The 72,089-nt window shown below is 42.6% G+C and overlaps 1 protein-coding gene across 1 annotated transcript; it reads left to right on the top strand.

Moving 5' to 3' along the window:
• Positions 1-11,989: 11,989 nt before the first annotated feature.
• UGT8 (UDP glycosyltransferase 8) lies at positions 11,990-36,351 on the top strand (the record flags this gene model as incomplete). The annotated part of the gene is made up of 5 exons (XM_081999102.1): positions 11,990-12,811; positions 29,322-29,464; positions 31,485-31,561; positions 33,064-33,283; positions 34,957-36,351. The coding sequence occupies 5 exons, from the start codon at positions 11,990-11,992 to the stop codon at positions 35,318-35,320; spliced, it is 1,626 nt and encodes a 541-aa protein (XP_081855228.1). The 3' UTR covers positions 35,321-36,351.
• Between the last annotated feature and the right edge of the window lie 35,738 nt (positions 36,352-72,089).

Consider the following 72,089-nt stretch of genomic DNA (forward strand, 5'->3'; position numbering starts at 1 on the left):
GATTCAAGCTGCGGCCTCACCAGTGCCGAGTACAGGGGCACGATCACTTCCCTACTCCTGCTGGCCCCACTAGTGCTGATACAGGCCAGGATGCTGTTGGCCGCCTTGGCCACCTGGGCACACTGCTGGCTCAAGTTCAGCCGGCTGTAGCGTTGCATGGCGTTGTTGTGGCCGAAATGCAGGACCCAGCACTTGGCCTTATTAAACCTCATACAGTTGACCTCTGCCCATCGATCCAGCCTGTGCGGATCCCTCTGCAGAGCCCTCCTACCCTCCAGCAGATCAACACTCCCACCCAACTTGGTGTCATCTGCAAACTTACTGAGGGAGCACTTGATCCCCTCATCCAGGTCATCAATAAAGACATTGAACAAGACCGGCCCCAGAACCGAGCCCTGGGGAACACCGCTTGTGACCGGCCGCCAGCTGGATTTAACGCTGTTCACCACAACTCTCTGGCCTCGGCCGTCCAGCCAGTTCCTCACCCAGCAAAGAGTAAACCAGTTATAATCCAGTCTTAGTCAACTACTGATACTAGGAATTGGCAGGGAAATTCCTGTGTATTTAAAAATCTTTACACAGCTACTGCAAAAAAACCTCCAGAGTCTTTTCTTCACCCTTACTGGAGTGTAGTCTGCACCTTTCAGAAGGTTCCCGAGTTGATTTCTCTCCCCTCTCACTCTGCTAAGTGGTGCAGTCTTGCTCTTAAAATCAGAGTCTGAGGATTAAATGCCACAGAGAGAAAAGCGATTATATGCAGTACTTTTGTCCTTACTCTTAACAACTGAATTCTACTAGGAGGTAGTTCAAAGCAGGCACTATGAAACACAAATCTGACAGTAATTTGCCTTAGAAAACCTCCACCTGTAAAGTCCAAAACAGAACCTAATGATGAACAGACTGAACAAGCTGAATGTTGTTGGGAGTGTGTTTTGTTGCTACATACAGTCTTGAGCAATTAAATTATTTTAGTTGAGCTGAATAAGAGCAAAACATTATTAAATGAAGTATTTTAACTTTGAATAAAGTTGTATTTCCCCCTGTAGAAACAAACCTGCTGTAGTTTCCTTTCTGATTCTATTTGTGTGGCTTGTTAAAATGTAGTTATTTGCTATAGGATGAAGTCAGAAACTGAACAAAGAAATGCATTCAGTCCTTCTAGGTGTCATGTGATGGCGTGACCGGGGAGAGCTTGTACCAAGCTGAAGCTAGCTGCAGTGAAAAATGAAGCATCTCTCCAAACAGTTAAGTTAAAATAAAATTCCAGTAAAATGGGATTAAGTTTAAAAACGGATGTTGTTTCGGATCCTGAGGTTCATTCATGAGGCGAAAGTCGTGCTTGCATGATGGTAGCTTACAGGCTGCATTTGTTGCACCAACATGTTAAGCTCACAACAAAGTTGAGCTTTGTGATTTCTTCCATCCCCTTCTTTGGAGAGTCACTGTATCAAAGGAGAATCTGTCACTGATCAAAGTATTTAAAAATCAGGTGGAGTCAGTTTTTTTTCTTCTTTCCTTTTTTTCTTTTAAATTTTGATACTTCATTCAGCCAGTTATTTTACCCTGTCTTTTGATGCCAGTGTGAGAGAGGAGGCTTCCTGGGCAGCTTTGATCCCTCTGTGGAGGCATCTTTGTCTCCATCAGCTGCTGTGGCACCCCTGCTCTCTGCAGGTGGAAGGTTTTCTTCTTTTTCTTTCTGCACTTATTGTTGTAGCTCTTGGCTGTCTTGTGGTAAGTTATTCTGTTACTGGGCTCTTCTGGGCAGTGCACGGTCATGCAGCAGGAGCAGGGCCAACAGTTTGTGTGCCAGTAAAAAACATCTTAAATAGCACAGGTATCTCCAAGAAATGTGGAGTAACCTGTTGACTTGTCGGTTAATATCCTCACACCGCTGATGTCGCAACGTTATCTCTGGTTGCTTGCGTTCTGGTGCAAAATGGCTGGAGCCGGTTGAGAAACACTGCTTTCAGATGTCAGCACTTGGAGGAAGAGTCTCCAGAAGTTGAGGGGACTCTGTCAAGGGTACCACTCTGTTGGTGCCAAAATACTGCGTCTTCTGTGAATTCACAGTACCTGTGAGGAAGATGTATAACCTGTCAGAAAACGTTCTCACATTGTTTTCGATGAGCTAGACGAATCTCTCCACAAGGATTATAGGTGTCTCGCTTTCAAACAGATGTCTGTTTCGCTCTGTGTAGTCAGCACTTATTTTTCCAAGCAAGGAAAAAAACCTGCATAATAGAGAGTGCCAGCATGGAGAAATCAGAGTCGCACACCGAGTCAGGTTGTATTCGGTGGAAGGTGCACAGGTTTTGGAGCAGGCTTTTTGTTTCTCAGGTTTCTGCAATGTGCTGCTTTTCTGTCCTGAGGTCCAGGATGGCACATCAGCTCCGTTGCAACACTGTGGGGCCTGAAGTAATAAGCACAGCCTGGCCTGGGCTGTCCTACTGGTGCGTGTGTCTGTGCCATCTTGCCCCTGCTCCCGGTTCTGGGGATGCGGTGCTGCTGCTGAGGCGCTGGGGCCGGTAGCCTGTTCTGGTCTTGCTGCACCGCTTCGGACCTAGGCCAGCAGCAGAAAGGATGGGCTTTTTCTTCATGCAGCACTTCTAGGCCTGGCTAAGGAATTTGCAGTAGCACTCGACTTTACCGAAGTGTTGACAGGTGGACTAGTATTTGCAAATGATAATCCCCACTACGCAAGGTAAAAGATGTATAGATGATAAGAATCTTAAAATACTCTGTTTGAATTGCTCAGTGCGTAGCAGGACAGGAGAGAATTTGCTCCTCTTGCCCTTATTTTCATTTGAGTTATTAAAATATATTCCTGAGGTATTTTGAACGGTTTTAACTAGCTTATCTGGTAGGTCTGCAAATATTAGTGTTTCGTAGGGTGTAAAACCTTTATGAAACTTGCTTTCTTGCAGTTAGTTGGACTGAATCTTGAAAATTAATATTGGTACAATAGTGACATTCGATAAAATATATATTTTTAACTGAATACTCTTTGCTCAGTTCTAGTCCATAAAGTGTTAAGAAATGTAAGCTATGAGAATGGGAATGTGCCTTTGCCCTGTTGTAACATACTTTGTGTTATAAAATGTTTAATTAGACTTCAATCTTTTACCCTCAGATAACTCACTTCTTGACGGATGCTGTCAATACTGCAGTATTCTCATCGCAAAGTATGCGGGCCTTGTTACGGTTTATAAGTGACTTTGTTTAAAAGATTGACTGCATTACTGTTACCTTACATTACCTCAGAAATCTTGTGTAAGTTTAGAATCTATTAGTAAAATAATAAAGGCTATCTTTATAACTCCTTAAGTTTTTTAGATATAATCAATCTTTTCAGAAGTTTAAGATTGTTTTCCATAACCATGAAGACTCATTTAAAGCCATTCTTTCAGACAGTCAGGGGCAAAGTGCTGGCAAGAATGTTACACCCCGGTCACTTGCTACAAGTTCATCTTAACAGGACATTACGCCTTGCGTAAGAGTTCCATTCCCATGTAACTTGTCAAAAAAGATCTATCTGCTAGCATGTCCGTTGAAAATATTTTGTGTACTAAGTACTTTTATGTAAAGCCTGTATTTTGAAAGAGAAGTATCTATTCTGTTCTACCTTGCTGCCTTTTGAGAGAGGATTTTTAAAATAGTTTTTCCACAACTCAAGTACAAAAGCTTAGGTAAAATCCTTCAGTGTTTGATAAAATCTGTGACACAAATAAGAAGTTGTGACTAAAAGGGGCTTCATAAGTTGCGTATCCGTTTGGCTCCCTCTTACTAACTCCTTTGCTGTTTGCATAGAACAAGATAATGCCTGTAAAGCTTCCTCTCTCTTTTTTACCTGTAGATGTGATGTTCTTGTACTCGTTGCAGTGCTTCAGTCATTGGATAGAAGGATGTAGTTGCTGTTCAAGAAACTGTACAAAGTGAATGCAAAAGCTTGCCCTAGTTTATGCGCACATGATTTCTTAGTAGTAATTCCCACTAATTTCTAAATTTTTCTTAATTTATTCATTCGGTTGAAATAGGAGCCTGTAGTTACAAGCTAAATCATACCACTTATCTAAAACATTGCAACACAAAATAACAACCATAGCATGTGCTACCTCAGCAATTAGTAACAAGATGTGTGACACGAAAAACTTAAGAATATAAATCCAAAGGTTGTGCAATACCTGTTATCAGAGTTTCTTCCTAGATAATATAATGGTTTGCTGTTCTGAGGCTCTGTGCATTCACACATTTCTGATGGCTTTTGTCTGTTTTACAGCACATGGGTTGCTTAGTAGCAACCGCTTCCTAATCTTAAACTGTGGTTTGCTGCCTAAAGTCAGTTTATGAGCCTCATTTACTTTAATGCTCCTAAAGGATTATGGAATAGTATTTCCTATTACCTACAGAATACATACAGTACAGCAAGCAGTATTATAGCGTAAGAACATATTTTTGCAATTGCCAGCTTAAAGCGTTTAGGAGTCAAGCTGTACTTTTAGCTTGAAGAACATGGTCGGTCTTACCGTTGTCTGTTATGCCACTAATTAAAATGTTCCTGTGTCTGTGATAATTCGATCATCACCTGGGATTTACTGTTATCTATAATTTGTTCTGTGCATTTCCTCGCATAGGTAGCACTTCCTTACTCTAGTGCTTGGCCAAAAAAAATACTGAAGTGGACTGATATTAAGTCTGAAAGAAAATGTTTTGAGGGGGACTTGAAAGATCTTGCTGTTGCAAGAGATGTCTTAGAGGATGTCGCAAATAGAAAGACTGACCTTTTCTCTGTTTACTCTTCCTCAACTTTGAATCAATGCACTGATTCATGCTTCTGTATATGTATATTTTTTTTGTCTGCAACATCAGCTGCTTGCATGTGCCTGATGCAGCTAAGATTTGGTTTGGGTGCATGTATTTTTTATCACTGGATCATCCTGTGAGCAGTGTTAGAGAACCTTTTGTTTGTCTTGGAATATTTTCTTTGTCTTGCAGCTTTATACTTAACTATAAATGCTTTTTGTTAGTCATTCCTTGCTGTCTTAGACTTGATGAAATGCTTTGCTTACAGAGCCTTTGGTCATGCAACTAGCATTGTAAGGCTTGGTTCTGTATTTGTTTTACTGAAGTGTTTACAAGCTTGTGAAGAATGGATACCAGCCTTTATCTGTAAAACTGTGTTTAATAACAGCCAAAGCAAACAGATTTGCACGTAAAATAAGTTAATGTCAATGGGATTTTGAGTAGGCAGGGCAGAACTGGGGCTTCAATAAATTGCGTAACACAGGTGATGAATCAGGTAACAGTCTGAGATCGTGCTCATTTGTTTCTCCTCTTTAATGCTCCCTTTTTATTAAGAGCAGTCATAAATCATAGCCTGTAGCTGCTTATGTGCATCTTGGAGGGAGTTTGTAGTGCTCTCAGTAACCAGTTGTCTTTCGGTCACAACCTAGTTCAACATTTTTCTTACCATACTTTTGAGCATGTGTCTCTTCTTACAGCTACAACACATACTATCTTAAAAGAAATAAATGCACTATTTGTGTTTACCTGTGGTAGATGCTGCTGTTGGGCATGGTAGGGTGGGATTGGCTGTTGAGGTGACGCTGCACTGCTTGTGGTTCTGGTTTTTGACCTCAGATGGAGATATAAGCAGGTGGGATAACTGATGTCAAGTTTGACTTGGTGAAAGAAAAGCAACCAGCTCTGCAGCAGCCTGGCCTGGAGCCTGCTGTGGTCAGTTGTGGTACGTAACTGATAACTTGTCAAGATCCACTCTCCCTATGCAGATCCTTCTAATAAAGCTTACTTGCTGATAAAATATGTATTTTTGGGTTTTTTTTGTCCAAAAAAGTTTTCTGCCTTTTGTTCCAATTGGCTTAGACCACTAATGTGAAATTTTGGAGAGTTTACAGCTCTAAAACCAGGGTTTATATTCTCCCTTCTAAAATACTGAGTTTTGTGTAATGAACTGATAGTGAAGAGAGGACAATACTGTGAGTAAGATTAAGTAATAAATCTGCACTTTACCAGAACTCTGGCAGTTTGCAGTACGCACAGTTTGCCGAAATGCATACAAGTCACAAATTTCTCCGCCATTTGATAATTCTGCTTCTGTGATGCATGTCGTTAGCCTTGTGCTTGAGCGTAGTCATTTCAGTGCTAATCAGCAGCCCCACTTGGGTTTGCAGAGGTGGAAGTCTAGTTAGTAATCCTGCTTCCTTTAGTACGTACTGGTATCTGTTCAATTGTAATGCCTAATTTGAGGTCTTTGGGGAAGGTGAGTGATCAGCAGCTAGAAATATTGCTCCTTTGCTGTCAGTACAGGGCTGCTGTTTAGTATAAAGGGCACCTTTCTAGGCGTAGGTCCTGCTCTCCTGACAAAACTGCCCAAGTAAACTCAACAAACCGCAGTAAGTCAAAAGAAAGGCTGAAAGGAAGAGAAGAACTTTTACAAGCTAATAGCGTCACTGAACTCAATCTCTGTAAAACTTCATTTGCTGCTTTAGAAGTCAGGAGTGTTATGTGTTACTAGTGAATAAAAAGGACTCTCTTCATATTGTTATGGTATGTGTAAGTGCATAAGAACTGTTTACTTTTTTGAGTAGTGGTAAATAACTCGTGTGGTTTGAATTCAAGCTGTGCTGCATACGGAGGTGCTTGAGAGCCTCTCTTGCTTCTAGATCTCACTACAATGGAGGAAAACACTTGACAACGATATTGCTGACTTGAGAATGGTTATTCCTGCAAGATTCAAAAATAGTAGGTAGGTAGGCAGTTGGTATAAAGCTGGAAACCCCCCCCCCCCCGCCAAAGATGCCTGTAAGCTTCAATTACAGAGTGATTAGCAGGCTGTTAAGGATTGGCAGTACATCTAATCTTTGGTATGTATGTATTCCAGTACTGTAATTCACTGTTACATAAATTTTTAATTGGAATTATTTTAAAACCATTTTTGGGATTGAAATATAACTGTAGTATTAATAATGTATAGAAATGTAAATGTCATTTAGCTTCTTTCCACATTGCCCAATTTTCAAGTATCAGGCCTTTGTAAACAGTGTGGGGGAAGGATCTTCCCCCTTATTTTTTCTTCTGAGTCACCACTTTCTGTAGAGTCACACTTGTTCTTGATTCTGCTTGGTCTTTCTGGGTGAACGGAAAAATAATTCTTTAAAAAAATAAATAAATCAGGGTTTAGAACTGTTTTCGTCAGCTGAAAACATCCCTCCAGCAGTCTTCTGTGGATGTGCTTGGTTTTCTGTAACACTTTAAACCTCATACTTTCTCTTTCATTTGAAAAAAACAAAAACCCACATGTAGGTCATTAACTTTATGAGATGCCATTGGAAAAGGTTTAATATTTAACCTCTTGGTATTTCTTTAATCTTTAACTTTTTCTTGCTGCACTCCAATAGGTGAACTCTTTACAGTTGGCAGTTGGTTTTGCTCATGTATAGCTACTCTGCATCTCTTTCTCTTCAGGGCTTTTTGGCTGAAAATAGTAATGGCTTCAATTTGGTGATAATTTTGTGGGGTGTGTTTTATTTGATTGTTTGGCTGTTGTGTTAGGTTAGGGGTTTTTTAATTTCAGAAAATTTGATTTTTCTTTTCACCCTCTATTATGAAAGAATTACTATATACCAGCTCAGACACCAGAACCATCTTATTTATTGGAGGCAAATACTAGGCAGAAGTACTTAGGATAGTGGTAGAAAATGTTTTTATGTTCTTAACTATCTTGGAGAAACACATCATCCTCTGGCTTTGAGTTTTCTTTCCTCTTTTCTGCTGGGCTACTTGACAACTCTCTTTTCAGGCTTCTGGTATTCAGAAACAGAAAGCAGTTGCATTGGACATTGATCCTTTTTGTTTATTTTGGCAAGTGATTTGTTCTGGGAGTTCACCACTGGAGTATGACTGGAAGTTAGTAAGAAGAGTCCCTGCGCTCTGGTTTTGGTTAGCTGGCTTCCAACTGGGTGCTACCTTATAATTTTCCTGACCCCTGTAAAGCCCGCTCTGCCTAGGTGCTGCTCACAGCTTTTGGAGATGAGCCGAATCAGAAATTCCCACTAGGGAAATAGGCAAACTTCCGCAGCTCTCCCTGTCTTGGTGGAGGTACTCAATGTGCTGGAGGAGTTCGTGCCGAGGACGGGTGGAGCGAAGCGGCATCCAGGACTGAGCTTGGAGCTGAGCTTGCATAGTCGTGTGGTGTTGCCCTGCCGATGGCACCCAGCACCTATCTCTTCTCCCTCCCAGTCTGCCAAATGGGAATTGTGCTCGTGATTAACTGGCTTACAAAGCGCTGTTACATATTGCCTTTGTTCCTGCTAAATAGAAACCCTCCAAGCTCCCTGCTTCTGTCTGGCCGGGGGATGAAATGATGAGGCTTCATCCTCCAGGTCCCTGCCAAAAGTTCAATATAAGGTCAATGCAGTTTTTCACAGTAAAAATGTCACTTAATCAGCATTTCTCTAATAGCATCGTGTTTAATATCTCTGTGGCTTGGCAGGTCCTGTACCTACATCTTCTGGTCCCTGTGGAAGGTGCTCGCATAGTACGTTTTTGAGAAGTGATTTTTTTTTTTTACCAGTTCTGAACATACCGCAAGTTACAGACTCCCGGGGAAGGGTGTTGTGTCATCCCTTGATGATGATGCACCTTAAGAGGAGAAAAACTAATGTTTGGTAAATTGGCTGTTATATTGAACAGGTTTTCATGTTAGGTAGGTAGTGCTTTATAGTGCCTATGTAAAGAGTAAAGTATCCAATGTGATTCCCACTTAAAATGTTGCTGCTGGTTGAGGGTGGGGATAGGAAGTGGTGGGGCGGTACTGTCACCATCCCAGGGAAGTGCAGCTGTAGTTCCTATGGCATGTGCGTGACCCCGGCCATGGAAAATAGGCCTTAGGGCTAAGGATTGTATCTTCCGGCGCTGCGCTCCGGACCTCTATCGGGTCAGGAGATCAAAGTACAGCCTGGCATGCCTGCATCTGGCAACCTGTTTGATCATGACTAGCCCTTAGGCTCTTGGTACCTTTGATTTAGACCGATGATAGAAATGTTAACTGTTTCTGAGTTTCCCAATCTGATACCTCCATTCATGGTTTTGTAACACCGCTATTCTTGACAGGCGTAGTAACTTAACATCGTGGGAATGCTTATAGCATGGGGAGATGTAATCAATAATGTGGTTTTTTTTCCAAGTATGATTAATCCTATTTTTCTTGGATATTTCATTGACAAACCATTATTTACTTACTGTTTAAAACCATGCTTATATAACTAGTGTTATCCTTCCGTGGGGCCCCATTGAAGATAGCTGAGCACGGCTTGTTGGTACCGATATTGAACGCCTTGCCAAGCCTGTGTAAATTCTGCACTTTGCAACCCTCTGCTGTGGCTTGAAACCTGTGAGTTTTACAGACGGGAGCGAAGTGGGATGGTGAGTGGGGCTCGGTGCTGGCACGTCCTTTGAACGGGAGCTCCTGGGAGGACAGCTGAGCTCTGCGGGGTGCTGCGATTTTCTAGAAAACCCCCAGTGAATGCAAAGGCCTAAATTAAAAAGACAATTTAATACCTTAAGCTCTCCGTCAGGTCAGGCCTTTGTGCTGGGAGGTAAGCTGTTTCTCATGTAGTGAGAATGCTTTTTCCAACTTTATTTAGAGAGTGAATAGGAGTGCTGTTTAGTTTGATTTAACTACTAATCTTTGCTGAAGAGGAGATGTTTTAGGGTAATCTCCAACACTCTAGTTCAGACAGCTTAAACAAATGCATCTCTCCTGAAATCAGTGAAGATTTCTTATGCAACTGCTAATATGTGCAGCAAGTAGTTTCCTCTATTTTCCCCTAAGTGTTATCGCTGTAAAATTGAGCTTTGTGCCTAGAAACAGTGAGGCCTCCGAGTACTTCCCAGAACGCTGTGTCAGCTTGTGAACATGGTGGTTGTGGTGGAGATCTCCATAAATTCTCAGGGTTTCAGTTTCTCATCCCTTGCCCATAGGTACCATAAGGTTTTGCTGTGCATCTTTGTGCTGTTGGCTTTGTCTTGGGAAAGAAAAAAACAAAACCCACAAAAAAAGTCTATTTGAATGAAATATTTTGTGCACACACTACTGCAGGTGATAATGAATTTAAAATTGGTAGAGTTCTCTAAGTGATGGTCAGTAATCTCCTAGGCCGTGGCTAACACTTTCGGAAGAGGAATGTGGAGGAGGCTTGAAATCCAGTAAGAAAACTTTTCATATGAGAAACTTGATTTAAATAGTGTACCTTGTGGTAATTTTCCTACTTTACTTGGTGCATGCTTGTAAATGTTTCAAAGTCAAGCAGAAGCTGGAGTAGGAGAAAATTGGGGCATCTTTCAGAAAGCTTAATGTTATATGGTAGGAATACAAATACGAGATGTTCTCCTGGTGAGCTGGTAACACACATAACAATAATAAAAAATTGAAGTCCTGAGCAGTCTGTTGTAGGAGGGTTATAAGACTATGCTGTAAGGAGGTAACAAGGTCTGAATAGCAGTGTTGCCTGTTTCTGTTGTGCTTATTTATAAAGGACACCGCAACAGACTTGGGTTTCCATGTGGATGGGTTTGGCACAAGAAAATGTTTGAACAGATAGTTTGGTTTGGCTTGCACTTGCTTCTCTGTCTTAAGAGGGACAGAGAAAGCGACTGAGGAGCTTTCTGACATGCTCTCTCCATGCTTCTAGTGCACTTTGCTTTCATCTGGTACACACAGGGTTTTATAGGCTTTACTCATCAAAACATGGTGGGGGAAAAGCGTTTTTCTTTTCCCTGGCAGCCTGCTACTGTCAGGAACTGTGTGTGTTTAGGACAGCAGTGGGGTTTCCAGCATAGGTTAGAGTTTGTGCTTGAGTGTGTGCTCAAGTGCTGATTTAAGCGGGTTCGGAATCAAGTACTACTAAAAGTGCTTCAGTGGAAGTTAGTGTGTAGTGCTAACTCCTGTTATTTCACTTGTTCTTGTACATGAAGTGTAATTTTTGAAAGCTCAAAGTAGTTAAGTTGGTTCTTATGTGGTGGTAGCATCTGCCTGCCAAATTTTGACTTTCTACCCCTGTGTGTCTGATCAATGTTGATACTAAAGAAAAAAATCACAGGAATTTGCATGTCCTTTTAGGAGGAAAAAATCTCTATCTTCTCTATTCCCATTGGCTTATATGAAAATAAAATGGCATAAAATGTTATCCTTAAATTGGAATAGAGAGTTGCAGCTTGAAGGAGGACAGCTTGAAAGCTGAGTGACTATCAGACAGGACCTTGCTGTAGAAATGCTCCTAGCCATGTTAACAGTAGTGTGAAGTGTGGATTTCGCAAACTACATTAAAACAGACGTATTAGAAGTTCCAGTTGAGGGGACAAGACTGAATTGTATTTATGAAAGAGTCAGCTTGTATCCTATGCTCTGCAAATCACCAGTGCATCCTTTGGGTCTTGTGTGAATAAATACAGGATTTTAACATTTCGGTCTTTGAACATCTTTGTTATTCATTAATATATTACAATGACAATAATGCAGTTGTGCTTTTACATATAATCCCAAATGTAGCAGGATCTATCTTTCACAGCTGACTTCAAGATCTTACAGCTGTTGGGTGGCATATATAATTTGGAAGCGGTGCAGGTGGTATCTCTGTGGAGGGTACCAACCTCATTTGTCTCAGTTGGTTTTCCTGCCGCTTAATACAGGTGCCGTGTCGGTATCTGTGTTGGAAGAAGTCTCTCGTCTCCCCCTAATGCTGGATAGAAAGGGAGGGGAAAAGGCAGATCTCGCTGGTAACCGAGCCCTGCCAAATGCAGTCTGAAGCAGAGTGGCTCTCTCGTTCCTTGTGACCACTACAAAGACTTAATTGAAATAGGGAGATGTGATTAACTTTCATGGGACAGCCAAATAACAACTTTTTTTTTAATTCACAGATAGCATACAAACCTGTTTTCTGTTGATGTAATGCTTTTATTTCTCATTTCAGCTATGAAGCCGTACGCTCCAGCGTTCATTCTCCTGTGGAGTGCTGTTGGGATAGCAAAGGCTGCCAAAATCGTTGTGGTGCCGCCAATTATGTTTGAAAGCCATCTTTATATTTTCAAGACTCTGGCCTCAGCCTTGCATGACCAAGGTCACCAGACAGTGTTTCTCCTCTCTGAGGGCAGAGAGATTCCTCCATCTAATCACTATAGACTTCAGCGCTACCCAGGGATCTTTAACAGCAGCACCTCGGATGATTTTCTCCAGTCCAAGATGAGGAGTATCTTCTCTGGGAGACTGACAGCCCTCGAACTGTTTGATATCCTGGACCACTATTCCAAGAACTGTGACATGATTGTTGGCAACCAAAACCTCATGCGTACCCTGAAACAGCAAAAATTTGACCTGCTCCTGGTAGATCCCAATGAGATGTGTGGATTTGTTATAGCTCATCTTTTAGGGGTTAAATACGCTGTCTTTTCCACTGGCCTCTGGTATCCAGCAGAAGTGGGTGCTCCAGCTCCCCTGTCTTATGTTCCAGAATTTAACTCGCTGCTCACAGATCACATGAACTTATTTGAGAGGATTAAAAACACTGTTGTTTATCTTATTTCAAGATTTGGAGTCAGTTTTTTGGTTCTGCCAAAATATGAAAGGATAATGCAGAAATACAAGGTTCTGCCAGAACGGTCCATGTATGACTTGGTTCATGGATCCAGCCTGTGGATGCTTTGTACTGATGTAGCTCTGGAGTTTCCAAGACCGACGCTGCCCAATGTTGTTTATGTGGGAGGAATCCTAACCAAACCGGCCAGTCCTCTGCCAGAAGTAAGGTTTGCTGAGCTTTACAGTAATTTCTGTGGTATCTGGTTGACCTCATATGATGAGTGGCAGTTTTTAAGCAGTGAATTTCAAATGGGATCTAATGTCTTTTGTTGTTGCTTGGTGAAATACACCCTTGAAGTCACTGGAAGTAGCTTGGGGTGGTGGTGAGGGGAACTATCAGACACAAATTTGTCAAAATGAGTCTTTTGTGGTTGCAGGAAGTATTTTGCTGTTGACTAAGGTGCTTAATGGTACAGTAGAGGGGAAAAAGGGCGCATGCTGTCTTGGAAACTACATCGTAGCTTCTAAACAAGCGTGTGTTGAAGTGGGAAGAAGGGAGAACAGGTGAACGCTGCTTACACTTAAAGAAGCCCGCCGATAGGTTATACTGTCTAATTTCACGGTATTGGTGTTTTTATGGAGAGTTTGCTTCCCTTGGTTTGGTAGGTAAAAAGGTCTTTAAAACTAGGTGTATATAAGCATGAAGAGATTGTGTATAGGCAGAGAAATGGAGATGTGAGTTGACATAAATGGCACTGCTGCTCTACGCAGATATGAATTTTTAGGGCACACTTACTGGCTGTCAGGTACTGAACTTCAGACTGAAATAGTAATAGTTTCTGGCTTGATTCCAGAAATCCTGGCTGTACAGATTAATAATTAATTTTGATTACTTCAGTGTACCATGTGATCTTTGATACCTGATATCCAAGAATGCTGCTGTTCAGCAACACAATGATGACAGGCAGAACAAAATTTCACAGAAAACCATGTCATTTACACTTCTATTTGTGATACATAAACAAAATAGATCTTGAGTTGGAGATGATTATTAATGGACACTTCTGGCTGGGTGATAAATAGGTAGGTAGACCTGCAGTGCTCTGCAATTTGTTTCTAAAAATGCTTCATCCAGCCTTTGCTTTTAACATGTAAACTGCCAGCCACACTTTTCATCTCTTTTAGCCTGAACATTGGTTGTGGAAGGCTGGGTTGGTTTCTTTTGGGTGTTTTGTTTAGTTATTTTATTCTTTGCAGTCAGTAGTGTCTTGACTTAGCAGTACCTTTTTCACCAACTTGGAAAAAATCAGATGGTTCTCAGCTTTGGGCTGCAGGATGTGGAACCTGTGCCAATTTCCTCACCTTTTTTCCTCCCCTGCTCAAGTTTAAATGCATGTGGGCTGAATGAGAGTGCGCACTTGCATTGCACTCTGAACTATATCCCAGCATATACTATTGTCCATTCTCCAAGGTGTCATCAGAGATGACCGTAACAGTGCTGCGTCTGACTGATTCTTCCTGTGTGCCCATTAATCTATTTGTGTTTAGAAAGTGTCAGGCTGCGCAGACATCCTGAGAAAGCAAACTGCAGCTAGCCCTGTGCTGTCTAAACAAAGTTCAGCCCTATTCTCTCCAGGAAAACCTTGCTGGCTGGATTGTTTCAGCTCTTCATTTTCCAAAATGATATTTTTCTTGTTCTATAAGAAGAAAAATACCTTTGCATGATAAATTTGGGCACTATGTTAACATTGCCTATTTTTGTCTCTGTAGATTGGTCTTCAGGGTAAAAAATTAACTGTCCCCAAAAGCAGATACTTTCTTTGGTGTAAAATGGAGTGGAAAAACCGAAAGGAGCAGTTTTCTTTCAATGTTTTGCTATGGGGGGGAGTGCATGTATAGATAGAGGTATATATTTGTACGCACATATGTAAATACATATTTGGAGCCTTTTGAGATTATATTTATGTGCACTTTCTAAATTTACTCTGGAACCACAGATACTAACCCGCTACAAAATCTTAAAATGCTAGAAGGTGGAACAGTAAGTAAAATGTTGAATATAACCAGACTGACAGTGACCTTGAAATAGATCTGTAGGTAGAGTGCATGCTGGCAAATACTTATTACGGGGCAGGGGAAACCCCTGTAGTTGTTTGTGAACTAAGACATATATTGCCTTCTCTTTGGTTCTATTGGGCAATTAATTCTTAACGATGTTCTAAGTGCAGGAATTGATTGAATGAGAGAGAGACAAAGTGAGTGTGTTCATCTTTTAACATATGATTTTTCCACGCCCAAACTGTTACACATAATCCCACTGTGGTGTGTATCATAGGTAAATTATTGGGCAGTCAGTTTGTTTTTACTGAACCGTTAGATAAAATTCATAACTGTTGCCTTATTCTGGTAGACTAAAATTGGCTAGCTAGTGCTGCAGAAGTTTTCAGCTATTGCTGCAACTCTAAGGCAGGAGCCTTTGCTAACTTATTTTCTGCATCTTTTAGCCTGGTGCATTATGTGCTGGAAATGGTGATGCTTGAGGAGCTGTCTCATAAATGAAAGCTATGTTCCTGGCCAGAGATGATCATCAAAAAAGGGCATGTGGCTGGAGAAAACAGCTTTAGTAGGCAAATTTAAGGTACTTTACAAGCTGTTCAGGTCTCTTACATTCTCCAAAACTGCTTATGAGTAGTCTAGTCCACTTTTTCTGGTAGAGAAGTATTAGGAAAAAAGTCAGTGTTGTTTTTTCAAGTCTAAAATACCTGCTCCACACGAAACACCCAGGCTTCTCAGCAGTGGCACTGCTGCCTTGTTGGCAGAGAGAGTTTGTTATTTTTTTGGCAGGGTGGGGTGTAGTGGTGAAAAAGGAGAAAGTAGGTTGTTTAGCCAAATCAGAGTTCTTACACCTAACTGAAAAGCTCTAGTTCTCTGCTAATAAGTAACATCTTAAAAAGAAAAAGCAGAGAGTAATAATTAATCGAAGAGGAGACAAAGGTCAAGGCCTTTTAAACTGTTAGGGGATGGCTGTTTAATTCTAGGGGTTGTGGTAGCTCTGTTTTGTGGTTGCTCAGAGTCTGTACCTGTTTTCCTTAAACTTTCTTTAAAGAAAAGTCAGAAAAACACAACTTTAAAGGTAGCACATAGAAGGGGGTGCTGAATATCCATGTCATGTAACAGGTGCCTGTGTGAGGGGAAATGAACCTGACTCCTCCTTTGCTCTGTCCCATCTATGTTAATGTTTTGGTTCTGGGCAGTGCAAGGGTTTTGTAAATCCCCTGATCATTCTGGCTTACTGCGTGCAGGCTCCCTTTGTACAGTATTTTTGGTGCAGGTAAACTGGATTTATTTTGGAGGATGTTAAGCTGGAACCTTTATTTTACCTGCGAACCAAATGCTTGCTGGTGTCTGATAGGAGACATAAGGGTCTGTAGCAGCGTTTGGCCTTTTGGATGGCATTAAGCGATACGCTTCGTGGGGGGAATGCTCAGATCGGGGACCACAATAGACGTTGCCAGATTCAAGCTGCTGGAGCGTGCACAGTGTATATGCGGAGCTGTTTCTGTTCCTGCCGTGCTGGCATGGTGCTCGGATAGGGGAAGGCTGCAATCCCTGCAGGGTCCTTATGTTAGCTGTGCATCTCACGTGTCAGCTACGAAGGGAACTGGCCTTACAGGGGTGAATCCTTACTGCCCTGCATAGACCAGAAACCACCAGTAGCCAATCACGCAGTTTGCGTGGTGGGCATGATTTTTAGCTGCTGCTGAGCTCTATAGCACTTACGGCCACAGTGCATAGCACCTGGCTGTGGTATGCAAACCGCAAATGTGTCTTTGGGTTGCAGCCTGCCCAGATGCTTCGGGAAGCCTTCTCCAGGCTCCGATCCCACTTTTTGCTCTCCCTCTAAGGCAGTGCCCCGATGTCGGTCTGCACTTGGCGCAGTGTCCCTCGGCACGGTTGCAGTGATCAGCACGCTGAGGAGCGGGAGCCAAGAAGCCAGGGAGGAGAGCAGCGGGTCCTTTGGAGGTCACGGCTCTGCCCGGCTCCCTGTGGCGCTTTGCGGCACGGCACTGGCATCTGGGAGCTTTCTCCTTGGTCTGGTGTGGGGGGTTAGTCTTGCCCTTTACAGAGAGGCAGTATGTCAGGGACTGAAATTCCTGATAATGGCACGTTTCCTCCTGTGCTCTTCTGATACCTGCTGCAGGTGGATGAAGCTGAGCATAACTAGTGTCCTGTGTTTTGACGTGGTGGGAGGACTGATTGTGGCTTTGCAAAGCTCAGTGTAGGCAATAGACACCACACAGTTAGGAGTCGGCTTCTGCGGTGGCTAGTGTGCGATTTTGACTGGTTAAAGTGCGTGGATTTAGAAGGAGGTTCTTGCATAAATAGCATGCTCTGTAAAAGATGAGGAGATGGTTAATGTGGCTGCAGCCATTACCTGTAAGTGAATGAAGTCTTGGATGCACATGGGAAGGAGTCCAGGGTTTGTATAGTTAACTCCAAAAAGTGGGTATTTTGAATTGCATAGAGTACAGTGTGAGCAGAATTAGCCTCGAAAAGATCAAAAGCTAGAGACAGACCAAATATTGAGACTTTAAGGTCATTGCTGAGTTAAACTCTTAAGGGTATGGTATTACCTGGCAATATTTTCCAGATAACTGGCAGTGGCCATTAAGAAAGTAAAAGGCTTCTCTGTCCCTTTTTCTTACTATACTTCTCTGGAGGGATCTTGTGAAGCTGAATGAACCTGGCTTTTTAAAGTAACACACATATTAAGAAAAAATGGGGAAACGTCAGCTATGGCATTTATATTTTCTCACTAGCTTGAGAAGTAGTTACGCATTAATCAGCCTGATAAGATACGTCCTTGAATCAGGGTAGAAACCTGACGGGTGCTACAAGCAGCTGCCTTGGGAAATACCTGGTCCCTGGTGAGGAGGGGACAGAGGGCACTCTAAGTGAGCTGGTGTTTTCGCTGCAAAAAAAGCATCTAACAGCATTTCCAAAGCACTCCTTTCCATCAACTAGTTGATTATGTAGATGCGTTTGGACATCGGTTATACTTGAGATAATCTGTGTCAGTGTTCAAAAAAAAAATCATAAGCTAAAATGATGCATACCCTGTACTTAATAAGTTGAGCTGCTGCTTTTTCACATCTGCACAGTTTTTAAAGTTTCACACTTGCCTCTCTAACACTATGCTTTTTTTTCAACGCTGATCTTGACGTGGTGCTTTGGACTGAATGCCATTTGTCATTGATAGGAAAAGAGAAACAAATGACAGTTTATTTTTTAATTCTTCTGTACCTGGGTAAACTAAATGTATGCTGCAAAGGAGGGTGTTCACATTTCAGTATTAGAAGCTGTCCTTTCAGCCCTAGCTGTCAACAAATAGTAATTACAGTAACTTACTTGCTCCTCCCTGTAGATCTCTTATCTAATCTTGTTATTATACAAATCTAGATCTATGTAACAAATTGGTGGCTTTGAAATATCTTCACTAAAAAGGTGGGGTCTTTTTCTGAGTCTTCCTGATAGTTGTATGTTTACTAGGTGTGTGTTAGCTGATACTGGTATTTATCTTTAAAATCAGGTGGAAGAATAAAGAGATGTTTTAGTCCTTAGATCAGATTTTTTCTCCTTTGTTCAAATTCAAGGACACGGTCTATAAGCTCTTGCAGACTGCAGCAGTAGATTTTTGCACATGGCATAGCACCATCATTTTATTTTCTTTTGAAGTCTGGGGAATAGCTCTTGTAGAGGGACTTTGACAGTAAATTTGTGGTGATGTGAAGCAATTCTAGAGCTGTTGTAAAATGCATGTGAGTATCAGCTCGGGAGGCAAAAAGTCCTTTAAGGATGATAGAGATTATGGGGCACTGTGTAAATTTTGTGCTGAGCCATATGATGATGTATTTTTGGCTCCAAAATATATTTCCACATAAAGCTTCTCCCCTGTCCTCCACACACACCCCACACCCCCTAGCTTGATCTTTTGCTGCACAACTAAGTGTTGCCTGAGCTCTTCAGGTACCCACAGTCATAAAACTGACGTAGTCTCCTGTCTGAGATGCTCCGGCATAGCTAGGTTGATGAACCAGGTCTTTTCCTGCTATACTGCTGCATTTTAAATTCGGGAAGATATGTGACTCAGCATCTACCTGTGTCGTGTAAGGCACAGGGAAAAGGATGCAGGGCTGATTTCAAAAGTCACTTAAGTATCTCCAGTCAAACTTGGTCAGGAAGGCAGGTCCTCCAAATACACATGAGAAACGTAAGCTGGCATCCAGTGATCTGATGAACAAACACCAAACCTCTTCAGCAAGCCTGTGCTGTCCATTAAAAAGCAAGTTTACTTGGCTTGTGGATAGTAGTATGAGGTGGTTATTCCTTCAGCTCCAATGATTGTGTGTATTGGGAATGGAAAATGCAAGGTTTAGACCTTGGATGTTGCATAGGTTAAATTATGAAAGTTAAAAGCAATGGAAGTTATTTTACTGTATTTCTTTATTGAAAAAAATCAAACCGGTTAATATAAGCTGTTATAAACAGGTTTTCTAGTTTTAAATATTCTAATTCATCCTTTTTGTATTGAAATGCACAAATCAACAAGACCTGTTCACTTTGGTAATGTGCAATGCTTTAACTGTGAGTGTGACTTGCAAGTTTTTAAGACTGACCTGTATGTTAGGACAAATAATAAGCTAGTAGTTTTTCCATGGTCTAACTTCTCTGGCGTATTGTAGGAAAATTTCTAACATTATGTAGAGGAACAGAAGATAGGAACTGATTTCCAAAGGCATACATTTTTCTGTAGTATTTGCAATGTGCCTGAGCTTGAACACCATGTTTGTATAACTTGGGAAATGGGGATGTGTTCAAAGCTGACATTGAAGAGCAGCAAGCCTAATTATAAATATTATTGATTTTAAAAAAGCAATCTTTGTAATCAAGCCAACTTCTCAGATGTCCTCGTTGCTTAAAGATTATTTAAGTGAAGTGGATAACTGGTGATCGGCTAATAAGCTGGTTGGGCTTTGTTATATCCTGTGGTTGGGTTAGTGTTAGCACCCGTTGTTTGGGGTGGGAGGTGTCTGTGGCAGGGGCCTCCAGGAGAGGATGGAGGCTTCTGAGGAAGAATCGAACATGGCGGATGGGAAGGGGATGGTCCCGCGCCTGGCTCTGTGCCCTGGAGGTAGTGGCTGAGAGACGGTAGTACGTAACCTCTTCCATGGTTCTGGCTTCAAGCACCTCTTGCCTGGCCTTTTGAAGAGTGCTGGGAAAATCAGCAATGTATCTTCAGCTTCTCTGCCGAGAAATACATCTCTCTTCCCAGTAATGCCATTCTCATTAAAAGCTTGCCTTCAAGGGAATCATCGTTTCAGGGAGTCAGTTCATGTTTGGCTGAAATCTGGTGTGCAGCAATTTTTTTCAGTGCCCGGTTCAGTGGATGTACTTTACAGATGACCTGAAGTAAAGTCGTTTTTCGTACCCTGACTGAGCAATCTTGACAGTGAAGCTGCTCGTAGGTCACAACAGGACCTTGGACAGAAGTTTTGTTACTAATAGTTTTGTCCTAGTGGTTTTATTTTTTGTTTGTGTTTTTAAAAAATGTATAGAATTATTTTTTTAATACAACAAAACACCTCTGTAAGTGAGAATTAACGTTGACCTGCTGTTTTGCCGCTGGTTGTAGCTCCATTACATCTCATGGAGTTTTCCCAGGCTGCTATAAATACCGAAAAAAGAGAGGAGGGAGGAGGTAAGCTCCAGGGAGAAAGTAAAGCTATTTAATCTGAAGAGGAAATGAAGAACAACTTTATTAATCAAAGCTGCAGGTTAGAATTACATCTCCTATCATCCACAGAGCACAGGTGTCATCCTGGAACAACAAAAGACAAAATTTCCAACCTAAATTAGTTGATAATGTGGATTTATGGATGTGGCTATATGTCAGTATCTGTAATGCAGAGGTCTGGATTTAAAATTCAGCTTCTTTTCAATTTTCTTCTTACCGTATTTGCTGCAACTTAATACGACCTGATGTTCTGTAGATGGAATAAGTAAAAACAGCCTGCATACTTAAAACTGTCTTTTCTTAACTGTTACTTGTACAGCTTTTCCTACAACATATGCAGCTGCTGAAACTGTAGGAGGACTGGCAAAACCGTGGTTAGCGTTTACATTTAATAATCATAAACTTTTCTGTGTATGTTTACAAGTTATACGATGGTGCTTCGTGCTTAGGAAGGTGAAGGGTTTTTTCATATTTTTCTTAAGAGACTATTGCCTCTGGGGTAATGTCAACAAGGTTTTTAATTCGAATCGTGGATTTGAGGATACCTCTGCACATGCTACCCTCTGCAGTGATTTTAATAACCTCTCTTGAAGGGCAAGCTTCTTGTTTTCGACTGCCTTCCATTTGTTTGAAAGGCGAGGTTGCTTTCCCAGGGTGCTTGCCAAAGGTCCAGTGAGTAATGGATTTTTGACAGGGTTGCATCAAGGAAGTACTTGCGCGGCAGTTTTCTGGTTGACCTCTAGTTTTAGGCAGACTGTGTTCTCGGAGGCTTCATTGGATACGCCTGTAACTCTAGAGAGGGCTGAGATACAGGAGAAAAGACAAAGGCGTGCCGTACTGTATTTCTTGCCTGTGTTTTTGAGTCTGAATTTCATTCCTCTTTAAAGTTAAATGGACTTAAACATTCTTTTGGTGTTGGTTGTTAAGTGGGCAAAGGCCGTAGAGGTCAGGGACAAGAAAATGCAGTATTTTAGACATTGAAAAGCTTCATAAGGGTTTAAAGACATTTTTTTTCCCCCCAATACATTTTGATAAGCCAAATATGCAGCATCTATATACCAGATAACTAGTGAGAAACATAAAAGGAAAAACTCTGTATTTTGACAGGACTGAATCTGTGTCTAGTATTATTGAAGCAGCACTTTACCAACAGCATTGTTCGATTAATATGTGATGACAGTGCACTTAGTAGTGCTTGGGGTCCTGATAGAAAACAATTCAGATCCTGCAGTTTGTTTCCCAACTGAGACTGTTAGCATGGCTTTAACCATCAAGAAAATAGAGGAATTTAGTCTAATGCCATAATCTGAGTAGGCTTTTTTAATGTCTATAAAGTATTGGTTTTGGAATTATCTTCCTCTATGCTAACATGAACTACAAAATACTGAAAAATAATGTGAATGTTTACTGCATGGACTTTGTGTACAGGTAGATTTCATTAATAGAATGAGATTTATCAGCATCTTAATAGTTATGTGGCAACGGTCAGGCAACATCAGCATATCTAGGGAGGACAAGATTTAAAGGTTGTTGAGACTTTATAAATACCCTGCCTTTTCTGTTTCATTTCTAGAAGTTTCAGGTTGACTTCAGACAGCAGAATAAATGGAGAGGAGAGGGGGAGAGACCAGAAGAAATACATTTAGTGACAAGCTCACAACAGAGGAGGTCCGTGACGGACAGCAACTTGTACTCGAGAAAAGAGAACTATTAACCCAGGGGGAATTGGTGGAGTGGGGAAGGATCTTGTCCTGCTTGGGAGCAGTATGGCTGCTGCGAATTGAACTGTCTGAGCCTGATGATATGAAAAGGACCTAAACCTGATAGAATGAGATGAGCATGTTTGCCTTGTGGCTTTTAAAAGGCAGGCATTTAGTTAGTGGAAAAACAACCTTCAGAGTGTGACATACGCGCTGGCCGATGCGGGGATCTTCAGCTGAGCCAGCAGAAGGCAGCTGGATGTGTTGAGTCAGGGAGGTGTGAGCTGTCTGCTGCTCGGCGCAGTCAGGTGTTTGCTGTGGTCTCCCATGTCCTTTGCTTGTTAGAGCAAATAAAAAAAACAAAACAAAACACCCTTTTTTGTTGTAACCGATTTACAAATTCATGGCAAGTAAATGCAAACAGCACACTTTGCCTAAAGTGACGGCATTTCTCTGGATTTGCTGTAGACTGACATGTTATTTTGTAACTTGCAGATTATATGCTAGGACCCAGTTTGTTCAGTGATAGCAGAGGTCATATAATGGCATCTATGTGACCTTCAACCCCTTGTGCTGAAATGTTTTCAGTAAAATTTGAAATGACGTTAAAAGTGTATTAATATAGCATTTAAATATTTCACACGAGACAGGTACTATTTAGAAGATGCTAGAAAAGTTAGGATATGAAAAAAACGGTCTGTGTACTTTTCTGTTTGTTTTTCAGTGAATGTGTCCTTCTAAAGATAACTTCGTGGCTTCTTATTCATTTATATTGAAATAGATCTGGTTTTGTCTACTCTAAGCAGCTTTTTATAGTAGAAGTTGCATAGTATGCCTGTGCTGTCCATTGGGGAATGGCGGTTTGGAACCATATTCAAAGAACAGACATTTGTGCTATTACACATTTGAATCGAGCAGCTGAACAGGGAAAGCTTCGGATATTAAACCCGGTTATGTTTGTATTCGCGTACTTTGTTTATCTGAAACAAAGCTCAGTATTAGGCACCGCTGGTTACTGCCAGCTGGGTCCTTGCTCTATAGTCACAGCTGTGCATTTAGCATCTAAGCCTGCTAAGAATAGCTAATTAGAAAATCAAACAGAACAAAGCTCACATAGTAGGGTCAGCACAATAGCATTCCTGTCTGAGAATGGTAAAAAGATATATTTTATTTTATTTTTTTATTCCTCCTCCCTTGTGCCTATAGTACAGCATAGATCAATAAGGGCTTATTCTCCCTATGCAAGCACAGGGAGAACCTCAGTAAAAGACCGGTACATAACTCAAAAACCTTCACTCTTCATTAACGGAGCGTCACACAGAAATCATTAATCACATGCAACCAAACTCGGAAAAGAGAACAGGGGAAGGTCGTCGTGCCTGCTCCTGTGCAAAGCTCTGACTGTAATAAATACCCATGTTGAAAAAGGAGAAGCCTGCTTAGGCAGCCTGTGAACAGTGTATATGACAAACTCAAGGCAGTGTTTTAAAAGCAAGCATGCAACTTCTGAGGGGTGAAGTGAAGCTACCATGTGAAAGCTTCCTGCCTAGGGAAGGAAGGGAATAGTAGCTGTCTGAGCGCCTTTGCCTGGTCTTTGCAAGTGCCATCCCTCTCTGTGAGACCTGTAAGTGTGTTTAATTATCAGGTACTAAAAGGGTTTAGAAAGAAAGCACATCTGATGTGGAATGTGGTCGAAGATGAATCGGTACCTCCTTTGGGACTTGGTGTGCCAAGTTAATGTAAGTGAAACTAGATATTTGAATGAACAGTTGGGAGCTTCAAAAAAGTTTATAATTTCAGTCTCCTACTTGTCTACTGTTTAGCTCAAACAACCTGCATTTGCACAGAAGTTGACATGAAAACAGGCAGAGGCCTGATAGGATTTGGCACAGGGTTGTAATTGGAGCTCCCTTAAGTTTTTCATACCTTAGCATGCATTGATTTTTTTTCTTTTTTTATTAAATCACTTAAGTGAAAATGGTAATTAATTAATGTAGGTATTAGATGATACTTTGTTGGGGGTGCATATAAAGCTATAATTTGATGAAAACTAAAATTCAGTTAGAAAATGTAGTTCACAATTCAGTTCAGAAACTGAGCATGTGCTGTAGTAGACCTGACAGGTTCTCTGTCTTTCCCATGGCCTAACCTCATCCGAGGTTGTACTGTGCCTGGTGAGGAGATGGCGGTGGGCAAGGAGAGGTGTGATGTGTCTAGCTGTAGGTGCTCAGACTTATCCTTTGGGTGAGTGCCTCCGCTGACTGTTGAGATAGCCTGGAGAAAACAGCCTCCCTCCCTCAAGTCAGTTTTGTGAATATATCTCCAATCCCAGACTTTTCAGCTGTGTGTTTGTCTTAAAATTTCTGGAAAATCCCAATATACACCTGTGTATCCAGCTTAATACTTCATTAATGTCAGCTTGTTTTCAATGTGACCTTTCAAAGAAGAATGATTACATTTTTAATGTGTCAACTACAAGTTGTGTGAGTGCCTGTTCTAAGGTTTTTTTTTTTCAGAAATTCTATTGGAACTTTTGCTTCCAAGTTGATCAAGGTTTGGGGGTTGTAATTGTTTGAGGTTTGATTCCTGGTTTGGAAGGGGAAAGCCAGGTCTCTGTAAGCTGCTGGTCAGTTTGTAAAGTTCGCAGGGTAGCCTCAGCAAAGCAATGTTGTCTGCTGGCTGTGGTAGGACTTCAGATAATTGAGGGAAGAGTTTTTCCTTCTACACAATAAAAACTGAAAATACTTAACGTTTGGGAGAAAGAAGTGATCAGGTGCTCTATTACAGTCACTGAAAGAGAGAGCCTTTTAATGAAGTGGTTGTCTTTACGATGTGTATGTAAAATTTGAATTAACTGCAAAAGTCAAAGGTATTTCCTTCTCACTTCTGTGTTCAGTTGAAGTTTGAAGAAGAGTTTGAGAAAGGCTTAGTAATGCAGCTCGTCATGTACTAGCCCCCCTCCCCAGACCTTTATTGTAGGTTTTGACCTCAAAAGTTGTAATTTCAAATATTAAGTATCCTTTCTTTACATTAAAAAAAATTGCACTGAATTTACAGTGAACCTGAACATTATTTAAACTGGGCAAAAGGAGGTCGCTTTCCTGCTGTAAGCAAGGAGCTGTAAAATGCTGCCTGAACAGGGAACACCGCTTTTGATGAAGGCAGCTTTAATGACTCATCCTGACTCGGTGTGTTTTCATACGGTATGTAATTAGATCGGGAAGACGGAATGTGATGGAGGTCAAATGTGTAAGTGGATTGAAGAAAAAGAAAGGAGGTGAATTCATAAGGGATGAGCCTAGGTGTCACTGAACATTTTAGCGTATGGCATCGGAGTGGTGGTTTCATTGAGGCTGGTACTTGGGGTGTTAGGGCTAATATGGACTTAATGAATGGAAAGGTAGGAAGGTGACTAAAGGCTATGGTGGCTAGATAGGCTGAAATTGTGGGCAAACAGAATTGTGCTGTGGCATCAGTGTGTTCTCTTCTATGACACAGGTTTTTGCTCAAAGCTTGTATTTCGCCCTGCTTGTCCTGCAGCCCAGTTGCTGTGGTACACTTCATAAACTAAACATTAGGAATGTATATGTGGCAATTCAATGATGTACATAGCCATAGTAATAATGCTGATGAAGTATTTAGTCTTTCACGTGCAAAGATCATAGCCTGCTTTTTATCTACTGTATTGCTTCTATACCTTCTGTATCACCACATAAAGAACAGGGTGAAGTACAAGAAAATACTGAGTGTTTGTGCCATGGCCCAGCTAATTGTACCAGGATGTTCAGATCTATCTTGCAACCAAAGACTTATGAAAGCCACTTAGTTGGATTCAGTTTTGCTAAATCTTCAGTTTAGAAAGTCTGTATTTATTTCTCCCAACAGTTTTTTAGTATAAGAAGTTAAAGGAACCTGAGAATAATGGATTCCTCCAGTTCATGAAGTTGGGGAGCTCTACAAGGAGGCAGTCCAAGTCCCCTGTTCTTAGTTTCCTCATTTTTACTTAACTTTTGCATTTTTAGCAATGCTTAGTGATCCCATTTAATTAAGGCTGTGTTATGCCAGGAATTACACAGATGTATTCAAGGAGAACCCTAGACCTGACAAGTCTGTAGTTCATTTTCTGCAGCCCATGCATGGTACTGATTTCCAGCACCCCTCTGGGGAAGCAGGTTGGAAATGGGCTGCAGATCAGAAGGCAGGCAAGCAATTCCTCTTGCTACCAGCATGATGTAAAGCTTAAGTAAAATTTGGACAAATTTGAGTGGGGGAGGAAAAGAACCTTCCAGTTGATGTCAAAATATGACAAGCTGAGCTGAAACTTCTGGATAATCTTGGGACTGGCACAGGACAGTTCTGACCCTGACTGTGTGCGGAATCAAAATCAAAGTCTTTCCAATTTAGCACCCTAAAAGAAACCCCCAGGACAACTTAAAGTTCCTTTGCTTCTGATTTGGGTTGGCCGGGCATCATCCAGCTCTGGTCTGTAAGCCCATGGTAGCTGTAGTTCTGTCTGAGCTAAGTCGCTGCCTGTTGCAATTGTGTTAATTGTTGTGTGCCTGTTGGATCACAGCTGATTTGCACCTGACCAACTCAGAGCATGGCCAATCTCCTTTTATTTGTCTCTTCCTTGTGTGGACCTGTCTGCAGGGGAAGCATGCCTGATATCTGAGGTTAATCAAAATCTTTCCATGCAAACTTCTGTTGCTTTGAGAGCTTGTGAGTGTGCAGTTGTGTGTTGCCACACTTAGAAAGTGGGTCAGGAGAGGAAGCACTCGGATGATAAGCTTCAGTTCATACAAAATGAAGCTGATTGTATTCTGTTGATTTTTATTTTTCTATATAATCCCATTTAATATGGCAAACAAATTGCATCTTTTGAGCCTGATGGCAGGATCTTGTTTTGCCTGTCAGTATTCTGAGTTCGCCTTTGTACATGTTATGTTCCACTGAAGTGGTAGAATTACCTTCAAAGGGAAGAGTTACAGAGGTTTGACTATGACATTAGCTATAATAACATGAAGCAGGTTGCTTTGCTATTGCACAACAATAAAATGCAAAAGCCTGTTTGTAGAGTGACTCTAATTCCATGGTACATAGTGAAGTTCCTTTCTTTTCTACATAAAATTCTAAGTACTTAATAGCTATTTGTTGTTATACATGGGGATTTTTGAATGCTATTTTAGAAATTCCAGTACAAGGAAATATTTTATACCTCCTCTCTGTTTACATAATGATGTATAATTCTCATTCTGTATAAATCAGAGTTCTGAAGTCTCACAGAATTTCTAATTAAGCACAGAGGAGCGGTAGCAGTAGTGTTGGGAGCTGTTCCTTATCTGGAACAGACTGCTCTCTAGCAGCAGAAACCACGTGTCTGACCAAGCATAAGTAATCGCAGGTGGGACTTCCTCATACTGAATGAGGAATACTTGAGCAATAGTGCCAGCTATCCTGTTGTTTCTTGTTATTAAAAAGCAAACGTTTCTCCAGCTGGACTTTGTGCCACTGATCGCAACCATTTGGGCCCCACAGTTTAGCCAGTTTTAAGTCCCATCTCAGTGTCCATTTGTGTAGCTGGTGCCTCATTAGTTTGTCTGTGAGGCTGTAGTGGGAGGAAGTGCTGAAAGCCTTACTCAAATCAAGGTAAATAACATCCACTGGTCTCAACTCATGAACTGAGCCAGTTTTCTTGCTGTAGAAGGCTGTTGGGTTGATCAAGCTGATTTTTTTTTTTTCCGCCTCCATAAATCATAGAATCATTAAGGTTGGAAAAGACCTTTAAGATCACCAGGTCCCTCTGTCAACCCAGCACCACAATGCCCACCAAACAATGTCCTGAAGTGCCACGTCGATATGTTTTTTGAACCTCCAGTCATAGTGACTCCGCCACTTTCCTGGGCAGCTTCTTTCAGTGCTAAGTCCATGCTGAGTCCTCCATTCATGTTGTCCTTAATATGTTTGGAAATGACCTCCGGGATTATTTGCTCTGTCACCCTCCAGAGATCAAGGTGAGGCTGAGCAGCCCATTCCATGGATCCTCCTTTATGAAAATGCAAGTGACTCTTGCTTTTTCTTTTTATTTTTTTCTTTTTTCTTCTCTCCAGTCCCAAGGCACTGAGGTGTTTAGTGCAATGAAACCCCGGACCAGCCGAGATTGTGCATAGGGCGCTCCTGCCGGTGACCACGTGTGGGCTGAGCATCTCTCAGGGTGAAAGCCCCAAAGTCCTGTGTAGCAGAAGGCAGGGGGCCTGACTCTGCTGCAGAAGAAGCATTGCAGGGTGACCTTCTGTAAAAGTTGCTGCCTCAGAACTTGAATCTCACAATGTGGCCATCAGGTTACCCCCAGGAGATCGATGTTGGTTCTGCTTTCAGAGTACTCCTGAGCAGCACAGTACTGCAGACCTCTGCTTTCAGCATTGTTGCCTTCTTTGCCTAAGTTGAGGCAGCTCTTGAATCAAGAGGGTCAGCAAAAACTGCGTTGCAAGAGGCGTGATTTCAGAGTAATTAGAGGAGGAGGATGAGCCTAAGGATATAAAGGGCTTTGGCTTTTGTTACACATGTGTATACATTTAATGTAATGCTGGTACCTTGCCGGGGAAGAGGCACACAGTTAGGTCTAAGATCAAGTACATAGAGCCAAGGAAAGAGGGACATCGACCCTGTAGTTGCCATACAGGTGCAGTATTGTTCCTTGCTCCTTGAGATATTGGAGCAGGGAAAACTGTGTTTTTTGAAGCTCTGACTTCTTTCAGGTTGTGTTTATCATTTTTACATAAATGAAAGAAAAACCAAGGCTTTTGAAGTACTCTCACTTTCTTTAAGGCTAGAAATCACACAGTTGAGTCCCAGACTTCACTCATGTGAATTTCCTGTGCTCTACTTCCAGGCTAATACTATGAGAGAGTTCTCATTATATTTTTCCGAGTTAAAATGTAATGTGTTAACACGTGAATGTGTGCCAACCGATCAGTTAAGAAAGGACAAATTGTCTTATGAAACTGGTTGTTAATACGGAAGCTAAAACAAACCCGGAAGGATTTTGCTGCTCATAGCCTGTACCATGGATTCTGGATCGAGTCATTGCACTCTAACTTCTAAAAAGTTTATTACTTGAGACTTGGCTTGTGAAATAACATCAGGACCAGCAACTGTTATTGCTAAGCAGTGTTTGTTATCTGTTTCTGTGGTTTACCTGTTCCTCTACGGTGCTCAGTATAAATTTTCACTTTAACAGGATCTCCAAACGTGGGTGAATGGTGCTAACGAAAATGGCTTTGTCCTCGTCTCATTTGGAGCTGGAGTGAAATACCTCTCAGAAGATATAGCAAATAAGTTGGCACATGCTTTGGCGAGACTGCCTCAGAGAGTTATCTGGAGGTAAGAGCAATGATAGCTGTACTCGGGGTGATTTGAAGCATGCTCATTGCCTAGTGTGCCAGCTTGATCTAGAGTTGCGGAAGCTGAAATTGAGACAGTGTGGGTGGCACAGAGGCCCTGACTCTTTTGAAAGATGCTCTTTGTGGAAATGTTGCAGTCCCCTGGTAATAAGGAGGAGCAATGATTTTGTGGCAGAATAAGGCATAGGTTATACTCCTGTGCTGAGTGTATATCCTAGAAGGATTTGGGACAGTTAAAAGAGAGCCTGGGGTTATAACACTTGTGACATACTGTCGTCATTTTTGATAAAGAAGCCACCCTAGGGAGCAAGAATGACATCCTCTTGATTTAATCCTAGGTTTTCTTTCTGTTCTTTTTCCGTGCTTTTTCAGGCCCCTTCTCTTTTATCTGTAAACATAGACTTTCATAATGGCTCTTCTCACTTGTCTTTTTCTGTAAGAAATTGGAGGATGAAAAATCTGCAGGAGTAAAAATCAGTAATAAGCTTTCTAATCTCTAAAAGCATCTTGAGTGGTGCGCTCTACTTGCTGTAAAAATCCAAGAACTCCTTAGTCAGCTCTTCCTCACATGGAAGGTTGCTCTGCAATATAATTCAGAGGTTAATTTGAACGATTGGTTTCCAAATAATCAGTGTCTTACAATGTATGGCCACTGTCCTTGCTGCACTTTCGGAGTAGTGTTAGCAGTCTGTTCAGCAGCCAGTTCCCCACCATCTCGTAGGGATTGTTTTCACTGCTGTGTGTAATTGAAATAGTGAGCCCCACTAATGAACAGGAAAATGGAAATTCCTCAGTCTGTGGCACAGAACCTTTGGTAGATGTAGTCAAGATCATTGATCTATGGTTTGTGTTGGATGCAGGTGGTTTTTATACTAGACATTTCTGAAAATGAGCAAGGTAGTACTGCTTGTCAGTCGTGTGTCATGATGTCACATCAAGGAAATCTTTGTGGTTCTTTATATGCTTCTCATTATGGAGTACTACTTAGAGCCAAAACCAGTAACATAGTTTATTTGCTTTTATATAACTTAGCGTGAATAACGTAAGCTTTTTTCAACATACAGAACATACAGGCCAGTTGTAAAGATGTATGGCTTGCTTAATTGGGAATATGTAGGTGATTCTTTATGAAGTTGCAGTTCTAATGCTCTCTAATAACCAGAATATTTTTAAGTAGTTCAATGGAGCTGTCACAAAACAGCTCTATCCTCTAATAGTCGCTGTTAATTTTTCCCTCTTTCTTTTCTGTTTAGAATGTATTTAACTTTCTATATTAACTGTATGTAACATTAATATGTAAATCAGTTTGTACTTTGAGCCTGTATTTTATGGGCTGAACTATTCCAGCAACCTCAGGTGAGCAAGGTGTTGCCACTGGGTTTCAGGAAGCTGAACAAATAAGAAAAATACACTTGTCTCAGTCTGATCCCAAACTTTTCATCAATAGCTTCTTGCCTCATAAGCTGAGCTGTCAGCCTTTCCCTTGCTGATATTAGTAACTCCTTTTAAAATAAGACAGTGTCAGTTAGAGCTACAGAGAACTGGCCAACTGAAAGCAAATGCCTTCTGTTGATGGTAGGGTTTATTATTTGTGTGCTGATGGGATGTTCCTAGTGGTTATTTATCTAGTACCAGCCAGAGCTTTCAGTAAAACAAAGAACTCTGAACCGTAGTGAGGTTGTAAAACCCCTGGCCAGTCACAGTGGTAGAGTTATATATGCTTTGAGAAGGAACTATGTTGCCATTTATGTTAAAACATTGCATTTCAAGCTAGACTGTGAGGAACTGGAATGATCAAAACATGAAGTTGGAAGGTATTAGGTATTTACAACATTTTGGTTGAGACTATTTTGTATTCTTGTAGTAGTGAGCAAACAGTATCCCCAGGTAACTGGAAATCTGCTTAGGGCTCATGGATCATTTGGTTTGATTATCTGGTTTGAGTTTACTGATTTTGGAGGTCTTGATAACTCAGCTTCCATTTGATTTTATTGTCTTAGGTTTTCGGGAAGCAAACCAAGGAATTTAGGCAACAATACGAAGCTTATAGAATGGTTACCACAGAATGACCTTCTTGGTGAGTATCTATTTTGATCATATGTTCCTTATTCTCGCTTGAGTTCAGGTTGCTTTTCCAACAATATTCTACTGAATTAGCAGTCATTATAAAGCTATGATAGTTTCTGCAATGGCAGTCATGTAAAATAATATAGAATTAATCAGAATTTCAAAATGATGAAATTGAACGCCTTTCTGATGTTGACTATCTTTCTCTGGTACTAACTCCATTTTTTCCTTAAGTTAATAGGGTTGAGGGACGTAGTTATTACAAAGACTGTTTGGCCTAAAAAATGGGAAAATTTTTTGACAAGTGTCTTCTGTACCATGAAAGCTATGCAGCTATGGAGAAAAAAATAATTATTAAAGACAAATAAGTAGAAGCTTTCTTGAATCTGCTATTTTAGGGAATTGATGATTGTAACTCTTAATTTTTCTATTATGAAAAAGCATGGTATGGTGTTCACTGGTCTCTTCATGGAAGAGTCATAAAGCTGAGCATACGAAATTTGTTCACATTGCATGGAAACAAGTCTTAAGGGTCTGTACATACTGCTGTATATATACACATTTATTTATTTTTCTCCAAACAAAGCTCTAATGGAACACGTGTTGCAAACTGATGATAACCTTTCTGTTTAACTAACCTGAGGTACTCCAAGTTCTCAGGTGTGGAGATGAAACATGGTATTCTTCCATCTTTTGGTAAAGACTGTTAGAGTCTGTGTATCTTGGGGTTTTTTTTCCCCCCCTTCCTTCCCTGTCAAAGGATAGCTGAATACACTGCAGATCAGAGGGGCCACAGAATATGTATGGCTGTGTCTGGGATACCTGGATGTCGGTGTGTTTGCAAATAGCTCCAGTGCTATGATGGGCGCTGATGAACATGTTAAGGATGTGTGTGTGCATGTCAGCTAGACTATTTATCATAATGTAGTGATTAGGCAAATGACTTAAAGCAGGTAGATTTGTTTTGGTTACTAAATTGCTCTGAGGCAGTCTCATTTTTCTATTACATAAGGCTGTTACCATCGTTCTCAGATCTTGCTAGCCTCAAGTAAGGCATGTGAAGCTTTAGAGAGAATGTAACATCAGTTGTCCTGTCATTAAATAGCTTGTATTTCATATGAATAATGAGGAAAAATGCTCTCTCTCTGGCTCATTTGTACTGCTAAACTGTTTGTAGTAGTCACCTGCAGCTACTCAGGAGTAAACAATGTATATAATTACTCCATTAATAATTTTATGCAAGTCGTTTATGTGAGAATTTTCTTTGCATTGGACATTCCCTCTCTCTTAGTGTATAAGGAAATAATCTAATGCATGTGAAATTTCAGCAGGGTGTGTTTAAGGAGGAGGACTTCAGAACAAGTTGTATTCATCTTTGCCTTCCTGAATTGCAGCCATAGAAATGTGGTGACAAACGTGTTGTACCCAGTTGTTTCAGTAACTTTACATTAAGGAGGTGTAAATGTTGGGTGTTTTGGTTTTTTTTAATCTTCATGCCTCTTCTGTTTTCAGGTCACTCTAACATTAAAGCTTTTCTTAGTCACGGCGGTTTGAACAGCATTTTTGAAACCATGTACCATGGGGTCCCGGTGGTGGGGATTCCTCTTTTTGGAGACCATTACGATACTATGACTCGTGTGCAGGCCAAAGGCATGGGAATATTGTTGAACTGGAAGACCATCACTGAGAGCGAATTGTATGAAGCCCTAGTAAAAGTTATTAATGATCCCAGGTATGGAATGAGCGATTGTTTCTTGCTTCTATTTTAAGTCCTTGTTAGGAGTTAAATATGCATGCACAGATCCATTGTGCAAGGGAAGAAAACCGCATGTTGAGATTTATTTGTGTGCACAGTTGGGGCAAGTCTTTGGATGGTTGTCCCATTTCACAAGATTACTCAACTGATCAGGCTTCTGTGTAGATGCTAAGCTCCTTGCTCAGCCTACCAAAACTCAATTGTCTCATTTGCTTTTTGCAACAGTTGCCATGTGAAGGGCAGAAAGGTTATAGAAACAAAACTGTCCTGACTTAATCCTTATTGCAGACCAACATCTCTTTTTGTGTCATAATTACTCCATATTTAGCAGTCTGTCTGTGCTGCCTCAGAGGCCTGGAGCAAAATACACCGATACGATTGTAGGGTGGCATGTTTGGATTCTAGCTAAAAATAATGGATATATTAAAAAAAGAGTGACTATTTTCTCAAGTCCTAAGATAAAAAAATTACCTTCCTCTTCTGGACAGCAGTATCTCTGTTATGGTCAAGAAGGTCATTTGTGTTTGCAATGACAATATTCTAACATTGTTATGAATATAAGGACTGCAGTCTGTTCTTTGTAAATCTTTTTTAAAAGTTACTCAGGTGGAGTAAGTAAAAGCCCATGAACTGAGTTTCATAACTCTTTCTAATTCCAGCAAACGCGTTTGCTCAGGGATATTAAAGTGCGACAAGAGTCACTTTACAAGTTTGCTCCGAATCCATTTTAAACATCTGTGATGTTCAGACCATCTCCAAATTAAAAGCAACGACGTGTTAGCTGGTGGTTTATTGCATCGAGCTAACTTTAGTTTTGGAGTACGGTGCTGGCACTTCTTGCTTGCATGGGAGCAAAGTCTTTACTTGGCACTTGCCTTGGGAAGGAGAAACCTGTAAGGAGTGAGCAGAACCGCAGCAAAGGGCAATGTCCCTGAAGAGATCTCGATTAACATCAGTTGCATCACCTTTCCTTTGTGCAGTTATCCTTAGTAGGAAGGCGAGACCTGCATAAATAATAAGTCAACCCTGCAGCTGCAGTGAGAGGGGAGAGAAGAAATTTGACTTGATCGGCTACCAGGGATGGCATGTTGAAAAACAAAACAAAACAACAAAAAAACCCAAAACCAAACAAAAACCACAAAGTTTTCGGCTGAACTCTGGACCCAAGCGGAAATACTCTGTTGTGCAAGCAAAAACAAGTTTCTTGCTTTGTTCTGTGTTTCTCTAGTAATTGAGTTGCACAATAACATACAAGGGTGGTGTGTTAGACAGGGTATGTTGCTACTTCACAGTGGGAAGGGCAAATGTCTCACTCGATAGGATTCATTTTGGACTAGATAAGATTCGCCTCTGGCAGCAGGTCAGCTTGGCTCTTCATCGCTTTTGCTGGAGGGTGGATTTCTGCCTTTCGTCACGCACAGGTCTGCTGTTCTAGTCATTCTTCATCAGTGAGCTGTAAGGACTGATTTTAAGACAGATTGTCTGCAGTGTCTATCCCTCTGTATGCTGGTGTTTGCGAGAGTCCTGCAGTAATACGCTGTTTGATCTGAAGAGGCTTAAGTATGTTTACATGTTTGCAGGCTTGCATTGCTCAGAGCGCTGACGACGATTTTTCCTTTCTCCCCTTTCTTTCTTTTTCTTCCCCGCAGCTACCGGCAGCGGGCTCAGAGGCTGTCTGAGATTCACAAAGACCAGCCTGGTCATCCTGTTAACCGGACTGTATACTGGATTAATTACATCCTCCGTCACAACGGAGCCCAACATCTACGTGCCGCTGTTTACAGCATCTCTTTATATCAGTATTTCTTACTGGATATTGCCTTTGTTGTATTAGTGGGTGCTGCCTTACTTTATTATATTTTGGTCAGGATAACAAGATTTATCCGCAAACAAAGCAAACATCTTTGGTCAAATGACGAACATAGCGCTGTTAATGGACATTACCAGAATGGGATACCAAATGGCAAGTACAGAAGAAATGGCCACATTAAGCATGAAAAAAAGGTGAAATGAGCCAACTGCCCCATGTAAAGTAGTAATGAATCAGATCAGTAATCGAATTTTATCGCTGTAACTTAGTCTAACAACTACTTAAAACCTCAATAAGCAGTTCTAACACTCCCCTTCAGTATGTAATATTATGTGACAAAATTTTACGGAACTAAGAAAAGTCTTAAAAAAAAAAAAAAAAAAAAAAAAGCAAGCACAACCTAAAATGGAAAATATTCTTAATACTGATGCAGAGAAGTTATTTTGGCACTGAAGTTTTTAGAAGCCTTAATTCTCTTAAAGTTATACAATGATCTTATTTATGAATTTTCAGTTTTTAAAAGCTAAATGTGTGCGTCCCAAATGAGGAAAGGTTTCTTTTTATTTGCAGAGGTTTTTCTTTTATTTTTTTATTATTTTAATATATCCATCTTTTAGCTGAGAGAACTTTAGAGCTAGCTCTGTTTCCTCTGTTGAAGGTCCAACATGTTGTGTAAGAATGCTGTTTAAAAAAAAAAAATTTTTCCCAGTCTTTGTGCAAGGAATAGCAAGCTGCAGACTGAGAACACAGACATTTAAAAACCCCAAAACTTAAAATGAGCACTGAAGAAAAATGGCAAAAATATGTACTCCTTTTACTGATAAGCTGCATGACTCTTCTGCTCACTACCAGTACTTTGGAGAAAAGGGTCCTGAGCAAGTCTACAATATATGTTAATTTTTAATTTATACAAAGTGTTATTTCTTGCTGTTCTCTGCGTATATAATTTATGCCATGAAAATATTAGGGAGTTCCATTTCCGTTTAAAATGTCGCTGTGTGGGAAGTAGATTTGCATAATTAAGAGAAATAAATGAAACCACCAACAAGAACAAAACAAGGAGATCTAGCCCTGTGCTTAATGCAGAAGGTTTTGTAATGGCCCGGAGCTGTGCAGAATCAAACCACTATTTGGGGTTCGTTTAAAAAAACCAAACAAACAACAAACACCCTCCACAGTTGAATGTCTTTCCTATTAATTCTCATTATTATTAAGTTCTTTCTAAATCGCAATGTTGTAGATGTTCTCTTTCAATGGTTGTACCTGGAAAAAAAATACCTTCTCTTAGTCTGGGCCACGCAATCCATGTTTCACATAGTTGCCAATACAAATTCTCCAACGCGGGACAGGAGGCTGCTCTCCGGGTGGGCGACCAGCCTTCCGTCCGAGGCCTGATGGGACACGGGGGGGTGAAACCTGGCCACCGAAGCGCAAGGTTTGCAGAGGTGGTCGTCTCCCCTTTCCCCTGCTACGGCCCCTCCCCGCAACAATCTCTTTCAATCATTGTCGCCGACATGGGACGCTGGCGGTGGTGTGCACCGAGGGCGGGGATGCAGGGCGCTGGGCATAAAATCATAACTGCCCTGCGGAACCAGGGTTGGCAACTATGAGTTTATTTCCATGTCATTCTGTTTACTTGGAATTTGCACTACACATGTTGTGAGTGTATGCTTTATTTATTTGTAGTTTGAAATCCCATGCCTGAAAGAGAAAGGGAAGAAACCCATTTACCTAGTGTTGTTCACTAACATGGGAAGAGTTGTGATGATTACAGGATGCTGAGATCATCTTCATACACAGTGATGCAATATTTCACTATCATTCCATCAGGAGCCTCTATCCTATAGCAATAAATAACAGTACAGATATGTTTCTAATATACAGTACAGCTACTTGTACTGCTTTCTGAATACTTGAAGAAAATGGTATTATAAATAAACCTATTAGCTATACCTTTTTACAATCTTGCAGTTCACGGCAACTAAGGGAGCACACAGAGGCGATGAATGGTGGGATGGTAATAAGACTTCGAGTGTATGAATGACTTGGTTTAAATGTGGGTTTTTTGGCATTGAAGAAGGTACAAAAGCACTGACCGGATGATTAAGCATAATTTAATCTCCACTGTGATAAAACTTAAGCAATAAACATGGATTTAATAGAGAAATTCTGTTGTTGGAAGTATATTTTTATTCAAATGAATGCTGTTTATTTTGAAGTACCCAGTGTGTGTGAATGTATATAAATGGATAATTATTAGGATTCATAAATTCTTTCTTCTCAGTATATACCATGATGCATGATAGGTGTTTGAAATCAAAAATTATTATAGTTTGTGAATGTAGATCTGTTTCCTGTAGGAGCATTGAATCAACTGAAAGGTGGAATGCTTAACCAGATTTCTTTTTTTAAGGCAGTTAAAATGTTTTTAAAGTTTATGTAAACTTTCCTGGTAAAGTGTGTTTTTTCTGTATGTGCTAAGTTAGACCCATTTCTTAGAAAGCAAAACCAAAAGATTTTTCGTAGCGCTATTAGATGAATATAGAAGATGCGTGCTATTTGAATAAAGGTTTTCAAAGAAGCTTGAGACACTTTGGCACTCACCATAGGTTTTGGTTTTCTGATTTCTTTTGAACAGCTCAATGATTCAAGAAGAAAGCAGCTGTAAAAACAAGACAGTTTAGTTTTCACTTCCAGAAATAGGTTCTGGATATGGTTATGAAGTATTCAGAGTTTCAGGAAATCAATGAACGGGGTGGCAGTTTTTTTTGTAATCTCCAGATCACTTGTAAAATCAGGTTTTTAATACTGTTCTGTGCTAATCTCTTTTTGTTGTTTTCGAAAGATACCACTTTTCATGAAGCTGATTATGTTCTGACTTTATTCTATGGCATGGTAAGTATGTAGTATTTGCTGAAGTTAGTCTCATCTGTACACGTGTGGTAGAGACACAATTAAAATATTAGTACATGCCTGCATAGATTTAAGCAAAATTTCCCCCCTTAATTTGTGTGGGTACTTATAAGTGGGTTGGTTTGTACGTGAAACCTAATACATGTGCGCATCTGTATTGGTGAGAAACAGAAGGTGGCTATTTGATTCCTTCTGAAGCTGAGCTGTGCTTCATTTGCTTTGGTGATCTTTCAGAAGACATCAGTGCTTTTGGTAAATTTAGTGAGGTTTTGGTGTGCTGACAAATAACTCCAATCTTCCTTGCTGTACAGCACTAGCGATGGCTAGAGGCCGCCAAATGAGAGGTGAGAGTCTTCTTTCAAGTGACTTAATTTTTGACATGAAGATAATGTAATTTTTCCTGCAATAAGATCATGTAACTTCTTTTCTTTGAGATGTGTTTCTGTTTGGGGGCGTGGAGGGAATGTGTGTTTAAGGATGGATACAAAAAATCCAATGGTATACAAGAAATTGCCTATGTTGTTTTAGCTTGTGTATTGGGATAGATGGTGGTCATGCTTGCAAAAAGAAGTGGGCTCTAGTGCTATGAAGTACTTCCATTGTGGTTCCTTGGGATGGGCATAGTCTTTGATTACCAAGCAGACAACACCTCTTAGGAGAAGGTTCAATTACATAAATATGAGAGAAGAGTCTCTCAAGTCATATTGCTGCTCTTTATATTAAAGATATAAGTGTGTTACAGAACAAAGGTGAAAGATGCCCTGTTGCACTTGGGTTTTGAAGAACAGTGTTCAGTTATTTTTTTTTTAACAGTTCACAAGTAGGATGCAGGGTTAGGACGAGATCTTGTGAGGGGAAGGAGAGGGGAAAAGGAATTTTGCTCAGTGATTTCATGTTTGCCTTCTGTGAATTATTGTGGAGCTGTAATGTAAACCAAAGAATACCTTATTTTATTTTATTCTGGTCCAGCAGCACTGGTAGGAGAGGGGTAGCTATGCTGAGGAATACCATAACACCTATCTTTCATTTAGATAATTATAACATTTACTCCCCTGAGTAACGGGGAAACGCAGGAATAAAACCCCCAAAACAAAACCAACAAGAACTCCCCAGACACCCCCCCTGCCCCCAGGCAGCCCCGCATATATTTTGGTACATATTCCAAATCTATGGATTTGGGATCTATGAATCTATCTATGACTGTGGATAACAATGGGAAAACTTTCCTCTTTGCCACAGAAGCAAATGTTCCTCTGTTTCAGGACAAGGGATCTAGGAGGGATTGGTGTTGGTGCTCAGCCAGCGTTGAAATCAGCCGGGTTGTTGAAAGACTGTTAAAAACGCATGTTTAAAAATACACATCTATAACTCCAGACTGCATATGAAATCATGGTACCAAGTCTGGGGTCTTACTCACCTGTTTGATCAATACTGTTTGTTATGCGTTGAACAGAAAAGACAGTCTTAAGAGAAGCTGAATTAATCTTCTGAGATGGCCTTCTGCTATTGTTTGGTAAATACTGCAGACCAGTTGAAGCTTATTTTAGCCTAATAAAAATTATACCTTTTGGTGGTATAGAACTGATTTATCTAGGGGTGTGGGCGTGTTTGCTCTTTTAAACAAAAAACAATGCTAAATTTTATTTCATTGTAAAATTGAAAAAATGGGAGCACGTTATGCATCTCTGTCTTGGTCTTGTCGGTTAACTCTGTAATGTGGTTAGAAAAGACTGTATTTCACATATGTTGAGGGGAAGGAAGCGTGAACAATAGGGAAATCTCAGGAAGTATTTGCTGGAAATTACTCTTGTCTTCATGTGTTCCTTGTGGCTAAGAGAATACATTAGATTTATATTATTTAGGTATTATATAGGATTTAGAAAAATGGAGACACGAGGAATACGAAAACTTCCTTGGGATGTCATTGTGAGCCAATTCAGGAAGTGTTCTTCAGAACAGCACTGTACTTTTCAACATGAGTTGGGGAAATCTGGATTGAAGGATCTCTTGATTAAAGTGTGTCAAATTGGTGTTTGATCCACAGACAGCAGCCTTCTGTGAGATCAGAAGTGCTGTCCTGAAAGTGCTGGTCTCTGAAAAATACAAACAAAAGCATCAGCTTACAAACAGAGCATAATTGCACTGTGTAGAGCATTGACTGGCTTTTTAATGTTAGTATCATTATGTGTTAATGAAATAATTGTATGTCTGGGTGTAAGAACTGAGGCTGCTTGAGGAATGATTACCAAAGCAAGAAACAACACAGACTGTAATTTTTTGCAAATAAGCATGAGGATTTTTGGCAAATAGTTTAATGCACACTTGGTGGTATTTTTAAACTAGATTTTTTTCACATGTCTACCCAGGTGCTTGGGGCCCTTTTCTCTATAATACTTGGTTTATGATGCTGTAGTCAACTTGTTGTCAAATGAGCATTCACATAGTGTCTTTATCTCACTGTTAAGATTTGTCTGATTCTTTAATCCAAGATGTCCTGCCACCTGTTGAGTCTGCTGCCTAAATGCCACCTTAATTTTTATGATTCACTTCAAACTGCATTTGGTATCTCATTTTTACAGGATATGGTCAACATTCAGCAGTCCAAAGCATTGACTAGTCTTTGCTCCCAGTACTACCTCATCTCACCCTATTACAGAAACAACTGAAAAAAACACTACCTCTTAGCAAAGTTCTGCCTTCTTCAGGGCATTTCTCTAGAGCAGATTTGGAGACTTTTCACTGATACAGTACTTCATAGAGAAGAAGTAATTTCGGATGCTGGTCTGTAAGAAGGCATTTTGTGTGAGAGCACTTGCCCCAGTTGACATACTCAGATGCATGATCATCCTCTTTGCTGAGCTTAGATTCTCTTGCAGATACACAATTTAAACTGGCTTTATTATGTTGCTGCTTGTAGTTTTCTGTGCAAGTTACTAAAACATTTTAAATGCCAAGATATATCTAATACAGGCAAACCCTCAAGAGCAAATGTCACAGCTACGCTGCAGGTGTAGTCGCAGGCATGGGTTTCCTGTTGCCTTTCTTCTTTTTTCTTTTATGAATGAGGAGGGAGAACTTGGTCAAAATGAATGATAAATTAAGGTGATCTCAAAATAAATCTGCATATAGACACTTTTATTTCAGACTAAGACTGAAATACATCTCACAGTTGGTACATCTCTGTACCAATAGTGACAACACAGATGGATTTACTCTGGTGTGTGCCCATTCTCGTCTGGTTTGGCTTGTGATTGATCACTGCATGACAAAACCAAATTTTACCATAGTTTTATATAATTAGTTATCTGAGGTCCGTAGAAATAAACATTTTCCTATATTCCTGCATATTTAAGAATTACTTAGGACAAACTAAATGTCAAAACTTTAGTTTATTATCTGTGTTTCTAGTCTCTGTTAAGAAAAAAAATAAAATCTTTCCAGATCTCATAAAACTGGGAGGTTACTTACAAGGACTGTGAGATAACGTGGCTAAATACATAGGTATAGACAGTTTCCTTCTTTATAGAGAAGTCTTTCACCATGGAAAATGAATCGGTGAAGCTGAGATTAGGAAACCATGGAGGGGTGGAGATGAAAATGCAATGTTTCTTTTGAAAATGGGAAGAATTCCTTGTCCTGCTTTGCCTGACACAGTGTTGCACTGGCTGGGCTGTGCAGTGTAATAATTAACTTGGGAGAGATAGAAGCAGCATTTTGTGTTTATCTGTGGTGGTGTTGTAAGAAAACGCAGAATTGCATCCGTTGCTCAAAACCAGAAGGCGTAAAGGTGATGTAGGAACTGCTGACCCCGCTCGGCACAAAGGTGAAGTAGGAGAGAGGAAACTCTGAGTAAGTGGCTGGCTTGAGATGAGCTGCAAGCGGTCGGTATAAAAATGTTCAGCATCCTCCTGGTTGTCTTAATGCATGTATCAGCCCAGTACTCAGGGATAAACCCACGCAAGTGAACTGATGAGAAGTCTTTCTGATTCCTTGGATTTTGGTCACTCAACAGATACTGTGGGTAAAACATACTTCCAGAAATGAACAAGGAGAGGAATGGAAATTGTTTGGCCTGAGGAAAATAAGAGGGAGAAAGAGATGTGTATTGCACCAGCGTGAGGCTGAAGTAACCTCTGCCTCAACGGAACTGTAACGTGATAAACCTGGTGTAAGAAAAGGATCTAAAATAATAGTATATGAAAGCAAAATTGAACTCACCCATGTGCCTTTCCCAATGAAAAGGAGCTCACGAGAAAATTGAAGAGCAGCACACTTAAAACTGATTCATGAAAATAAATTGTGTTGCATAATGCGCAATTAATCTGAGCTGTTGCCATTTAATATAAGGCTTCAGCAATAATCAAGCATTGTAGAATAGTTTGGGTTGGAAGGGACTTTTAAAAACCATCTAGTCCAGTCCCCCTGCCATGGGCAGGGACCTTTTCCACTAGATAGGTTGCTCAGAGCCCTGTCCAGCCTGACCTGGAACACTTATAGAATGGTTTGGTTTGGAAGGAACAACCTGTTCTTGTAGATGCCTGAACGTTGCATGTGCATGATGAATATGCCAGGTGGTATTCTGGCTGACGTTAAAAGGTTGCAGACCTTTGTCTGCTCAAGACATGAGAAAAGAAATAGCTTCCTCTTTGTTACTGCAAAGCTTTTTGTCCTTTTCCCTCAGAAGTATTGCTTGCTTGGAGACAAATCACTAGGCGTGGATTTTACATTATGGGCTGAATCTGCAATGGTATCATATTGGGCTTTAAAGGCTATTAATCCAATTTTACATTACAAGTTTGGACTAAGTATTAAACCCCCATAAAGTAAGGGAAGAGGTGCTAGAGCTTTACTTTGGATGCTTGTATAATTTTTTTTCTGTTGTTTCTACTTCTCATAGAGTGGCTAAAGTTTATATGGTAATTCTCAAAGTTCATTGTGGAAAGATGCCCTGAATTCCTCTGGCAGCTTCATAGGAAGAAAATGTTCTCATTCAAAACACAAACAACTTGTTTACTTCTTGAAACTAAGCAGCAGATATGTGATAATCTCAGATACAGACTTTGAATAAATTCCCTTTTTTGACTCTTGTGAGATTTAGAGCAAGGAGAAGATTTTTCAGCTCCAGGAGACACCCACTGAGAAAACTCTTTATAAAGACAGCAAATATATCTAGAAAAAATAGAGCTCTACATGGAATTAAAGCATTTGCCTATATTTATAAGAGGTTCTTTGTTGTGCCCTGCTTTTCTAGTCTTAACCGTTATGCTTCTTTTTCTATATGTTTCTCTGTCTTCCCTTTTTAGTGTGGCAACCTTTCTCACTAAAGTTTTAGTGTGTAGAGTTTTTGTGCATATCAAGTGTTGATTTGCCACTATGCCAAAGCCCCTTAACATTTACTAGTCCTCTTGGTACTGCTTTCCTGGATAACACTCTTGGTGGCACCATAACTATGCCCGAAGCTGTCCCAATAGTTCCATCCCAATTCTGCTTGTATGGAAAGCTTAGGTAGCTCCTATGTACCCTTTGTCCTGGCTGGGCTTTGTTGACTTTCTGGTGGAGATCCCCTGGATCATCGCCCCAGGGAACGTTTTCAAGCTCAGATCTAAGGCCGTAAGTTGGGTTGGTTGGTTTCATTGCAGATAATGCCTTTCAATGCCATGAGCCTCACATGTAAACTTGCTGATGAAATAAATGTTTTTCTGTACTGGTGCGTTTGGCTCTGCAGCTTCTGTCTGACAATACGGTAGAAGGTGCGATGTTGGGTCTTTTTGGTGATGCTGATAAAAGCATAACAAGGAGAAGATGCATGATTTAAAAGTCTGTATTACTTTACTGGAAAAAGACAGACAAATGTTATGGGTTTCGGTGGGGTTTTTTTAGATGAAATCCTATAGAACTTGTGTGATCACAGGGTACAGCAAAGGCAACAATATTATTTTTTTTCTGGATCCCATCACTCATTACTTAGGTGCAAGTGCTTTTTATGTTCTTTTTTAAGGACTCCTTGCTGCTGGCCACTTACTGTACCATGAACTGCAGCTTGCTGCCTCCTCATTTGTGCAGACACATCTTTTTTGTGGAGCTGCACCGTAAACAAAACCAGTGAGAAGATCCAGGTTAAAAATAATGCTGTGGAAATAAAACCTAGGTCATTCCCTGTTTGTTTCTTTCAGAGCAGCCTTACAAAAGCAGATGGAGCAGTGAAGGAAGCAATGGGTAAGGAATGACATGTAATGAGGGGCAGGGACTGTATGACTCCATGCTTTTGCTGAAAAGGCAAATGAATCCATACCTCTGTGTGGCACTTAAGATTCCTGTAAGACTCATGGGCTTCCTTAATTTTTTTCTTTCATTTTTGGGAGTTTGTATTTAGTGGACATAAAGGCAAGAGCACCTCAAGCCACCAGTAGGAAGTACTCCAGCCTATCCGTGGGACCACCAATGGTATTGCTGTACAAAGTTTTTAAGTGTGTGAGGGGAAAAAAAGCTTTTAGTTAAGAAGGTTTAAGTAACATTATGGGTAAGACAACTTTCTGTAAGTAGTAAACAAATTGTCATCACTGATCAGATCATATAAAAGCAACTTCCTTTAGGACAGGTTAGTCCCAGACCTGTAACCAACTTCCTTGCCACCAACTTCTTTCGTCATTACCCAGTCCTCAGAACATATCCCATTCTTTGCTTACAGAGTCCTGAGAAAATTTGCAGTCTCTGTGCAGATCAGAGACCAAAACTCTTCTTCCTCCACCACCTGAATGGGGCCCTTTGGGTGGGGAATGGTCACGGGCAGCTCCTGCTGGCACCCCTTGGGATTCTCTTGGGATTCCCTTGGGATTTCCTGGCCTCCTGCAAGCATCTTCTCAGGTCATCTCAAAAGAGTAAGGGCGACGCCTTTTGCTTTTGTGGGTGTATGTTGACAGAGCTAACAGCCTGCCAGTGACCTCTGGGCAGCTCTGGGGCAAGGAGCTGGTGCTGCTTTCCTGCTTGCCATTCATCATAGTGCTCCGTCAGGCCAGGATGGCCATATGTCAATGTTTTGCGAGTGAGTAGGTCAAGTGAGCACTTGTTTTTCTTGAGTGTTGATAACTTTCTCCCTGGTTTCTTCCATCTGTTGTTTTATGGGGGAAAGGGGAAGAATGGACAACCCAGGGCTGTTCCTGTGCTGGTAACATAAATGACAGCTGCTGGAGGCTAGTTCCAGGGAGGAGATCTAGTCTTGGCCAGCAGCCTCTCCTCAGAAATACTGCTCGTTCCTCAGCCTGAAGACTGAAGACCCCTCATGTGGGAAATGGCCCCCAGAGTTGTAATCCAGGGTGGAGAATGAGCCACCTGGATCCTCATCATAGTTCACTCTCTCTCCACCTTTGCCCATCAGGAAACTTATTTGGGTGCATGTAGCCTGTATAACTTGCTGTTCTGGAAGCTGTTTTGAAGGGGCTTTGGAGGAGTGGTGTTGGCAAGAGGCAGCTGAAGCTCCCTGGCAAGCATGTTCTCTCAAGAGTAAGAGGAAAGCCAGAGACTTACTGCTGGATCTTCTGGAGGGAAACCTGTCTCTCCTTTGGGTATAGACCCAAACAATTTCACCAGATCTATTCTTACGGACAGCTTCTGGGTAGTCCTGCTTTCCTGGGTGTGGGAGGAAAGGACTACGCTGTTGGCGAAGTTTGACGCTTCTAATTGTGTAATATAAACCAACACATGTCCAGCTGCATGGCTTCCTGTGTTGAAGGTGCACCTTGATAGATGTGCAATGCTGCTGTTGCTGTAAGAGAGAAAACCGGAGGTAATTCTTGAGGGGTGAGGGAGGAAGAGCAAGCGTGTGCCCTTCTCCTTTCTCTGTTTTTCCATCATGTGCTATGAGGAGCTCGTGGGACTTGAAGTCTAGGGCTGTCCCACCATGGCACTGGGTGTCTTTCTACTCTGTCTGCGTCATACTCCCCCTTTGTCGTTTAACCCTTTTTCAGATCTTTGTCCTCCCAAAAAAGTGCACCCTGTGGCCCTCCTCTGGCCAAGCTATGTCAGGACGCAATCTTCAGCAGTGCACAGATTTTTTTTTTTTTTCCCCATTCTGCTGCAGGACAGAAGGGTCCATTTCCACCACACACCGGCTGATCTTGAGTGGTGTTATGTTTTGTGTAGCAGGTCCTCATGGGTCCCTGTCATGTATTCCTCTCTCTCACCTACATCACTCTCTTGTGTTCTTGACTGTGATCAAATATTGCCACAGATGTTCCTGACTGCCACTTTTGAGCGATTTGGTGAGTTTTAGACCTGTACCATCCGGTGCAACATCTTTTATTTTTATGTATGTACCTGAAATCTACCAGCTTGCTGTCCTGTATCTATTAAAATGTGATCTTTCTGTGCAGTGCCTTGCCAGATGCATCGTTTCTGGGAATTATCAGCTTATTTCTTATGTTACAAAGAAATGCGCTAGGGATACCACCATGTTGCTTTGTCTTTTCCCCGGTGTCATTAGCTGCTAGGTCTGTTGTTGAGGGTGATGCAGGAGTAGGCAGGTGCCCTGTGCCATGTGGGAGCTCTCGAGGACAGGGTGCTGGGATGGCTGTGCTGCAGATTCCTGCTGGGAGGAGGCTCCGCTTTTCCCATACCAATGGTTGGGAACACTGGCTAAATCCCAGTATGGGTTTATTCCCGTATTCCCCAGTGGGGAATAAAGGAGCTGTGAGCGAGGATGGCGTGTGAGCATGACCAGAGACTGCCCAGCTGTTCAGGTAAAGTTAAAAGGAAAATATCATCATTCAGGCTGAAGGGCTTCAGGAGAGTACTTACTTATTCAAGCAGCTTATAATTTCTGGCACTCTCTTTTAAGATTAATTTCCCCAGCCGTCAGCCTTCTGACTGTAAACTATTAGTTTCAACTATATTCTAGGCTGAGTTACATGAATCGCCATGATCTTCATAAAACAAAGACGAAGTTGTAGCTCCACCTTCAGTGTCTGTGGGAGATCTGGGTGTCAAGAGAGGGGTCTTTAAGCCTGCCGTATCCACATGGTTCAGAAGTTTCTCGGTACAGAACAATTAGTTTTCAGGCTGGGAGATTGTGTAAGAATACTGTATCGAGTTTCTGCCGAATACAGGACCACAGATAGTTATGTTGTGTGTTGTGTTAGATTATTACCCATTTCAAGATACCAGTCATGCACAAACGAACCAGTACAATTCTTATTTACATTTTTTCTGGTGTGTCAGCACTTTTCAGTTCAGTTGAGCTGAATACCAGTGTTCCTACAAATACTGAAGCATTGCTGTCCTCTCCCTCTCCTCGCTGCCTTTATTTGTCTTTTCCTCCTCGTGCTTCGCCTCACAACGACCTCCCAGAAAAGTCCCTGCTCAACGGGTGTTCATCTCCCCAGCACCAATGCTGTGAAATGCCAAGGTGGAAAAAAGCACACAGAGAGGTTACACGTGTGGGAAAGGAGGGGAAAAGGGTGCTGCCTTCATCTGCTAGGTTGTGAAATGAGGTCTTGAATACTGAGCATGCCTTATGTCCTGCTTGGGTTTTGTGGTTAGGTTGCTACAGTGTATGCTTGACTCTCTCCTTAACAAACTTAAGACCAGCTTAGTAGCTGAGGAATTGCTTGGAAAATACCCAGCTCACCAAGAAGGGCTATTAACAGAGATGTGCAAGATAAAAATCTTTGAATTTGCTGGAATTACAGAGGAAAGGGCCATCAGGAAATAAGCCCTGAAATCCTCAGCAGGCAGAGGTGGAGGGGGCCCTGTGGTCCATGGGCAGTGGCTGGGAAGTGAAGGTATTTAAGGTGTTTATGGGAGTTGAAGTTGCTGAGATCTCAGGAAAGCTCTTCTGCAGAGATAAGATGGGCCACTGGATAGTCGCTTTTAAAACTGAAGAGGTCACGCCTGACCTGCCATTTGGGGTCAAGGTTGCCTTGTTTCATGCAACTGCTACGTGTCGCCTGCACGGTGTTTGAATGCTGCTCTTTGCTCTAGGCATTGCCAGAAGCCTTGATCTGGGATGTGGTAACGACCATGGGTCTGTCCTGTCCCTCTGTGCAGCTCAGACAAGGGCTGGGACAAGCCGCAGGAGGAGTTGGGCTATTCCCGGCTGCGGGAGAGCTTGAGGCAGGAGCTGGCTGGGAACTTGCAACCGGACATCTTGTGAAAGGGAAAAGTGAATTTGTTGACATTGAAGGTATCAGTTTTGGGAAAGGAGAGGCTAATTCCCAGCTTGTTCAGCCTAGCTAAAAGACAAAGGCTAGGAGGGGCTAAGGTTGAACAGCAGCGTAACAGAAAAACGGGACTTGGGAAGGTGGTGTAGCCAAGGAAGGATGTTGAGACAAAACCAGATGGGTAGAAAGTGGCCAGGAGAATATTTAGGTTGGTAATTTTCTGATTTTATTGTGCAAGACCAGAACAGTCTTTTTGATGAGGTTATGGGAGGAAAATGCTTCTTGGTTTCACTCTGGAGCTTGATAATTCTGCAGCCTGTACCTCCTGCCACACACATGGATTGAAAACGGCTTTCCACTTCTCTATCTCTAGGCATTTCTGGGCGTGGAAATAAGTTGGCAAAAAATTTTCAGTGCTGAAACAGCCTGCTCCTGTATTTCCTAGCAAAACCTTTGCTTCTCTCTGCTTTCTCTTTCAAAAGATAGCTTTCCTCAGAACTACATGCTATTTTGCTTTAAAAAGACATTTTAAAAGGCCTAAACCTAAAAAAACCCATGGTGGTCAGCCCAAGCTGATATTTTTCTTTGAACTGCTAATTTGTGGCATTCTTTGAAATTTGTGATCTTCATTAGAAATAAGCCAGGGATTGTTTTTTTTTTTGTTTTGTTTTGGTATTTTTTGGGGTGAGGTGGAACAACAAATCTACACACCTCTGTCCATGTCCCCGCATCCGTGTGCGTGTCCCGATCCGTGCATCTGCATCCTCTGCGCTAGCCCCTCCCTACGGCAGCCGGAGCTGCTCTTTTCAGGGGCTTGAAACACCGGCATCCCACGGGGGGCTTTTTCCCCGCAGCAGGACTGTTTTCCCCGCAGGCAGCCTGTTAGAAACCCGCTGCTTTTTTCCCCTCCATCTTTCTTTCCCCCCTTTTCCCCGTCCCCTGTGCCGCTGGCCTTGGCCAGGGCTGCGCTGCCACCTGGCGTCGCGGTCGCGGGAGGGAGCCGGGAAGCAACAGGAGTTTATTAGATGTTATTATGTATTTTTTACTGTTGTTGTGGTTTAACCCCAGACAGTGACTAAGCCCCACGCAGCCGCTCACTCGCTCCCCCCTGGTGGGATGGGGGAGAGAATTGGAAGGGTAAAAGCAAGAAAATTCATGGGTTGAGATAAAGACTGTTTAATAGGTAAAGCAAAAGCCGCGCACGCAAAGCAAAATAGGGAATTCATTCAGCACTTCCCAGGGGCAGGCAGGGGTTCAGCCATGTCCAGGAATGCAGGGCTCCGTCACGCGTAATGGTTAGTTGGGAAGACAAACACCATCACTCCAAATTGTCCCCACCGCTTCCTCCTTCTTCCGCTAGCTTTCTATGCCGAGCACGATGCCATAGGGTATGGGATAAACCTGGGGGCAGCCGTCCCGGCTGTGTCCCCTCCCAGCTTACTGTGCCCCCCCAGCCTCCTCACTGGTGAGGTGGGGTGAGGAACAGAAGAGGCCTTGACTCTGTGTCAGCACTGCTCAGCAAAACCAAAACTGTCCCTGTGTTATCAACACTGTTTTCAGCACAAAACCAAAACATAGTTCTATACTAGCTACTATGAAGAAAATTAACTCTATCCCAGCCAAAACCCACACAACTGTATATTATTGTTAGATAGTTCACTTGGGAGTGGAGCCCGTTAGCAGTATGGCCTTTATAGCCCTTTCCCTATCCTCATCCCTTTCCCTCTATCCTTATCCCTATCCCTACAGTTTGCCTAACATCCTGGACTCTTTGCAAACATCCCCCAGCTGGTGCCACTCCAGCTGCAGACCGAGGCACTGTAGGTTTTAGGGGGGTCCGAATTGGGGATCTCTGTGATTTCTGCTTCAGTTCCGCTGCCGGCAGGTGGAATGCCCTGCGGTCAGTGTAAGAGGCAGTGCTTCGTCCTCCTGCTTTGGGCTAGTAATGTTTTCTAGAAAGTTGATGTGCTTGTAAAATGTACGTAAAATTAAACCCAGATAATGTGAATGATATTTGTAATTAATTAAGTGGAGTCCTCAATATGTTAACTTTCTAACAAAAGATAACTGTGGTAAAGGAGATTTGCTTTCTTACTAATTCCACATAGTTATGTCAATGGGGTTGTGCAAGTTTCTGAGGGCAGAATTAGGCCTTGGCTGTCAGAGGCAAAAATGATAGCTCTTACTATGCCTGACTTTGGAGTTGAAGGCTAGTGAAAGATAAGGATAATATTTATTTTTTCCTTAGCAGAATATGAAATGACTCTCTTTTACAAGGAATCTGCCTGGCAAATGTTAGCTGCTCTTTTTGGGTCTTGCTGGTTTCTGGGATGGTGCCGCATCTCGAAAGAGTGAACGAGCCTTTTCCCTCGTAAGAAATCCTGTCAGAGCCTTGGTCCTGAATAATCACTGCTCAGGGTGAACTGCCAGGACAGAGGCACGAATGACAACCGTCTCTCTGAAGCATAAACTAACAGGATCGCTCCTGTTCCTGCTTCATCCGAAATAATCAGTCCACGGCACCTTGTGACAGCCACCGCTGACCTGCGAGGTACCCGCCTGCGGTTTTGAACGCTCGGCACTGCTGCTGAAGTGGAAGTTTGGGGACTAAATAATGCTGACTTTGGCTCTGCAAAAATAAAAGGAAAGCATTGCTCCCTCCCCCAGCCCTGTCCAGACTTTTCTGCCCCGCACACTGGGGATATGTTCAGAGATGCCGTTTTGCAAAAAGCTGCATAATACTGAGTGCTGTCTGTAACCGAATACAAGGCAGCAATTCAGTGAGATGTTTCTGTTGATGCCATAAAACACAAAAGCACAATTCAAGTGGAGCAGCCGAGTCGCGGGGATGAAATTGCAGCCCGTGTATTGTGCCGAGGACGGGGCCTTGCTTTGCTAATCTACTGCAGCGCTGCATTTTTTTTCAATTTTAAATCTGAAGAAAAGGAAATCTGGATGTAAATGCAGCTGTGAAAGGAGTTACTGATGGCAAAGAAATGTGATCTAGAAATACAGCCAGGATATGCAGGCAGAGGCTTATTTTGGATGGGGGAATCACCTCCACGCATGCGAGCACTAACCCAAGTTGCCAGTTTCTTTAATCTACCAGGGAAGTCAGCCTTAAGAAAGAACCGTGAGGTGTGGTGCTATCTCCTTTGGCAGGGTGGGGTTTAGGGTATACAAGGTTGTGTCTTACCCCTTCATTATGCTGCATCCTCACTCTCAAAGAAGGTGTGCATGTTTTTATACCGTATTGCCACACTTTTTTTTATTGAGGAATTCCTCCATTTCCTGGGTGAGAAATGAGCACGTTTTCTCAATGTATTTTCCTTTGCTGTCAGATGCAAAAATAACATAGATTGTATCGAGTAGATCATACAATCAGGTACTAAGTACTGCAGGACAGTTGCTGTTTGAAGACTTTAGTGTATTCTTTTCTTCTGTCCTTACTTGGGAAAGATCCAAATGAGTCATGGAGTGGGAAGTCACCGTATATTGCAAATAATATTTTGTTCCTGACAAATTAACACCCTAACCTCTCCAAGGCAACTTTGAAGGTTGTTCAAAGCATCGGTGGCATTGTTGAATTGCTTTTCTATGACATTCATCTTCAATCCAAATGGAGTCTCCAACTGTTCAAAAAAAAAAAAGTGACTTTAAAAGCTCAAGAGGAAATCTGCTTGGCTTGGACCTTGCTCAGTACAAAGTACCTGGGAATGGTTTGTTTCCTGGAGATGCTTAAAGAACTGTCATTTTACACCAAGACAAAACAACTGCAATAGTTAGTCAATCTAGTATAAAACCAAATTAAGCTGGTAATACGCAGTCAGAATTTGCTCCTTCTCTGAAGGCAGGACCGGTGCTGGGGCTGCAGTCTCCGGGCGCTCCTCAAGCGGTTCAGGGCTGCAGCCTGCACTCCAGGCCTGGATCTCAACAGCCAGGATTTTTAAGATCCTCTTTTTGAGAGAGAACAGGGAAAATCTTCCATGATTAACTATTCTTCTGAGATTTCAGATGCATTTCAATCCACAGAGCAGGGGGAAGGTACTCCGGGTTTTATAGCTTAAGCAGCACCTCAGGTCTTTTATCAGCAGAGATGAATCAGACCATCACAGAAGTGAAGGGTTTTAATTCCAACTTCTTGTTTTGATTTAACTTGTGTACAAACCATTGTGCCGTATCAGTGCAGTTTATTGTGAGATGATTCATGTAGCAGCTGTGATTCCCCCCAGGACACGTTTCTTCTTGATTCTGTTTGCAAATATGTCATTTTGTTCTAGCCATAGTTTTTGCTTCAAGTTTCATTAGTACAGTGGAATATTCACCCATACCAGACCGTGCTCTTTGACTGCTTATATATATAGGAAAAAATACTGCAAAGAAGATGAAAACACATCCTAGGTATAGCCTGAAGCTCCAGGGGCTAGCTTCTACTCAAACAAAACCCATTTAGCCTATTAGAAAAGCTGCAGTCGCAAAGGCAAAGTCTGCAAACATGCAGGTCCATCGCTGTGTTTGGGGGAGGATAGGAATGTCTGAAAAAACCCAGGACCTAACTCTCCTGCCACAGCGTTGTTCTGCTGCCCTCAGTGGAGGTATTCCCAAATGACACAAGTGAGATCCTCACCCTTCTGAAGTGAATTCAAACTTGAAAAGTTTTTAGGTGCAGGTACTATCTGCGTGTGTTAAACCACTGTTACTAAATGTCTGTTACCTGGAGTGAAATGGCATGGGGCCAGGTAGTTGGTGATACAGTTTTTTAAAACTTTTAATAAAGCTTGTGTTGTCAGTTGGCATTTTAATAGGCTCCGGGCTGAGCGTTTAATCTGTAAAAATGTGTGTCAAGTGGTTGATGAGTATAAATCGCTGAACAATATAGGCCTGTGAGGCTGGAGAATGCAGGAGAGAGACATTTCTGTCTTCCATATTGAGGAACTGGACTGTGAAATTAAGCACGCTGTTTTGCAACCTTGTTATTTTGCCTTTCATTTCTTGGAGTTCCAGTGCTGCGGACATATTCAATTTGTGAAGACGCCCAAAGAGGTAAGAAATCCTCTGTGACAAAGACAAAAAGCAAACAAACAAATGGAAAACCTATAGGAAGGAGGTTAAAGATTGCAGGAGGCTGGTATGGCTTTAGAAAAGCCCTTGAGAAATACAGATGGTATCCAAATGACATACAGGATACTGCATCTTTTTTTATCTTCAGGAAGGATAAATGAAATATCCTGGTCTGCAGTACAAGGCAGAAAACGTACATCAACACATGCCCTCCCTGCCTTGCTCAGGTGCACTGGCGGCACCCCCTCCCCACGGAGCCAGTCTCGGGGGTACCCTCTAGGGCGAACTGTGGGGGTCAGACAAGAAATAGTGGGCTTAACTTGCAGCGAGAAAGGCTCTGGCTAGGCGCGAGGAAAGCTATGTAATGTCAACGCCAGCGAGACGTGGCAAGAGCTTGCAGGGAGGGCTCTGGTGTCAGGAATCGTCTTTGATTATTCAAGACAGATGGGTCAGGCACCTTTCTGCAATGCCATAGGCACATCTGAACTTGGTCTGGGGCTAAAGGATGGATTAAGAGACCTGTCATGGTCCGTTCAAGCTGTTTTTTTCTCCAGTTCCTTGTTGATGAGTAAGGGACTTTCCTGGGCTCTCTCCTAGAGGCTATTGCTCATCCCAGTATCAAATAATGTCACCGAGTCTTTTGTCTGCAAGGGGCTGCATGTCTGTAGCTTTCTTCTGCACAGGTGAGTTTCAGGTCTTTTCATTATTATCTTATTATGTTAATGTTAAAACAATCTATTGCATTTTTCTGATTATTTTGCAAACAAACGAGAAAAATAATCTTGCTCCATAGAGCTCATAACCTATAAGTTGGAGAACAGATAAATCAAGACCCGAAGTTTTAAGTGAAGGCAGGCAAGGGACAGATTAATGCTGGCTAGAGATAAAGAAGATAGATCACAGTTTAGAGAAGTCAGTCACATCTATTAAAATAAAGTAATTGTGGTGTTTGCTGTGCTCTTGGTGCATGCAGAAACCTAAACCTAGGCCTGGCAAAACTTCTGATTGATAGTAATAGTATGTAGCTGAAGTTTTGGGAAATAGAATAGGAAACAAACGTGTGACAGACAGTCCTGCTCAGGCCATGTCCATCAATCTGTGCTTTAACGTCTTCCTAGGCATCAAGCCGCATGTGCCCCAGCGCGTTTGCCTCCAGCTGATGGTCACCCTGACAGTTGTGTAGTTCCTGCTTGCATCTATTGGTATTTTCTTCTGGGCTAATATAACTTCCACTGATCCCATTGGATTGTTTGTGGAGAAATGCTCCCTGCAAACGCCACTTTCAACAAGTTCCTCCGCAGTCCCTGTGTCATCAGCAAGTATTTGCTCCTTGCAACCTTCCCCAGACTCTGGAAGTCTTATTTGGCCATGGAAAGGTTACCTCGGGGCTTTTTTCTAAGCCAAAGAGCCCTGCTTTTCTTGTTTCTCTCTGAATGGAAACCGTTCAGTGCTGCTTCTGGCACTTGTTATCCTTTTGTCTCTGTTTTCTCCTTCTCTGCACCCTTTTTTCGAGACTTTCTGCAAGAGCTCCCTGCCTGTTTGGGTGGTGCTCAGAAGGAGACACCAGCGTGGCTGCAGGGGCACCTGTGCAGATGTGAGAGGACAGAAACTGTCCTGGGCACTATCTATTCCTGCCAGAGTTACATTGTACCTTCTCAGATGCTTCAGCTGAGGAAAATTTGCTTTCCCTGTGTAGGAAAACGTGACTTTCACAGGCTTTGAACTTCAGTTTAGTATTAGCATTATAACAAAGTAAATGAGGTGTATAATAAGCAGCAATGCATAGAGGCTTTTCTGGTCATTACTCTAAGCTAGGAAAATAGCCTTTCTTACACTGCTTGACTGAAATCTTGACGGCTTAAATAATTTTGCTGGCCAAAGGCTTTGAGAAAAATATTTTGTCAAATTCCTGATTATAACAAAGAAGTAGAATAGGCTGCAATCCTCAATTACAGAAGTAATTTCAATCACTCTTCTCCTAGAAGATTTCAATCACTCTTCTCCTAAGGAGTACTTAGAAAGACAGTTGACATATAACTAAATCCAAATGTAAACCAAAGATTTCATGTTGCTTGTGAAATGGGGGCCTGTGACGTTCACGACTGAGGCACACGAGGGAATACAAAAGTGGTTTTGGTAACATCCCCATTTACCAAGTGTTGTGCCACATTTTGGAGATGGACCAAGTAGATTATAAAGAGAAGGTTCATTTACTCTGGATGGATGGTGCTTTCTAAAATAAAATGTCATCAGATAGATTTTTATCAGACACAGAATCTAGCTTGAAGACAAGGTCTTTACGATGGATGAATCTGGAGCTCTGAGTCTGAGCAATTTGGCAGGTCTCCCAAGATGACCAGTATTTCACATATTGCAGCTTATTTTCTCGTGCTTTAGCACATTCCACAGCCGCTGCATGAGTGTGTGTGCAACACGAGTGTGCTCCAGGGGTCTGGTGGCCTCACGGTCTGTTTGGGGCAGTTTACCTGATGTTTTTAGTGAAGATAGATAAAAATATGGGGAGGTGTGTATTCCTCTCCTTTGCCATCTCCTCCTTGACACTCCTGACACCAATAGTTAGAGATGACAGAGCTCAAGACCAGTTAGAAAAGAGTCTAGAAAATATGTTCCAAACTCTACCTCAGGTTTCTTTTTAAGGCCCTAGCAGAAGTCATTCAGCCTCCCCAAGCAGGGAGTATTCATCCACTGCATGCTTGCCCTCCAGCACCCTAGGAGTCCCACAACCTTATGGGGAATATTTGCATGCCCAAGGTCACATTTGCTTTTCTTCTTCCTAGAATAGGGTCTAAATGTTCATTCTTGTAGGATCCAGCCCTGATTTAAGGAAGCTCTGCCACTGCAGGTAGCCTAGTTTATTTAAACTGTTCAGCGATGAGAAAATGCCCAGCATGTTTTCCTTTGTGAGGGTCACCAGAGCTGTGTTGGTGCTAATCCAGTTCTTGGTTATAGACTCTGGAAAGGGATCGGTTGGATGGCATTTACCACGTTTTTGCTTTCACTCAGTGATAAGGAAAGTACAAAAGGTATGTGTGCTAGTGAGCGTGTTAGGCACCTGGGAATCAAATGGTGAGGGAAGATAGGATGGAGATAGGTAAGGAGTTGGATGTAGTGGTGAAGAGTAAACTTAAGCATGGTGGGACGGGAGAAAGCTTCCTTAAGGCTAAGATTTATGTGAGTTCTTAATTTCTTTCTCTCAAATGCCTGTAGCAGTGGTCACTGCTGGGATTTATACTGTGGAGTAGCGGACTGAGAGTAGGGATCGACATCTGGTGAGTGAGTTCAGTCAGTGGCTTTATTCACAGAGAAATTAAGTGTACAAGAACATGAGTCAAAATTTATATCTAAATGAGGATAAACATGCTAAGTGTGTTGACCCGTGCTTCACGGTTCATTCCCCAGCCTGCCACCATCTTCTGGAGTGTCATTGCAGACGTCCTGCCCCCCTGAATCATAGCCTGCAAAATGGAGACACTTCTGATACGGATAATAAACCCATACGGAAGATCTTGGGATTTGCTGTCAGGCAGAAGGAGGGCAATGCCCATACTGGCTAGTGAGAGCTGTACTTTTCGTCTGATTCTTGGTTCCCCAGAGGTGGCTGACAGAATAGTGATAGAAAGACGACAGTCTTCGTTATTGCAAAGGGCTACCACTATGCCGCATGCCAGGAAAATGAAAAATGCAAAATGAACAAGAGCTACAGTCTGTGGGACACTTCCTACTGTTTTCACTTTATAGTATGTTTACTTGTCAAGAGCCTCACAGGTGGTATAATGAAACCCTGTCAAATTATTCTTCTGTGATCAACTGGGGACATGGAAGCAAGACTGCTCTAATTGCGAAAATCACTTCCCATGGCAAAAGCCTAATACCTGCAGAAGTGCTCACAGCAGCTTGGTGGCCACCAGAGTGAATCCTTGATGATAGCTTACGGTAAACAAATACTCTCTGACTTACAAATGTGTTTTGCTCATTAACCAGGGGTTTTCCATCTTAACTAGCTAAGGACACTTGCCACCAGCTCACAGTCTAAATTCTTGACGTCTTTCTTGGAGCTACCAGAAGAGAACAAATTACTCCAAAAAGCGAACGTTAGGCTTTTCACTTCTTCCATGTTTCTGAGAGAAGTGGGAATAGTGTGGTAAACCTATGAATTTACCAACTGGAGGGTGCCCTCTTATTTGAACTGAGCATATGGGACATGGCCTGACCAGCCCCAGGGCTGAGACTTCTGGCAAAAGCAGCTGCCTCCGTTATTCCTGCTCTGAAGAGGGGTACCATTATCTTTTTTTAAGAGTGGCTGCACAAATAGAGAAAATTAACTTTTTTTCCTTTTCCTAAGGCATAGCCAAATCACTATCTCTACAAATAAATATTTACAGAAATTACTAGTTTACAAATAATAACAAAATGCATAGTAATTGCAAAATAAAATATATAAATATTTGCAAAATTAATTGCTGTTAGGTCTCAGTGTAGCAGATGCAGAAATTCCTGTTAAAATGTTCTGTCATTGCTCACTGAATATAAAAAGAACATATTCACAGCTAGTGATAATAGCAGCTTAACATAGGTTACTATTTTTTCTGTTTACTTTGCCTGTGTGCCATGAAGATTGGATCAGAATCAGTCTTTACATTGATTAATAATAACACCTGTAATAATAGTCATAATAGTGATAGGCTCATGCTACAGAAAATGTGCTTGAAACCACAGATTTTGACCAAATTGTCTAACTTTGCTGGTGGAAAGAATGAATAACCTTGTTTATTCATTGTCCGAAGCCCAGTCTCGTGGCAGAGGCCTTTATAACAAATCACACCAGTAGCTATATGGTATTTAAATTCTCCCTGTAAATATGAAGTTACAGTAGCTAGCCTTGTCAATCTTTGAATCACCGTCTGGAAAATGATGGAGCCAGGGAGGAGCGATCGCGCCGCACGAGCTGAGATGACCAGCAGTGCTCGTGCGTGCCAGCAGAAACCTCGTCGACAGTAGGCAATAGACGTGCTTAGGGAAACAAATCCCCTTGTCATCGAGTAATTTGTGGGAATTAGGGAATTAAACCCTTTTGCTGATTAGTTGCGCAGAAAAAAAACCCGCAACCCTAAATAAGATAAAGAAATCATCTGCCCAAGTCCTGATTCACCCAGTTCTGGCCTGAAGAGGTGCTGACCGCCAGCGGCCTGAATTTGGGTTACGGAGAGTTCGGTCTCGCCTGGTAATCGACAGAAAACCTGTGGTTTTACAGAGGGAAATCTGCTGAGCAATGGTGAAGGAAGATCCCCGTGCTCCCTGCTGATCCCCCACCTGGTGGCAGGGGTGAAGTGGGTGGCCGTGAGCATTAAAAACCCTTCATGTTTTTAATTCTCGGGGGATTGCAGGAGAATTTTTAAATTCTCCCTGCGGGTCTCTGTGTACCTTTAGGTATCTCACCCAGAGGTTGTTCTGCCTGCTGAAGCCCAGAGGAGCCACTGCTTTTGAAACTCATCTGCTGCTTTTCTACTGTTGTTGGACCCCTTCTCTGAAGATGGCCCGTGGTGGATGAACCAGAGCTGATCAGACACTGCAGAAGCCTTGGGGCCCCTTGACAGGGTTAACTGATATCGTTGTGAGCTGTTGAAATCGCAGTGGCTTTATTTTGTTGGAGTTTATTTCATCATTCTGTGGAAAATGCAAAATCCAATTTCTTCAGGTTTTTGGGGAATGATCATCTGGATAGATTTAGTACCCTAACAGCTAGAAGAAGAGCGAAAAGAAAGCCAGCACAGACATTGCCTAAGCCTGGGGGGGATTTCCTATGGTCCTTTACAAGGAGGTCATCTGCTGTAGCATTAACTCATTTCAAATATTAATCCTCTCAAAACAACAACCAGTATTTCTCCCAGGTGGCTGTGAAAGGCAACACGTGGGAATAAACCCTATTCTTACTACATAGCCCAGAGTCCCCTCGGATCAGTCCATGGGCAACTGGGAGAACCCTCCATGAGGACCCTACCCCTGCCAGGGCAGGCCCGTGGCCCTGCTGACTTGTCCGAAAGCGCTGGGTAAAAGAGGAGTGTGGGCAGCAGTAAATCCTGTCTTCTCTGCAGGACATGACTTAGGTCCTCCCCATGGCTGTTACTTGGGCACTGCTCCGTGACCCCGGGGAGCAGGTAGGTCCCAGGCTAGTTACTAGTGTGCAAGAGTCTACTTTCAAGAAAAGAATAGGCGTTTGCTCGGTATTTCTTGACCTTGACAGGCCTTTAATAAAAAGCGGTCAAGTCCTGTCTGGTGAGGCTCAAAATTACTATCCTGCGTGAGGCTGTCGTCACCCCACCGCTGGAGCTCCTTCCCCTAACCCATCAGCCCCAAGACCCCGCGCATGGGATCTCATGAGGGGCAGCCCTGGTGCATCAGCCTGGCAGCAATAAGATTTCCCAGCTGTCATTCCCCTTGTTTCAAAATGGTGCAGCTGGTGTGTCCCTTCAGAACATGGACTTTTATTCCCCTCCCACCACGGCCCCAAGTCTGTCTTTCTCCTTTAGAGCGGTACTTCTCTGCCCATGGATGCAGGAGAAGTCCTGTCTTTTTGAGATAATAGGATTAAAATCGCCCCTGTACTAATGGCTGAAACAGAGTGGTGCTTTGTCTGCTCGGGGGACGATCCTGCTTTGTTCCGGCTGAAGCTCAGGCAATCCTCAGGATGACTGGGACCTGGCAAGGCCACGGGTTTTGTACCTGCAGGGATTTTCTCTATAAACGTAGCGAAGGAGTGAAGCGTGTTAAATCTGCCGGCCTGTAACTCTGAGCGCCTGGTGCTGCTCCCCTTGGGATTTCATGGCTCTGTAAAGCCTTCAGTTCTCCTGCAGATAGCCTCGGTTTAGTTCCACTTCATCCCTTGCTATGAATCATCCCAATGAAGATGGAAAACAAAAGCTGTGGGAGCAAAGGAGGCAAGGGAGAGTGCGCTTCTCCTCGAAAAGAGGTTCAAGGTGTATTTTAAATTAATGGAGGAGTTCATACAAGGATTGAGTGTCTCATCTGACCACCCAGCCTGCACTGATGCCGATTCTGTGCCTCAGTGTAAGACCACTTTCTATTGGGAGAGTAATTTTATCAGTGCGGTCACTAAAATCCCCTACTTAAAATAGTAATGGCTTTCATATTTCTCATACACGTATATGTGTTGCAGAAATCTTCATTCTCCAGAAAAAATTGTGGCATGCAAAAATCGTATCTTCATCTTCACCTGGTGACTGAAGTTTTCAGGTTTGGCTCCCTCACTTGCTATTTATTTCCGTGTCCTCCTGGAGGGGCTGTTTTATCTGTAAAGGGAAAAATATTCAACATGTTTCAAAAAACCTCCATTAAATTAGAAGCTGAGTGGGAAACGTTCCCACAAACGTTCCTTGGAATTCGTAAGAGCTGGACATCAAAAATTATGAAATTATTTAAGGTTTTATTTTCTGCAGCTAGAACAACACAAGATAAATCAGAGAAACGACATGATGTCTTCCAAGTGTCTGGATCCAAAGCTTTTGCAATTTTGTGTGCATCTGTATACCAGAGACCGTATCTATTTCCCTTTCATTCGTATGCAGATTTCTTTTCCAATATGCTGGGAAACTAACCCATCTGATATTTAGCGGGTAAACATTTACAGAACAAAGTATTATAGTTCCCAAAATAATTTAAAAATTGGCCTAGCTGCAAATTACATTGAATGATGATCATCTGGGGGCCTAATAGGATGCAATTAGCATACGCCGAAGTCAGCAGAGCTGCAGGCGAGGCTGCGAGGAGGCTGGGGAGGACGCCTGGCCCCGCAGAAGGCGGAAGGGGAGATTGGGCATCAGCTTCCATCTGAAAGCCGCCTTCATCTCCCTCAGCCGCTGCCAGGCTTGGGGGGGACGTGAGAACAGGGTGACGTGCCCCAGGCCCCTTGCAAGCCTGTTGCTGGTGTGCCTGCTGATGACCACTAATTGCAGCAGTAGATCCTGCTCATTAACCAAAACACAGGGGAATGGGCACTGCTCCGCCGCTCCCCTAGTGACACTGATCAGTGATTTCAAGTGGCTTTGAAGCCAGTTTCATTAAAGGGTAATGTTTGTTTTCTCCCATGTGTGCTCGGGGTACCGGTTGACCTAAGTCTGATGTCGGATGACTGCAGTCCGATGACATGGGATAGTGGGTGGATTTGCCACTCAAGAAAGGGTTGTTTGACAGCTGGACACAACAAAATACGTACGAAACAAAGCATTTGTTAATGGAAGTGACAATAACAGCTCTGTTTACCGCAAGCCAAGGTAACTAGTTTTATTCAGGGAGCAATTTACCCATCTCTTGTAATATTTATACATCCAGCAGCTATGCTGCATGGGATGTAAGGGCCTTTAAATAGCAACGGCCGGCTGCTGCCCATCACAAGATACCTTTGCTCTTCCTCAAGAGTTTAGGTTTTTGTATTAGTTGTTGATTTGCAGGCACATAGTTCAGCTATGTTCAGACCTTCGTAACTTTGCCCCTGCTGAAGTACTACTATGAAATGTGGCCGGTACTTTTCTGTGGTTGGATCTGTTGGTGGAGACTTTGGAAAAAAGAAGCTCTGAAGAATTTAAATCAGCGTTATGAAATCCCCGCAGCTAAGGAAACCCAGTTAGAAATTAAGAAATCTCTTTTTTAAGGAAGTGTTTTATGAAGTGGCAGAATATTTATGACTATAGCTGGTGCTAAGCCATTCTCCCAAGCAATGGCCAAGGCAGATGGTGTTTGGATCAGGATGGAAAAAGGGAGCCCCAGGGCTGCGTGGACGGTTCTGTTTCAGCTATAAATCTCTCGGTGCTTGTCTTCATGCTATCACTCCTATAATTCACATGTACTGCTAAACTGTCAGCACATTTCTTCCTGTTAATAAGAAGCCTAAAATGGGTTTTATTTTTCGTTTCTGAGAGTGGAAGATTTCAGATGATGCTAAAAAAACGGGTCATGACATTTTTGTCAGAGGAGGACGCCAGACATTGTAATTTTGTATTATTTTGTATTTTATATTACAAGGCTATATAAAGGGAAAGAATTAATTACAAGAAAAATAAATGTCCAAACCCCAATTCTTTCTCCAAAAATCATCTTTATTTTCCATAAGAGATCATGATTCAGGTAGACATTTAACCATCTGCCCAAAATGTAAGGTCAGGAGTAGTCCACTGTCATATACTCTCTTGCTTTAAGCTAAGCATGTCCTTAAAAACCTAAGTGCCTTGCTTTGGAAATGGAGATAAAACTTATATGACTGACTGCAGAGAAAAAAAGGTCAGTTTGAAAATGTATAACTGCTCAGGCTGAAGCCCCACCGACCCTCAAGAGAAAATGCGCCCACTGAAAACTTTTGCCCCTGGGAATTGTTAAGGAGAGGAAGCTCCGAGGGAGTCTCATGGACAGAAGACAATCAGCTGGCAGCAGCTCTGGCCACAGCAGGGGACGAGGGAGATGTGGCGTCTCCCAACACCCTTGTCTTTGCTCTGTAGGCACCATGGCCGCAGACGGGAATTAATATAGGGAGTTGAGAGGGGTTGTGAGACTAAGAAGTGGGCTGCAGGGGGAAGGCACAAGAAAGGAACAATACAAGTTCTTTGCTCATGGCAATTTTCTCGACCACTTTAAAATTACATCCATTGTATGATTTGAAGGGACTCCTCCTTTTATCTCGACAGCCGTTGGGATCAAAACAGTAATAAAACTTTGTTGACCAAAGTGCCACAAAGATGTCTTTGTTTTCAGAGCCCCTCTTAAATTTCTGCTTGATCAGAGAGCGAATAAACCCAATGAAGTTCTCACTGGGCAATTTTAAGAAGAGGAGGAGTGTTGTAAGTGCTCATTTTCGTTTTGGCTAACTCTGCTGGAAGACAAAAAAGGTGCGGGTTATGTGTATATGCTAAGCCTTCAAAAGCCAGAAGTTGAGCTGGAGAGGGTGATGTATTGATGACAGCTTCATACAGATGACTCAGAGACTCTGTTATTTATGCTTCCTTGGACAAACATCAACTTCTTAACAGGGCAAGACGCAGGGCTGGATTCGGGGGTCTGCCCTGCTGACTCCTCTGCTCCGGGTGTGTAAGGGCTGTCTGAGGCTCGCCGCGGGAGATGCAGGAGCAACCAAGTCGCAATAAAGAGAAATGTCACTGTCTGATCTCTCCTTAGCGCTGATGACAGAAGGCGTTGCAATATCACCCCCAAAAAATGCAATCTTCATGGATACTTTTGGGTAGGTGTTAGCAGGATTTCAGGGGGCCATGTATGGGGGTCCTCTTTTCCTCCCACCTCGCTCCACTGATCTCAGTTGACCTGCTCTCCCTGGGGAGGGAAGGGGCAATGGGCTTACCCCCAAAGGCTGGGGGGCTCGCCCCACTGCAGCAGCCTGTGGTGCTGGAAAACAACGGGTAGGATTCAGCAGGGATTTCTCCCCAACTTGCCGTCTTGGCATTGCTCCCACAGGGGCGATAGCTCAGCTCTGCTCAGGAGGAGACTGGGGAGAGGTGTTGCTGGTGTGCCCTTGTCCTTCCCCACCACTGGAGCAGAGAAGCCTGCAGGGGCGAGAATGCAGCAAACCAAAGCAGGCTGCTTGGCACCTGTATTGCTGGTATCGGAAATGGCATCGATAATTTTGGGATTGCTGAGGAAGGCTTACGATCAAAATCACAGTATCATCATGCTGATGAACTGCTCATCACTGCCTGTCTCAGGGGTGAGTAATGAGAGCAGAATGAGTGTCACATCCTGACACTGTCTATATAAACATTCTCTGTAGACCTGTATGGAGTCACTGGATAGTTTATCACATTTTCTGACTCGGTGCAAGACATTTTATAATGAGACTAGCAGGTGGCCCAACGAGAGCAAAGCCTTCTACCTGGCAGCACGTGATTAATACATAAAAAATAAAAGTTAGGTGTTCTCATTGGCAGCTTATAAGTATTCCAGGCATTGCAATGTTGCATACTTTATGACAGCTTTGAACTTCAGGAATAAAAAACACCCCTATATTCAAGAATTTAATTCTAAGCATTTACAGACAATAAACTCCGAGGGTGAGATTTTCTGCTGCCTTGCACCTTGTGCGGTGTCTGGGAAAAGTAGGTCTCAGTCTCTGCTCGTCTGCCGCAATAGTGTCTGCTGCCTGCGGAGGGAAATGCCGCCTTCAAATCGGAAATTCCGATTTCAGATGAATTGGTGTAAGTGCAAAGTAGGCTTCTACAAAATTGATAGAGACGGGTCAGGGGAAGACCAGAAGGACCCAGCTCTGCGGCTTAATGCGACAGGATGGGATGCCACCGGCAAGAAGAGCCTGCCATCAGGCTCCGGGAGCGGCTCATCAGTATTCTGCTCCTGGCAATGATCTAAACACCAGCAGATTTCCTAGTTCAGTGACTTCCCGAACCGCTGCTGGCAAGCTCCCAGGAGAAGCCCCAGCGTGACCTTGTGCAATCTCTTTTTGCTAGGGAAAATGGTCTGTCAGTCGCCTGTTCTTATAGCGCATCGGTGACGGGCTGGGGATCGAGGTTTGTGCACATGGGAACCTGTTGTGAATCAGCAGATAAGAACAGTTTAAATTTAACTTTTATTTATGCCTTAGACGTTGAACGAAATGACCTTTTTTGTTCTCCTTTAAGATGCTAACTCTTATGTTCTTGGAGCAGTGATTGGGTGGAGGGTTTGGAGCAGGCAGGGAGGGTCCCATCTCTTCCCTGCCCTTTGCTATGGACTAGGCAGCCGGCCTCTCGCCCCTGTGAACCACAGCTTTTGGTGGCCTGTTTTTGTGCTGATCGTTTAGGATACGTGCACCTAAAAGTCTCTCGCACATGTAGAGGGGAAAGACCTCCTCACTGCACCTCTTCCCCCTTGCTACAGATCCTCCCGACCGGTCGGTGCCTTCGGCGTGCCCCCCAGGCCAGAATTTTCAGGCTTGGCAGGTTTGAACGCTGAGATATAAATTGTTTACAGCTGAGCATAGAATAGGGATTGCAGGTTTTGGAAACTTCGTCAGGTGCCGTGGCTCCTCAGTGCCTCCGAGAAATGGGGCTCCTTCAACACGGAACGTATCGCTCAACGCTACCAAGTGCCCACTGGTGGCTACTGGTTGCAATTGTGCTCCTTAGCCAAATCATCAGATAAATTAATCCGGCTGGTAGATGGCACTGGGTGCTATGGGCACGGGCTTTTTTTTTTTTTTTTTTTTCTTTCTAAATTTATTCCTAATACGGCTTTTAGACATCAACCGATCACAATCTGAACGATGTGCCTGGGTATAAGAGTGCTCCTTGCCCTCGCGAAGGCCAGCCCTGTCCAGGGGATCTGCCAGCACCTGTTTAACCTCTCTCCTCCTGCATAAAATACAGCACCCAGGCAGGCTTTGAGTCAATGTAGATTCCATGCACGTGTCTTGCACGTCAGCCAGCCCATGTGCAGCTAGAAGTGGTGAAGAGTGGCTATTTTCCCAATTTTTCCTGACATGGTCACTATCCTTAGCACTGCAAGGTGTGTGGGGAGAGGAGAGTCCATGCTGCATATTATCCAAGACTCTTCTTTGGATTGCAGCTCATATCCACAATAATTTTCTGAATTCCTTCCAGAAATTCCTCTTCCAAGCACTTTGAAGCCATATATCGACTTTATACACAAGAAAGCTGCAGCCCAAGAAGCATTGCTCAGCAGTGGAAAGACGACTCTGGTGTCTACTGCCCATTTCCTCTGTATTTGCACACCTAAACAAATGAGCCCAATGCAAAGAGTGTGTTAATAGCTGGGGGTTGTTATGTTAAACCAAGCCCAAGCTTGTGGTGAGTCAGTATTAAACTCGAGGAGATGCTCCATTATACTAACTGGGATTGCTTGAAATGATCAGGAATTTTCAGATGCAGTGCTTTAGGAACTGAGCACATTGAACTCATGACATGTGATTCCCTGTGCAAATGTTTTGAGATAAAAGCTATCTCTTACGTTCGTAAGCGCTCTGAGTTATATATTCATTTATTAATCATGAACCACCAGTGAAACAAGGCAAGATTTTGCTGCTTTATTTGTGAGTAGATAGTGAGTACATAGATACATTTGTAGTCCTTGGGATGCATATTAACATTCATTAACTGTCTTGAAGTTCGCCCGTTTAATGCCGTATCATCCAGGAATAGTCTTTTGTTAGATAAGTTTCAAGATTTTACAGCTTTCCTACTTATGGAATTTTTTTAAAGGGCAGACAAAAAGATAGCTATGTTCTCTAGCATCGCCCCTGAGAATTGACCTTCCTACTAAGAGAGCAATCTTTCAGTAGGAAATGTTTGGGCACATTTTTCCTGCCCTTCAAGTTGATTTTGCTGAGCACATGCACACAGTCTCAAAGCATGAACAGATTGTTGCTATTAACCTTATGATGAAACTTGATATTAACATATGTATAAGTAGTATATAAAATGATTAACAGATGCTATAAGTCTGTAGCGGCTATGCAGCCTGGAGTATATGCATATTCTAAGTGGGTAGGTGCTTTTGAAGGTAGGTATCATGAAGTTCCAGCAACCCTTCAGTCACCTTTTTGACCTTATTTGGCTCTCCAGGCTGTTAGTCATTTAAAACCTGTTGACTATACGCTGAATCTTTCTATACTGTATCATATAGATAGCATAGTGGGAGCAACGCTTGTTCTGTTCGTACTGGGTTTGATGGAGAAGAAAATAAAGGGAGTGAGAGTCGCAGATGTGCACCTCTAAAGGACTCACTTCAGAGCCGTACCTCCCTCTGTGCCCGGGATGCTTCCAGCCCCAGCGCCGGGGATCAGTTTTGGCTCTTCAGCCTGCTATAGCAGACCAAACACTGCATTATGCCCGTTTTGTTACCGGCACCCATTCCTGCTGCCGGGAACTTTTCACACAGCTGAGAGCACTTACCAGCAGGGAGAGCGAGAGGAGATGGGGGGAAGGCACTGATGTGCAGGGTAATGACCCCTGCTGAGAGTCCAGCTAGTCAGGACCCCTGCTTCAAGAGGGAAGGTTTAAAGCGGTGCGGTGATACTAAGGAATGCTTAGTTGAGGCTAAAACACCTGTTGCTTTGTGCTCTGTATAGGTGAAAATTGCAAGTCTGCCCGAGTTAAAGAAATAAATGCATTAAAGTCAGCTTATTTGCTTCTTTCATGTTTGTGCCGACTTTTTCCCAGCACTAGTTTCTCATTCTTTTGGACTCGTGTTACCACGGTAATTTCTGGGAAATGAATTGCCTTTGCTGGAAGCAAAGTTCCTTGTTCCTGTACTGTTTCCCCGCTGAGGCAGCAATACTTCTTCCCAGGGAAAGTGCTTGAGGAGCACAAACTGTGTGTTCAGGTATCAGGGCAGCTGGCACGCTGAATTAAGACCACAAGACACTGATTTTCTTGACCTCTGGTGTGACTTTTCCTCCCGTACTCTCCCATTTCCCCACCCACAAAATGGAAATAGAGTATTTTGGACTCTGCCTGTACTCATCGGTGATGGATGTCCTCCAGGGTCTCACAGTTGGGTCTCCTGGCCTCAGGATGCAGCTGGGTGGTGATGGGTGCTGCCAGATTTAAACAGATTATTATTATTACCTGATGTTCTTTCCTCCGTGTTTAGGATGGTATTGCTGCCCTGGATAGTCCCGGGGACCGTAGTCCTGATACTTTTTTTGAAACTATCCTCGCTGTTTTTTTGTGAATTTTGTAACTCGGCATATATTGCCTGGCCCGAGGAACTGGGTTTATCAAGGCCTTTGCTTCACCACCCAGTACATGCTAGTTTGTTGGTTTGCACCTGCTTGCAATTTATCAAAGTCTTTCTTAAATGAAGGGGAAGCTGTGAAAGGCAGAAGCACCTTTGGGATAATCGGAGGTGTGTCAGACGCCTAACGATAATGTATGCTTCCCGTAGCTCGGTGCGATTTGCAATGCAAACTAACAGTGCCAGGGCAATTTTCTAGAATGAGTTAGAAATGTATGAATTTGCGGGGTGCTTTTTCCAGTCAGAGCAGTAAGTGCAGTGATGGACACGAATCGGGTACAAGGACTAAGAGCGTTGCTGCTCCATGTTCCTGTATTTCCCCAAATCCAGGTTGCTAATGTTTATGCTTGCCCATCCCGAGGTCTGTGCTTCCCCCGGGAGCTTCCTGCTGTATGTGGATGGGCCAGCACGGTGGCTGGGAGCGTGGCCTGAAGGTCATGGCCAGGCTAGACTGCTGTGCCATTTATAGTATGAGGTAAGGATGGAAATCCAGCAGTCTTCTGTAATCGAAAATCTTGTAAAACCAGAAATGCACTCCTGAAGTTACAGAAATTCTAGCTATTACGGTGCTAAACATTTAATTTACATATTTGTTTATTCTGCATATATGTGTATTTATTCCAAAAATAATGGAAGCTACCAAGCCCAACATGAGAAGCAAAGAAATTCAGCATTAAGATTGATTGAGCACTTACAGTTTGGTTTCCTCACTTGTATATATTGGGTTGCAATCATGTCATTAAAGATTGCATGCATTGTGTCCCGGCTTAGTCCGTGCTCAGAAGGAAGAGGGGCCCGTGAGTGAGGGCGAATTTGCTACAAAGGGAACCATTTCCCCAGAGACTTCCCGGTGGTGTATATACTCAAATACACAACACTCCACCGCAGCGACTGAAACATCCCCACAGTACGTGAACTCCCTCGCAAGCGGTAGTTGCCGTATACACTGACTGCTTGTGCTTGGCAATGTGCTATTTTTATGATTATTATTCATGATGAACTGAAAAGAAATCAAGAGTTGAAACGAGTTGATTAATTTTGAGTGTCAAATACGGATTTCATTTGTCAGAGGACTTTGCTCTGTGTGGTTTACAGCCCAAACTGCAGCCGCAGGCTGCGTGAGCAGGGACATCTCCCCTCTTACCTGAAGGAAGAATTGCAAAAGCAATGCATAGCTTTGGTATTGGGATGACGACAGCGTTTTAGGTCAAACATCCCTCTTCCCCACTGCAAAAGTGTTTTGGACGAACATCTGTTGTGGAAAGTTTCTGTTCCTAATACTAAAGCTCGGCAAGATTGCAAGCAGTTTCCTGAAGAAAAGTTCTGGGTAAACCTCCACCATGTGTCATGCCACTGGCCCCAGCTGTAATAAAGAATATAGCTGATACTACTGCCAGTCTGACAGGGTAAGGAAGGATATCCTCACAGTAATACGCAGTAAATATCCTCACAGCATTTCTGTTTTGGTTATACCCACCCTGTAAAGCTGGTATTCACATTGCTGTCGGTGACGTTTTGCAAAAATGTTGTCTATATTAAGGATTTTAAGAATTTGGTCTTCTCATTAATAGAGTTTATATCTTGGGTGACGAGGTCTGTGACCCTGTTATTTTGGCCCTGTGAAACTTCTATTGGAGACAGCTCCTGTCCCCAGAAATCCTAGGCAGATGTGCAACGAGGGGAAAGAGGAACAAAAGATGTAGTGACTTGGCAAATCAATGCTGGGGCTGGATTTTTTGTCTTCTTTGCACCACCTGTTCTCCAGAACAAACTACTGCTGCAGGCCATCGTGCTCTGCTTAACCTAACGGCCAGCGATAAATCCTTGCCAGCTTTAACTTGGTGTCTTGGCTGCCTGTCGGCACTAAATTGCGTTAAGAACGGCCACGAATGACGTTGCTGCGAAGGGATGTGGCAGCGATGTCAGTAGAAAACCAAAAGTCAGGACTGCCTGGACCAGTGATCACACACGTGTGCAGCCTGTGGCATGAAGATCACTCTCCTGAACAGTGAAGCCTGAGTCTGGTGTTTCATGGGTTGTCCCATCGGTTTGTCCTCACCGTGGCGTGGCCGGGCTATCAAGTTTAGAAATTACGGTGAAGGAAAGATTGAAGATCTTATCAGGGAAGGAGCAAAGGGCAGGGAGAGAGAGGAAGGCTGGAAGGGGTCACATTATGTAAAAGGCTGTAATAAAATGAGCAAAAATCAGCTGTTTCCACAGATGCTGGAGAACAGGGAGAAGTCATGAGTTTAATTTATCGAGAAGTTGGAGAGGGTAGGAGCAGAAGGCTGGCAGCCATGCAGTCCCCCTTGGAGGTCATCAGGACGCTGGTGGGATCTCAGGGAGAACTTGCTGGGGGGGTGGTAATAAGGCAGGGAACGGGCTGCCTGGGGATGCTGCTTAAGGTCCTTTGCAGAGGGCTTACAAAAGCGGGATCGGGCTGACATCTGCTAATGAAAACCAGCGTGTAGCTGGTCCTGCTGCTGTGGCCGACTGGTGCCTGGCGAGCCGCCGAGGCCCCTTTCGCTGCTGGGTTTCCGATTCTTTGATTGCACATGAGGAGGCTCAGTTACATTTTAATAGGGTTTGGTTTTTTTGGGGGGGTTTGTTCTGCACTGGATATTGCTTCCACATTAAAGCTATTTATAATATTGGTATTATTGTTTTCCTTTGCGCCTCTCTAAACGTGAGTGATGTTGTCTTTCGCAGCTCCATAGTGCCGAAAACCCATGCTAGGCAATTCTGGATATGTTAATATGTAAGGGCTAGAATGAAATTGTTACTAGGAGTCCCGTATAAAGCCAGGAAATTCAATGAATACAATACGTGCTGCACTCGATAAATCCAGTAAGCGCCACTGTGTTATTTCTACCCATAAATGCCGTACTGAATACACGCTTGGAGCTGTGTTGAATTATACATCACTGGTTAGCCACGCGGCCCGGCGCCCTGCTCTGTTGGTCCCCTTGGAGGCACAGCTTTCCTCTTCTGCTCAGGCTGGACCTAAATCCTGTCTCTCGCTTGTGCGACACAGTGGAAAATTTTATTTTTCTCTATTCTTTACGAGAACGAGTAACACCGCCTGACCTGTAATTACTTCACTGCCTTGTGTTACTTCGCTGGGTTTTAATGTTAAACTAGTCTACGCTTTCAGCTTCCCAGATTTGCATACTGACAATCTATAGCTGCATGGCAGCGGCTTTCAGGGAGGATGGCAAGAGGAGGTTTTGGAGGCTGGAGGGAGGTGAACTCTGTAGCGAGAGTCCATAAACCACCACATTTCACACCTGGAGAATACATGGAGCCTGCCCATAACAAGATTTTAGGTCATAAACTGTGCACACAGCTGCTCTCCCCTGCTCCCTTGTAATATATATATAAAAAAAACTGTACAAATGCCATACTCGGTAGCTCTCTGGGAGTCCCCTGGGTAGGTTTTGCCCCCCTACTCTCACAGGTCAACACACCTAAAAAAAAAAGTGCCTATAACAGGAGAAATCTAGCTCATAGCAGCACCCGAAAGCTTTTGTATTCCTTGGAACACCACCCAGGTAATTAATTCCCTGGGCTGAAAGGAGAAGGTTTGTTGTCTGTACCAGGGCTGGTTGGTGGAAAGGTAAGTGGGGTTTTTTTTTTTTCCCTTTTTTGTTCGGTTTGTCTTTTTTAAAGCAATATTTATATGTATAGTATGAGGAGTGGAGTGTGGAAGATAGAGCTCTTCTTTGAGAGAGATGTCTGTTTCTGAAGGATGCGGTGGCTAGTTTAGGAAAGGCAAATCTCTTTTAAGAAAAAGAGCCTGGATCTGCATACCCAGGGTTCTTACGGAGAAGCTGAGGACCTAGCAAAAGGCATAGCGGGGATTTAACAAGAGTAACATTACGAGGCGTGTTAATAAGAGGGCAGGTTCGTGTGAGTCCTGGTGCTTCGCTGCTAGGAGCCAGGCTCGTGCGAAACCCTGTGTGTGTGAGCGTGGCTGCCGGTGCTCTTGGGTGGCCTTCGGAGTTACTGCTGACGGCTTTCCCCTGGTAGAACCTGCTGCTGGAGGAAGAAGTAATCATTA

The sequence above is a fragment of the Phaethon aethereus genome (genome assembly GCF_964289735.1).
Source record: "Phaethon aethereus genome assembly, chromosome: 4".
Classification (NCBI taxonomy): Eukaryota; Metazoa; Chordata; class Aves; order Phaethontiformes; family Phaethontidae; genus Phaethon; species Phaethon aethereus.